This window comes from Asterias rubens, chromosome 14, assembly GCF_902459465.1.
Source record: "Asterias rubens chromosome 14, eAstRub1.3, whole genome shotgun sequence".
NCBI classification, from domain to species: Eukaryota; Metazoa; Echinodermata; class Asteroidea; order Forcipulatida; family Asteriidae; genus Asterias; species Asterias rubens.
In genome coordinates, this window is record NC_047075.1 from 8,456,900 (window position 1) to 8,517,847 (window position 60,948).

Below are 60,948 nucleotides of genomic sequence, written 5' to 3' on the forward strand. Positions count from 1 at the left end.
TAATACAATTATTGAAATACAATTCCATGGTATTCAAAGTTTGGGAAAGAAAGATTTTCAAGATCCTGGGGCTTGATCTTTGAGAATGGGTGAGTACTTTGTACAATCCTGGGGTCTCTTGGATTGAGATGGGTGACTGGAATCATCTAATCCCTGACTGATGGATAGACATCAAGGTTTAAGAAATATTTGTATTGAAATACAACTCCATGGGTATTTTTAACTGACAAAAGAGAGACTTTGATTATCCTTTGGCTCGTCACTGGGAATTTGGTGAGTACATTTTATAATTATTGGGTTTCTTGCACATAGTGATTTGTGACTAGGATCAATGAATCTCTGAATGGTGGATAAAGACCAAATTAATACAATTATTGAAATACAATTCCATGGTTATTTAAAGTTTTGAAAGAAAGATTTTCAATATCCTGGGCCTTGATCTTTGAGAAAGGGTGAGTACATTGTACAATTCTGGGGTCTCTTGGATTAAGGTTGCTTTGAATCAAACATTAAATCAGTTTTGCTGAAAGTGAAAAAACACACATTACTGAAAATGTTCATGGTATGACCAAAGAAATTGTTGTTTTTGTCTCCTGTACTATTGGTTGTCTTTTTCATGGAATGTATCTGCATTACATTATTATAGAAATATTGACTGCTGCGATTGATATGGTGTACACTTAATATTTCACTTCAGACATTTACTATTTAGTTTTGTATTGCAAATCTGAGAACTATACAGGGCCCAAACTGACCGAGCCATGGCCACAACCAGGAGCCTGCAAGGGTTTAAACGGTCATTTTTTTAGGATTGAGTTGCCACTCTTTCATTCCCATGTCATTTATGATGAATGTTTGTAGACAAAACATTTTTCAAGTCCTCGGGCAGCTCTTTTAAATTAGTGACCCTCAACAGTTGTGCAAATGCACACAAACTAACAGATGGTTACACCAACAGGCATGTATACTACTTACTGTACTGTCTTTGGTATTTATGAGTAGTTATTATGCCTCCATTACCAAGAATAAACAAAAAGAAGCTAAACAGAGATCCTCATTTGAAGCTTACTTTATTTTCCAGTGTTTGGGTTGTTTAGTTCTGAAAATCGTGGCCCTGTCTCCTGATTGCTTGTCTTTTTCATACTGTTATAAATTGTCTCCTAAATGGAGTTACTCTGATGTAATTTGTTATTATTGTCTCCTAATGGAATGTATCTGCATTTCATTATTATACAAATGTTGACTGCTGCGAGTGATATGGTGTACACTTAATATTTCACTTCAGACATTTACTATTAATTTTAGTTTTGTATTGCAAATCTGAGAACTATACAGGGCCCAGTTTGGCTTGAATTGTTTCTAAAGCTTATAAATTCATTGAAATTCTATGCAAATTAGGGTAGATTTTTACAATGTTTTCTTTTACATGTAATTTCATTTAATTATTTGTTCAGTCAACAAAAATCCAAATACAGGTTTGTTATTTTAAGCATATTTTGGGACTAAAGTGGGAATACTTGTCTTTGACAATTAACAATGGTGTACCTTGCTTTTAAAACACAGTTAAAGTAGACTAATTGTTAACTTAACTTTCAAAATATACTATTGTTCAGTGTTCAACAGTTATGGGTGATTAGCTTTTAAAGTTTACCACTGCTTAGGAAAGTTTCTTCATGTGAGTTGTATTCCAGAAAACACTGTCCTTTCTCTAATATGTTAGTGGTTGCTTTTCTTATAAACAATTGATGATCAGCTATACACTGCATATTTTGTTCATTGGTGTTAACACACAAGATGCCCCGCGGCTAGTGTTGTTTGTGCACTGTATTTTGTTCTATGTTCAGTCTTTCTGATAGCAAACCGATTCAATTTGATGAGTCGATGTTGTTGATAAAACCATGAATCATTTTGATTGGTCAGTGTTGATAAAACCATGAATCATTTTGATGGGTCAGTGTTGTTGAAAACACTCTTGAATCATTGTGATGGGTCAGTGTTGTCACCCTGGATCATTTGGATTGGTCTGTGTTGTTAGCACCATGTGACATAATTAAGGGACGAGACAGGAGGGGGGGGGGGGGGGGGGGGGGGGTACATGCCCTAACTGCCATGCCCCCGGTTGCCCCCATTTGAAATTTGAAGCCAGTGCTGTCCTAGCAGTGCACTCCTAGGACATATGGTGCACTAGCCTAGTAATAATTAAAATTTACTGTAGTTATGCTGCATCATTAAATGCAGGGTGTCTTCTTATAACAGCTGACAAGAAGACATGGTGAAACACTTGCGTATCTTTTATGATATTCAGATCCAACATTGGAATCGACTTAAACGTAATTTTGGTGACTTCTAATAAAGTTGGTGTTACATAAAATTGTTGTCTTTTCTTTGTACATGTATTTGTCTCTTCGTGGCCAGATTCTTTTTGGATTATAGTCTCAATTTAAAATTTGATTTACCCCCAAATTCTATTAAAACAGATTTTCATTCTATTTTGTCTTCAAAAACAGGATACAGACATGTTTTATCCCGTTTTCATGGAAATGCGAGGTTTTGTATTTACACCCAAACCTGTTTTATCCCCGTTATTACCTTCTATTGTTTGGGGACAGGGGGCAACTGTGTTTGTCAGTTCAGAAGTGTTTTACCTCAGATGACACTTTTATAGTGATTTGGGTACACATGGCTAAAAATCTTTTATTGACCTACATAAGAATTTACATTGTTTATGTGTCACACGTGGGCGACTTATTGTTTTCTTCGGGCTTGCAAAGATATTTGTAAGAGAATTGTTCCATGCCTTTTCAAGCCACGGTTTCGGTCCCATTTTATTTGGTGGCGGTAGTAGTACCGAGAGTGTTCGTGAGATCAGCAGCCGGTGCCGCACAGGTTTACACGAATTTATTAATTATGAGGCTGTGTCTCCGAATGCGCTGCGCGCGTGAAGGCGGCTTCGAGTTCATAGTTTTCCGCCAACTTCGTCCCTAGGGCCAGGGTGGGTCGAGCAGCAGTGAGGGGTTGACTGCTCTTTTCACTTTGTAAACCATGGGTACGAGGTTTAACAAGCTTATCACACACTGGAGATAAATAAAACAAACAAACAAACAAGCCTACTGTTTGAGCATATTTAAAGAGTGCATTTCAATCACTTCAGTGTTTAGCTCATTTTTTACTTATTCTGCACGAAACGTGAAAGGAAGTCTAACATTTAATTTACCCGTGTTCTTGTCAATCGGTTTGCATTCTATGCTTGGTTTTCCGATTGATAAAATGAACCATTACTTCGTTTAAACTCTCGTTGATTGCAGTTTGCAAATTGATTTACGTGCGGTGAAATCCTCATGACTGTTGAACACAGGTAAGATAAGCAAATTCTAATTTAGTGACTAGTACTAGTACTAAATAGTTGTAATAATTATGTGTTCTGGGTACCCATGTTCTGTATTTGCCCTGACATGTCAACTTACCTTGATAATGTCCACATGCGGGCCCGAAAGAGTAAAAGCCACTGACTAATTTACAACAATCAGGCTAAGCTAGCTGTCATTCACAATCACATGGTCATGAGTGTTAACTAGTGTAGTGTATTGTTAACAAAATGTGCCGGCTGAATTTGGTGAAATTCCAGTTGAAAGTGAAGAAGAATTCATGTCTGTACTGGGTACCCCTGTACTGTCTGGCAGATTTCGCTGCAGAATTTCATGAAAATAAGCTAGCATATTTTTGCTTTTTAATGGGTTTGCCTTAGAGTAGACTAGTTAGACCCAGTGACTGGGGCGCTGTACTCCTTTTTGTGATTTTGACATTATCGGTCGTACTACTACAACTAGCGCCCCAGCAAGTCGTTTATATGGAAACCGCAGGGAGCGAACAAATCAGGGCATCCAGTCTGGTATCTGACTCTGAGGCCTTGACTTTCAATTCATATTGTTTTCTGCACAGTCAACCAACGCAGGATACCAGACTGGATGCCCTGACTTCTAACGGAAAATTTGCGTGACTGATAGTGGGCTAAAAAAACATCGATTTGGAGGACAGAAAATGATCATGAGTGCAATTAAATGCATTTTATTTCACCTTAAATACTTGGAGAAGCCAGTAGGCGATTTTCAAGCAATTCTGTCGAGTTTTTGTCTTATTTTGACAACTTTTAACTGATTCGGAAAAAACCTGAATTGGTAAATGTTAGGTGCGGTTTCCATATATACGGCTTTCTGGGGCGCTAGTACGACCGATAATGTCAAAATCACAAAAAGGAGTACAGCGCCCCAGTCACTGGGTCTAGGGTTTGCCTGCATTGTGCTCTGCTGCAGTGCTGGCTTTATATTAAAAATGTATATATATAATTTGCTGATTTTTTTATTGGGGGGGGGGGGGGAGGAAATCATTTGGTTCAATTTTCAGAAAATGTCACGTGTTTTGGTGCAAGTGGTAGGGCCAAGGAGCAAAGGTATTCTAATGTATTAGAAGTATTTATGGGTATAGGGTAGTCAGGTAATAATTTATGAGGCCTAGGCCCAATGCTTTAACGATAACTATGTGATGTTTTTCAGCTGTGAAGTGAGAAAATTTGCTGGTCAAAATTGTGTGTTTGACAATCACTTTATCTGCCTTAATTTCCGTTAACTCCAACCTGTTTTGAAAGGTAAAGAGATTGTACCCAGCAAGGCAAAAGTAGCAGTCAGATACAGGAATTTCCCCAATATGCTTCATGTATGAAGAGTGAACATGATGGAACACGCTAGTTTGCCAACAAAGACATTATATGTAATATTGGCTACTGCCCAAAATTTGCTTGGATCATTTCCATTTAAAAGCAGCCTTACCTTAGTGTTGCCTGGAGACAAAGTGTTAAAAAGACTGAGCATTATTTTGTTCCTTGACTAATAATCGTCTGAAATGTCTTTTCATTAATATTGTCAAGAGAAATGTTACAACAAATATCCTTTTTATGTGTGTGAATATTTTGCAGGATGGGCCATCATAAGAAACTTTGTTTAAGTTCTTACATTAAGAAAAGAAAGAGGAAGCAGTCTGCGAAGAAGCATCTACCTCCTAAGCAACAGCAGCCTCTGGAATCCACTGAAAATGAAACAGTATCTGGTTTAAGCAATTCATCATTGCCTCCATTTGCAGACACTCCAAAGCATCTATCAACTACTAGTTCTTATCCTAGAAGCGCTTGTAGTAATTCATCAATTGTCTGGCAGTACAAAAATGATCCCCTCTATATAAAGTTCTGTGAGTTTCGCCTTCTGCAATATAGACTTAAAAAGGTGAATATAATGTTTGTTGCTGTTTGTTGCTATGTTTAATACCAAACTAATCATGCAGTTGATAAGTGACTTCTTATTCATTACATGGAAATTTGACTATTTTATCAATTTTGACCTCATTAATCTCGTCCCCATGGAGATGTACAGTGTACTTAATACACTGGGGGGGAGAGGAGAGGTTTAGATTTTATAGTCCAAGTCTGGTCTACTTAATATGAGGTCATAAAAGTGTTAGCAGGGAACCAGACCACTATTCCTTCCTCCATTGGATAGTGTAGACTTCACAATTAAAGAATATCACGGCCTCCCATGCCAGAAACACTGGGGCGAACCCCTTCTCATGGTGACAAGTGTTACCAAGTGTGCATTACACGAGACAAGGGACCTACAGCTTTACCATCCATTGACCCATCTGGAGGATAAAGCAATAATGATTAAATGTCTTGCTTAAGGGCACAAGTGTCACTACTGGGACTCAAAGCCTAATGTGCTAATCATTCGGCCACGCCACACTATTTGTAATGTAAAAATGTTGAAATTCCAACACTGCAACTGGCGACAGGTGCTAGCCCACCACCGACCTAATTTAAACATTTTAAAAGATACATGTTTGCTGCAGCACCGTGCAGTTTAGATTTCTAGTTCTCAAAAATAAAATCCTTAAGCCTATAACTTTTGTATTGTCTTCTTTACAGATTGTAGAGGAACCATTCAGATCTGCACCTAAGTAACCAGTATCCAATCTGATCATCGATCCAGCAGCCATGTTTGTGCAGCCCATGTAGTCCAGTTTAGCGATCCATACATACACCTCTCTGAGCAGCGTGTGTTTCCTGGTCATCAAGACAATGATGGTTCACCCTCGTAACAAATTTGAAATGCTGGCCAACCACTTAAAAAAAATAATCTGTTCAGCTACTGACTAATTCAGATAGAAAAAGGTTGTTGAATTAAATGTGTTGTTGAATTAGAGTGGGTGAGCACATTGTATAATCCTGGGGTCCCTTGGATTGAGATGGGTGACTGGAATAAAACAGTTTCTTTTAATTTAATATTATTAAATTAAAAAAAACATACATTACTGAAAATGTTAATTGTATGACCAATTTTTTTGGTCTCCTGTAGTAGGCTATGACTTACTATATTGATGTCTCCTGATTGCTTGTCTTTTTCATAATGTTATAAATTGTCTCCTAAATGGAGTTACTCTGATGCAATTTGTTATTATTGTCTCCTAATGGAATGTATCTGCATTTCATTATTATACAAATATTGACTGCTGCGAGTGATATGGTGTACACTTAATGTTTCACTTCAGACATTTACTATTTAGTTTTGTATTGCAAATCTGAGAACTATACAGGGCCCAATTGTTGTTTTTTTGTCTCCTGTACCATTGCTTGTCTTTTTCATATTGTTATAATATGTCTCCTAAATGGAGTTACTCTGATGCAATTTCTTATTATTGTCTCCTAATGGACTGTATCCCAACAAAGTTATTAAACATTTTGCCTCAAAATTAAGAGTAGCAACGAGGTATTAAACTGCAGGTTAAAACTGGTAGGGTCATGGCCATCTCATGACCGAGCCATGGCCACAACCACGAGCCTGCAAGGGTTTAAACGGTCATTTAGGATTGAGTTGCCACTCTTTCATTCCCATTCATAAATGCCATTTATGATAAAAAGTGAAATAAGACTTATGTATGAATGTTTGTGGACATTTTTTTTTCACTTCCTCCGGCAGCTCTTTCAAATTAGTGACCCTCAACAGTTGTGCGAATGCACACAAACTAACAAATGATTACACCAGCAGGCGCTATCTTGGGGAATTTATGCATAGTTTTTTTAGCATGCCTCCATTACCAAGAATAAACAAAAAGAAGCTAAACAGAGATCCTCATTTGAAGCTTACTTTATTTGCTAGTGTTTGGGTTGTTTAGGTCTGAAACAGGGCCAAACATGTGTTATTGTTCGTATGACCATCATTGTTCACTTGCAAGGGCAAGTACCGAATTTGTTAAGTAGCTGTGTGTCTGGGGAATCTTTGGTTGATTAGCTTTGTGAGAGGGGTACACAACGTGCTCCTTCCTCGTTATTTTGTCTTAAGTTTTAATACACTCTATTGCAACCACCATGGAGCGTTCTAAAATAATTTAAAAAAAAATAAAAAAATGCCGTTTGTTTAGGGTATCATTTTGTTCTTGTTTTTTATTAATTTTGTTTTATTTTACTTTTTAATTTCCAAATCCCCCCCCCTCTTCCCTCCCCATTAGTGGTAGTGATGTGTCACTTGAAACATTTACATGAATTGTTAATGTGTAAATAATTTTTGTCTTATTTTGTTTTGTTCATCTGGTCTGTTCGAGCTTTGTTTTCCTTTGCTTTGATTTGATTTTGTTTTGTTGGTGTTGTCAATGTTGTGTGTTTTGTTTTTTTCTGCATGGTTTGTGTTGCTTTGGTGTTGTTTCTTTTCTTTTGTTTATTTACACCTTGGAGAACCAAGTCCCAAGTCTGTTTATTAAAAGTTAGTCCTGTTGCTCCTGTCATGGTCAATAGCGCAATCGGCACTATATTTAAGTCTCGACCATTACGGTTTCTATCGTTTCAAAATAGATTCTTATCTTTCTTTACAATGATATAACTACTGCAGCAATTAAAACGCTTTAGGAGACAGTCTCCTAACGCTGAATTCTCAATGTCACCTAAATGACCATCATAAAGTAAAAAAATAGTTGGGAGACAATAATTACTACATGAACGAATTATATCTTAGGAAGTGTGCTTAATTTGTTTTTTTCTCTCTCTAACTTATTGGTATTGGATGTGTTATGAAATAAAATTTGTAAAATCTGATTTTCTACAAACAACTTACATAAAAATGCTTAACAAGTGAAATGTCTCCCAAACACTTACTTCTTACGATGTCCCCTAAATATACCATTTACCATTATTATTATTATTATTATTATTATTATTATTAAGGTGAGTACAAAACATAATACATTGACAATAAACCCCGAGATGGGCAAGGGACAACCAAAGCAAATACATACTATGATCCGTAGATCTGTTGCCCCACATCTGGGGTACACAATAAAATTAATATAGATTTAACATAATATACATGTAGTACACAAAGCATTAACAACAGAAAATTATACAACCAACAGCAAATAATAAATATATAAAATAAATAATAAGAATATAAAATAAATTTAAAATAAATAACTCAACCTATAATCCGACACCCCTATGTTCCGACACCCATTTATTCCGACAACCAAAACACCCCTATGTTCCGACACCCCTATGTTCCGACAACCTGCACCAACATTTTGTGTTAGCAATTTTTCAAGAAAAACGGTGCGAGTATAATTTATATGAAAAGTGTTATTTAGTAAGAAGGACTGAGTAAATGGGGGGGGGGGGGGGTAGGACTGGATTATTTGTTATTATTAATTGTTAACGTATTATTATTACTTGTATTATTATAAATAAATAAAACTTGGGGGGGGGGGGGGCAAATGAAAGAAATTACACATCGGCGCTAAAAACGCAGGGGAGAGTTGTAATTGTTTTATAAATTATGAAGGCTCATGTCACGGACACACATCTAACAAAGGAAATTGTAAAGTACCGAGCATTTTCTTGTGGGCTTACTTACTCGGGGAGCCATATAACTCATGTTTATAACCACAAAACAAAAGCACCAAATTCATGTGTGATTCAATTATCTTAATTTTGATTCAATCACTTTAAACAAACAATGGACAAAATTCAACTGATGAATGTTCAAACTTATTACCGGCCGAAATTCGCCAGGCAACATGTAATACAACTTGTGTTTTTGTTACTGGTGAACAGAATAACAATGTGCGAATATAACTTGTCTGAACATAGGGGTGTCGGAACATAGGGGTGTCGGAATAGGGGTGTCGGAACATAGGGGTGTCGGAATATAGGGGTGTCGGAATATAGGGGTGTCGGAACATAGGGATGTCGGAATATAGGCTGAGTTGTCGGAACATAGGGGTGTCGGAACATAGGGGTGTCGGAATGTAGGTGTGTAACCACAAAAAGTGACGAATACGCGCGTAAATGAGAACACTACAACTTATTTTCCGGTTTGGGAATTTTTTTTTTAAACAAACCTTTTGAAATAAGTTGTTGTTAAACATCGTTGATTTTTAAAACACCAAATTGGTCATTGGGTCAACAGCCAAAATGATACAAACATGAGCGAAGACAATCTCCTGTACGAAGCTCAATACTAGCCCAGGTCAAAATTCCAGTTGAACCTAGTTAACTGGTGTCAACTGGTTCAACTGGATAGTGACCAAACTCGTCCATTTTCCATATTAACCAACTGGCTTGGACTAGGTTTAACTGAGTTCAACTAGGTTGAAATTATAAACCAGTAGGTCTCTGTCCATTTTCCATATTAAACCAACTGGTATTGACTGTGTTTAACTAGTTTATCAACTGGTTTTCAACTAGTTCCAGTTAAACCCAGTTTAACTAGGTTCAACTGGAATTTTTACCTGGGAGGGATTTACTATGTTTTGAGATATAATGGTACTATTTCAGTATTTATTTGTATAGGGTTCTTACCATATATATTTTACACATTATTGGATTAGTATATGCGAAGCAAAGCTCAAATTCAACAAACATGTTTTTTTCACATAATATAAATACAACTATGACAAGGTTTAGACAGGAAACAGTAAGCTTTTAAACAACATAATGTCTCCTGACGATGACTAGAGCAAGCTAGTCGAAACATCGAGACCAATTTAAGAACTGACTCCGCAGTAGTGCAGTTGATAACGATCCTTTAAAGCCATTATACGCTTTCGGTACAGAACACAAAAAAATAATAAACAATTACAAATAATGTTCAGGGTTTACAGAAGGTAATGGTGAAAGACTTCTCTTGAAATATTATTCCATGAAATGCTTTACTTTTTGAGAAAACATTAAAACAATATCAATTTTCGTTAGCAAGAATTACGGATTTATTTTAAACACATGTCATAGCACGGCGAAACGCGCGGAAACAAGAGTGGGTTTTCCCGTTATTTTCTCCCGACTCCGATGACCGATTGAGCCTAAATTTTCACAGGCTTGTTGTTTTATGTATAGTTGTGATACACGAAGTGTGGGACTTGGACAATACTGTTTACCGAAAGTGTATAATGGCTTTAAGCTCAGTATAGTAGTCCCAGCCAATTGTACACAGCCCAGGTTGTAGTTAACAAGCAGGGCCAAATTTCATAGAGCTGCTAAGCATAAAAAATTGCTTAGCATGAAATTTCTTCTTTGATAAAAACAGGATTACCAACCAAATTTCGATTTGTTGCATGTTGCTTCTTATTGGTGTTCAGCTGTTGTTTGCTTGTCCTGAAAATCACATGGAAATTGGGTTGGCATTCCTGTTTTTATCAAGAGAGAAATGTCATGCTGATCAAATGTTTGTGCTTAGCAGCGCTATGAAATTGGCCCCAGGACAGTTCTTCTCAGAACTAAAGGTCTCCCGAACAATCCGATAAATCTACTCCACGGTAGTAGAAGATGGAAAACATTTATTTAAAGGACAAACTCTACCCGGCAAGTAGTAGATACACACATGGTGCTACCGCAAACCAAATAAGGGAGTAAAAGGGTAGCGACGAGTTCACGGCCGTTTAAAGCCGGCAGGGTCGAATTACCGTGTGATAGCGCACGGCAACGACCCTGCAAGGTTTTAATGGACGTTTAAGAACGAGTCACGACCAGCCGGTTATAAACACTGGTCATTATCAACCGTTTAAACACCCCACGTATCGCGTTCTCCACCAACAAGAGTAGAGAAACTGTCTGGGGTATTTATGAGTATATTATATTGATACCTCACCATGCAATGCCTCTAAGCATATAAACTTAATTATTATTGCATACAAATGTCTATAACTATGTATTTTGTTATGTTAAAGGGTTTATGTAACTTTTGTAGGACAAAAAACACAATGTCCGCAGATTTACACTAAAAATACATAGTTTAAAGATATTGATTATTAGAAAGCGTACCTTAAAATCATACGTGCTGAGGTGCTGTAGTTTTTGGGAAATGAGTAAAACAATGTCACGAAAATCATTTTCGTCTCATGAGACGAAAATTATTTTACTCATTTCTCAAAAACTACAGCACCTCAGTAAGTGGCATTTGAAGGGAAGCCTTCCACTTTCATTATCTTCAAACCCTGTAAGTTTAATGTAAATCTGTGGACATTTTGAAAAAGTACCCAAATCCTTTAATGTCTTTATTATGTACGCCCACCAGGATTGATTTACGACTTAACTGGACACTACACCGTGACTTTCAGTCTAATGGCTGGTGTACAACTGTTGACTGTTGCTGCTTTACTGTGGCTACACTGGAGGCAGAAACGCAATCGCAGTACATCCGAGTCGTTCCAATGACAATCTTCTGATAAAAAAAGGTATTCTTCCAAAAATGTTTTCTGAGTTGAATTTGGCCTTAGACTGTGATAAACCAGATTACAAGGCAATGTGTATGGTTCCCTGTACGTGCAACCTGGTTTGAAGCGATGGACACTGTTAGTAATTGTTAATGAAAGACCAGTATTCTCACTTGGTGTATCTCAACATATTCATAAAATAACAAACCTGTGAAAATTTGAGCTCAATTGATCGTCGAAGTCGCGAGATAATAAGTCGTGAAATAAAAAACACCCTTGTCTCACGAAGTTGTGCTTGATTTCGAGACCTCAACATCTAATTCTGAGGTTTCGAAATCAAATTCATAGAAAATTTACTCTTTCTCGAAAACTGCGTCACATCAGAGGGAGCCGCTTTCACAATGTTTTAATACTATCAACCTCTCCTCATTACTCGTTACCAAGTAAGGTTTTATGCGAATAATTATTTTAGGTAATTACCAATAGTGTCCACTGCCTTTAAAGGCACTGGACACTATTGGTAATTACTCAACAAAATTGTAAGCATAAAACTTACTTGGTAACGAGCAATGGAGAGCTGTTGATAGTATAAAACATGTGTGAAACGGCTCCATCTGAGGTAACGTAGTTTTTGAGAAAGAAGACATTTTTAACTCAAACAATTAATTTAATTGATTTAGAGACATCAGCTGGTGACTCGAAGCATCTGGTAGCAGACAGCTAGTGCGACAAGGGTGTTTTTTCTTACATTATTCTCTTGCAACTTCGACGACCGATTGAGTTCAAATTTCCACAAGTTTGTTATTTAATACATATGTTGAGATACACCAAGTGAGAATACTAGTCCTTGGCAATTACCATTGCCTTTAAACGGTGTGCATTTGTTAGGAGAATACAGTGCTCTGTACCTTTGGGGTATTATGCAAAAACTGCTGTCCCATGACCAATGAACTTTCATCAAAGCTTATGTAGAAACATACAAACAAAATTGGGCTCACGTTCGACCCTAACATAATCTTTATAAAAAGCTAATAAACAACACAGCAATCACAAAACGTGTAAATCAACAAAATGTTTAGTAATTAATGATTGAGTTGAAAAACGAAGAGAAAGAAGGGGTGAACAAAAAGATTGTTAACAAAAAGGGGGTCGAGTTGAGGGGAGGATCTTGTTTGCGCACAAGACTAACTCATTGATGGGCGGAACAAGCCGAAAGGTTAACAAGGATTTTGTATTTTCCTTCTTGAATATTCATACCATGGGGTTTATAGTTACATGGAAACGCATTGTTTGCAGTTTATCCCTAGATTAACTCTGTGTTTTGACCTAGACTTAGTTCCTGTGAATCAAAGTCAGAATACTAAAAAACAGATAGTAGCCCAAGGCATTTTATTTGATATGACCTCGGACAAATTGCAGCAATAAGTATGTAAACTGTTTCATACCAATATGTCCTCTTTAACATATTACAACTCTTAAGCAATCAGGTAGGGGGAAGTACGACGGCGGCCTTTTATTCAAAATGGCCGACATAAACCCGATATTTCCCAATATCTCCGTTTGTAAACGACTTAGGGCTTTAATTTGTAGTGCTGCACATACATTTTCACTGACAAGGAATCAAATGAAACGCATTTCTTTGTAAACGCTGTGATATGGTTTTACCATGAATAGCGTACCTAAATGCTTAATAATAATAATAATAATAATAATAATTTCGTAACGCTAAAACTGGCCAACAAGAAAACAAAAATGGCCGCCAACTTCTTAAACGAGATATTTCCCAATAATTATCTCCGCTTCTAAGGTCTTAGGGCTTCAATTTTAAGTGCTGAACATACATTTTCTGGGGCCAGGAATCCAGTGATACACGTTTCAATAAACAAAACCTGACCAAAAAAAAACATGATTCTGAGGTTCTGTTAAATAAAACAAACTGCATGAAAGTTGTACGACGTAAATGTACTTGTATAGGTCATAATATTATAGTACTGCATGTATAGAGTGTTCAGCTTCATGTGGCAACTGTGGAGGTTCGCCTGTATGAACACAACCCAAGATGCATTTGACAGTGATGACGGTGACTGCACTTTTTGATGAAGATGATTCTGGTCATCTATATGGTTGTCTGAGGCTATGGTAACTACATGCAGTACTATAGTATAAAATAAAATAAAATTGCATGTAAATGAAAAAGAAAAGAAAACATGTAGAGATTTGTTTTTGCACAGAGTAATAGTCAACCTTGCTAAAGATCTTTCACCTGCAAGTGTCGTGGCCTGGCGGTAAAGAGCACCAATTTAAAACTCTGGTGTTATGATCAACGGTGGTCGCAACACTTGTGTCCTTAAGCAAAACACTTAACCTCTGCTTCGTCCTGCGGATGGGACGTAGAGCTGTTTGTATCGTGTTTTGTAGCGCACGTAAAATAACCCAGTGCACTTATTGAAAAGAGAAGGGGCTCTCCCCGGTGTTTTTGTTTAATGTCATGAAAACAAGTGCACTTTTATGCAGTTTGTTTTATTTAAGCAGGAAGCTCAGAATAATGCTGGCGCCAAGTCTCTCCTTTACATGCGTTGCTAGGATACATATTTTTTTTTTTTTTTTTTTTTTCTTTATAGTCAAATTAAACCTCCGGTATGTTTTCATGGCATTAAACAATAAGCATGGCAAAAATTTAAAGAAATGATTTAGCAGCAAAATATTGCTTGAGGCATATCTGCTAGACAGGATACCAGTCACACATTGTAGTTTGGCTGGTAACCTTATTTTGGTAAGCATAAAGTTGTAAGCAGCAAAGATTGCTTGAGGCATACCTACTGAACACAAAATGGGCAGGATAGCAATCACACATTGTACGTGACGTGGTTGTTTAGCTGGTAACCTTATTCGCTGGATAGCATACAGTTGTTGAGCCTGGCTACTCTTTTGCTTAAAAACCCTGGACACTATTGGTAATTTCAAAGACCAGTCTTCTCACTTGGTGTATCCCAAAATATGCATAAAATAACAAACCTGTGAACATTTGAACTCAATTGGTCGTCTAAGTTGCGAGACAATATCTGAAGGAAAAAACACCCTTGTTCTAACTCTTCTCGAAATCAAACTCAAATATTTTATTGGAAAATAATATTACCTCTTTCTCGAAAACTAAATTACCTCAGAAGAGAGCCGTTTCTCACAATGTGTTATACAATCAACAGCTATCCGTTGCTGTTTACCAAGTTGTTACGCTATTACAATTATTTTGAGTAATTACCAATTACATTAAATTCAATTCAATTCAATTCAGTTCAATTTAAAAAAAATAAAAAATTAACCATCCTTTACAGGCAATTACAACAGTAGACCAGCTCCATATAAAAATGTTTAGAGAAAAATACAATATACAATAATTTAAAAATATGAAGATTATTTGACAAAAATGACAAAGCAAATAAACCACAGCAATTATATACCAGTGAATACATGTAAAACAAAACTTAATTGAACGTACAATATTGTCAAGTGCCTTTAAGCTGCTCTGTGAAATTTGGCCCTTTGAAGTAGGCCCTCTATTGTGTTATTTATGAGCCGTAACCAACATTATAGGCCATCCATAAACCCGCAAAGAAATCGTTGTATTTAGAGACTCTTTTCAGAACAACTGTATCGACTTGTGTCACAACGACTATCTTAAATTTACCAGCACTGAAATACCAACGCCCAGCGGAAGTTTTACATGTTTTTTGTATTCTCCTTCTTGAAACTAACGAAGGCCTTATTTAAATCTGAGGAAAGCGACAAAACCAATTCCAAAACAGAAACAATCAAAACACAAAAAAACTACGTGTTTTTAATTTCAATTTACCTAGTATGTTGTCATTGTTGCATTTTGTTTTATTTACATGTAGAATATTTTGTCCGAATTTATGCATACAAAAATTACTATTTATTTTGAAATCATCTGAAAACTATTGTAATTTATTTTATAGATCCAATAATTAATATCCCCTACACTTACAACGTCGTAATTTCTTGTTAGCATTAACATTAGTTCCATCAGTAAATACATATGATTTTGAGAACTGCTTCTATATTTTTGAGCGTTCAAATCTTTCAATTTCGATCGCTATTAATATGTATACACACAACCAAATAATTTCGTGCATCACAACTTGAAAATTTAGGCCCAATCGGTCATCGGATTTGGGAGAAAATAACGGGGAAACCCACCCTTGTTTCCGCACGTTTCGCTGTGTCATGACATGTGTTTATACAATAAATCCGTTATTCTCGATATCGAGAGTTGATATTTGTTTTAATGTTTTTTCAAAAAGAAAGGCATTTTATGGAAAACTACATTACTTCATAGGGAGTCGTTTCCCACAATGTTTTATACTATCAACAGCTCTCCAATGCTAGTTACCAAGTCAGTTTTTAAGTTATTGTTGTGAGTAATTACCAAACGTGTGCCTTCCCTTTTACAAATCATAGTGAGATGTAATGTTTTTTTTCTTTTCCAAAGTCTGCTTTACCTATGACAAACTCTCTTTTAAAAAAAGTTCCTCTTTCTAAGGCCATCATAGCAACGCCACTAATTGAGAGATTTGTCGCTAGGACTGTGTTGACAGTGAGTGGATTAGTTGCTGGTATCTCCATGATAACTGTGTCATTCCTATCCAGTTTGTACGCAATCACCTTCATCCTTACACCCTGTGTTATTTAACAAGTTAGCTCTTTCTGAACAGGCATCCTAGCAACGCCACTAAAGGAGAATTTGGCGCCAGGTCTGTGGTGACAATTAGTGGATTAGTTGTTGGTATCTCCATGATAACTGCGTCATTCCAGTCAAATTTATACGCCATCACCTTCATCCTTACTGTATTTGCAGGTAAGTAAAAGAATAGGTGATTACGAAAACTATTACATGTAGTTCTGTTAGTGAAGTTTGGAGAAACTTCTCGCATACGAATACAAACAAACCAATACAAATGTACCTTTAAATTCAGTGCTCTTATTAACCGCTCGGTCACGACACTTCCACGATGTATGAGACATAAATCGTCAGCATCTCTATTTAGAAAAAGAGATGCTCTATTCAATTTAGTTATTGGTTGTGTGTTCTACTTTCGCAGGACCAGCTAGTGGCATCTCATATGTGATAACAAAGCATCTACTGTAATCGGATGCTATTTCTCTAAATCCATCACAACAGCCTACGCTATGTATTCCATGGGCAACTCCTTCATCTTTGTGGCTGTTGTTCCCTTGATACAGCTCTTCCTGGATACCTACGGCTGGAGGGGAACAATGCTACTTCTTGGAGCATTGTTATTACACCTCGCTGTTTGTGGAGCTCTGATGAAACCACCTGCAGCTAGTGGGAGTCAAGATGGTTATGAGGGAGCTCTCACAGACGAGGAGCCAGAGACAAGGGACGATGATGTAGTACCAAGAAACCGCTGTGGCTGTTCCTGTTTTTTCACAGTCTTCTCATTTACTAGAGATACATTCCAGCTGGGATTGCTCTCATCCGTATCATTCTGGCTGGTTGTTTTTATGTACTCCTTTTGGCAAATACTTAACGTTGCATGGCAAATAATGTGCAGTACACTACCGTGTATAAAACAATAACACTGGAAGACGCATCGCATTTCATTGTTGCTTATGGAGTAGGGCGAACATTTACTTGCTTTGTGATTGGTCCATTGGTTCAATCTGTGCAGGTTGTCAGCACACACGTGTGGCTTGCTGGTGCTCTACTTTTACATGCAATTTATTATGCTGTCGATCCATGGTTGACGTCTTATTGGCCTATTGTGGCGAACCTTTCGTGTATGGAATCGCTGTTTCAATGGTAACAGTACTCGTAGATGTTGTCAATACAAAGATTTTCGGCAAAGAAAGGTTGGGGCATGCCATGGGACTGGTGAGTTCCAGGTGAGTTTTTTTTTCTTCTCTTCTACAGCGAGAAGACTAGGCCTAAGCTAAACGTCGCACTTTTGCCGTGTCGTACTCAAGTAATTGGAAAACGATGAATTAAATTCGACAAAAGAGCGACGTTTAGCGCAAACGTTTTATTTGAGTCGACAGCTCGAACTGTCATCGTGTCACATTACTCTTTAGCAACGGTTTTTCCCGCGTCGACATTTTGAATTAATTTAGGTGCGGCAAATTAATTCAACTAAAATTCGACGTTTTGTCACCGATTCGTTTTTCCAAATGAAGCACATCTGTTGAAACACAACAATTGAATATCGAACTATAATGAATACAATTCTTCGGTTCCTGAAACCAAAGTCAAACGGTGCATTAACAAATTTTGTTACAGACATGTATCTGTTTCTGATGAATGCAATATACTTATTAGTGCCAGTCGTTAAACACATTCGCCTTTTAAAGGCAGTGGACACTATTCGTAATTTCTCAAAATAATTATTGGCATAAAACCTTACATGGTGACGAGTAATGGGGAGAGGTTTGTGGTATAAAACATTGTGAGAAACGGCTCCCTCTGAAGTGACGTAGTTTTTGAGAAAGAAGTAATTTTTAACGAATTTGATTTCGAGACCTCAAGTTTAGAGTTTGAGGTCTCGAAATCAAGCATCTGAAAGCACGCAACTTCGTGTGACAAGGGTGTTTTTACTTTCATCATTATTTCGCAACTTCAACGACCAATTGAGCTCAAATGTTCACAGGTGTGTTATTTTATGCACGTTGAGATACACTATTGTGAGAAGACTGGTCTTTGACAATTACCAATAGTGTCCACTGCCTTTAAGTCAAGTCGTGACTCCCTTTGCTGCTATTCTCACATTGTGATCTTTTGTTTTGTGCATACCCTCCAGGATTGATTTACGACTTAACCGGAGACTACACCGTGGCTTTCAGTCTAATGGCTGGTGTACAGTCACTGACTGTTGTTGCTGCACTTGGTTTGCGCTGGAGGCAGAAACACCATCCCAGTTCATCTGAGGCATCCAACTAAGGAACTCTCGTTTCTAACAACGATATTATAACCAGAGGGTTACAAATGAATTAAAATAAAATACTAATAATAATAACACGCATTCATAAATGCCCCAGCCAGTTTCGCTACTCCTATTGGTGGAGAGCGCGTCACGTGGGGTGTTTAAACGGTTGATAATCACAGCTGGAGCTGTTCAAAACCGGTTGGCTTCCGCGTGTCGGGCGCGCACGTACGCCAATATTATCACGCGGAGCACGCAATTCATAGCTATTAGTAACAGCGCGTAATCCATTTTGAAGCGCGCGCGCGTACACACAGCCCACACGCATCAAACAAATTATTCACAAAGTTTTTGAAAAAGTACTTCAAACCTCGAATTTTCAATTGACAAAGTGTATACAATTGTATTTGTTAACGTTTGTTAACAAAAGGGTATTCATAATACCGCCGACAGTTTCTCTACTCCTATTGGTGGAGAGCGCGTCACTGGGTGTGCATAAACCTTTTGTTAATGCACACTGGAGCTCTGTTTATGCACACTGAGCTGCCTTCCGCGTGTTGGGCGCGCAAGATTATCACGTGGAACGCGTAAGTCAACGTGTGAACGGGAAGATTGTTCCAAAGAGTGTGGGAGTGGTGATTGAGAAGGAGCGGTTTCCATAGCGAGAGTGCGGGGTACAGAACCAGAGTTGAATTCCTAGTGGGCGGTAGATGATGATCGGAGAACACGAGTTGTAGGTTGTTTTGGGGGAATTAGTAATTCTGAGATATATTTAGGGACTACGGCTGTAATTGCTGGTCGAGGTATTACTCGATCACGTTCGTGGCTGTTGTGCCCTTTATACAGCTATTTCTAGACATCTACGGCTGGAGGGGAACAATGCTACTACTTGGGGGATTATCATTACATCTCGCTGTCGTTGGAGCTCTGATGAAACCACCTGCAGATAGTGGGAGTCAAGATGGTTATGAGGCACGTCACACAGACGAGGAGCAAGAGACCAGGGACGATGCTGTAGTACCAAGCAACTGCTTTGGCTGTTCTTGTTTTGCGAAAGTCTACTCATAGAGATACATTCCAGCTTGGATTGTTTTAATCCATATCATTCTTGCTTGTCTTGTTTGTGTTCATTGCGATGGAAATTACATAATTCTGCTTGGTTGATATACTGTCTCGAAATGATTCACACTGGAAGACGCATCACATTTTGTTGTTGCCTTTGGAATAGGGGGAACAGTAGCTTCCATTGTAATCGGTCCATTGTTTCAAGCTGTGCAGGTTGTCATCAGCGCAGTATACGCTGTCGATCCATTGACGTCATATTGACCAATTGTTGCGAATACTTTCTTGTACGGAAACGCTTCATCATCGGATTCTATACTCATAGATGTTGTCAATCAGAAGCTATTCGGTAAAGAACGGTTTGGCCATGCGGTAGGATTGTTTGGACTGTCGTCAAGTGTGACGTCACTCCTTCTGTTATATTTTCCAGGTGAGTTTTTGTTCTCGTCTTCCAGTGAAAACACTGACAGACTCCAACAACTTTTTCCAAATAAAGCACAGTTATAAATTGAGACGCAACTTTTGAATGTCATAGTGTTAAAACATTCTCTTCGGTTCTTGGTAAAAAAGTCAAGCAGATCATAACATAAACTTGTTGCAGACTGATATATATTTCTGATTAATGATTCAAAAATACCTCAGACAGTGTCGCTATTCCTAATGGTGGAGAGCGCGTCGTAACCGGTTGTTTTCGGATACGTTCAGCTAATTTTAGATGCATACTTTATACGCGCACGAATGCATAATTATCTGAACACTGTCTCAGTCATAAAAATGCAACACACGTACGAAGATCAAGTTTTTCAAAGCGTTTGAAACCGTTTGTTATGAAATGCATATTATGGTTAGAAAGATGTTTTAAAAGTAGAATATAATGATCCACACAAGTATCTCAAAATTGCACGGTTTTCATTTTACGTCGCGAACTAACACGGTCGGCCATTTATGGGAGTCAAAGTTTTGACTCCATGTAAATGGCTGACCGTGTTTGTCGACGAGGTAAAACGAAAACCACGCAATTTCGAGGCATATTTGTGTAGATAATTGTGATCTTATTTTAAAACATCTTTCTAACCATATCGATTTTATAACAAGCGGTTGCTGGGCGCTTTTCAAAGACCAACTAAAGGAACACGTTGCCTTGGATCGGTCGAGTTGGTCTTTGAAAAGCCTGTGTAACCGTTTGTTCTAAAATGCATATGATTTGAAAGATAATCTAAAAGTAGAATATAATGGTCCACACAAGTATCGCTCAAAATTGCGTGGTTTTCATTTTACCTCGTCGACTAACACGGTCGGCCATTTATGGGAGTCAAATTTTTGACTCCCAAAAATGGCCGACGGTGTTAGTTCGCAAAGTAAAATGAAAACCACGCAATTTCGGGGCAAATTTGTGTGGATCATTAAGTATTCTACTTTTAAAACATCTTTCTAACGATGTGAATTTTAATACAAACGGTTACAAGCGCTTTTTATAGACCAACTCGTCCGAACCCAGGCAACGTGTTCCGTTAAGAATGTTCATGCCTCCATGGATTGTTGTAGCATTGTGTCCGCCATATATCTAAAAGAGGCTTACAAGATACTCTTTTCCACCAACACCCATATTATTAGAACCGGAAAATACAGTTTTCGTTTTATTTTATTTTGAAGGCTCTATAATTAAATAAACAGTAATTTATTATTATAATTATTTTAAAGTGCTATTCACTCGACAGAAAGTTATCAGGGGTGGTCCCATGCTGAGTTATATGCATGGTTGCAAAATGTAACAATATTTGACAAGATTTTCAAGAGAACTTGACATTAAAAAATGTTATCCTTTCACACGATGTACATTTCGTAAAATTATACAACAATGCTACATTACAGCAAGGTACCCTTTCTAAATTGCCCTAGTGTGAAAGAACTCAAGACTTCACAAGTTGGTTCCCATGCTGGGCAATGTTCTTCGATTAAGGAAAAGTTAAATCAAAGCATATGGTTTAGTTTGCGTGAATATAAAATATTTACGGAACTTTGCATGGTGGGAACATTCGGGTCGGGTTTGTTGAAAACATTTGCATCGATACATTTTGAAAAGATACTTTTTGAGAACTGGCGTTTTTGAGTTGAACAGTATGATACACATAGGCTGTCAGAATTTGATTTTGACCAGCAAATTTTATGTTAAAATTACTCTCGTAATTTGTTGCCACATAAACTTAAAGGCTTCTTTGTTTTGCTAGTGCTTCAGTTCTCACTACGTCCGTCGATATATCAAATACTCAAAAACTCGAAATCCCACCTCGCGGGTGCAAAACTAACCTTTGTAGGAACAAAACTACATTTTTGAGGGAGCACAACTTGTTTTTGATGGAACGAAATACTATTTCGACAGGGAAGAAAAAATAATTTGATGAAAATAATAATTATGTCCTGGCTATACAAGGAATTGTTGAAATGTATTGCTCGCTAACCACAACGCATGTGCACAGTTAAACAGACTTCGTAAACATGGACTCTTTGAATTATAAACTTATGTTCAATTTCCGTTTAATGTTTTAATAGCCAATCACATTCATAATCCTAATCTGAATACAATATTATATCCTTTGTCAAATAATATTCTTGACTAAACATGGCGGACCATGTTAGATCATAAACATTTGAGGTACGTTTAAGTGGATCATTATTCTAAATTTTTAAAGAGCTTTCCACACATGCATTTCAAGAGAAATGCCTTCATAGCCCCAAACGCGCCCACATCTAAAAGCAGTGGACACTATTGGTAATTACTCAAATTAATATGTTAGCATAAAACCTTACTTGGTAACGAGTAATGGGGAGAGGTTGGTAGTATAACCCATTGTGAGAAACGCCTCCATCTGAACAAGAGTAATTTTCGAGAAATTTTCCACGAATTTGATTTCAAGACCTCATGTTTAAAACTTGAGGTTTCGAAATCAAGCATCTAAAAGCACACAACTTCGTGTGACAAGGGTGGTTTTTTTTTTTCATTATTATCTCGCAACTTCGATGACGAATTGAGCTAAAATTTTGACAGGTTTGTTTCATATTTTATGCATGTTGAGATACAGCAAGTAAGAAAACTGGTCTTTGACAATTACCAATAGTGTCCACTGTCTTTAAAATGCATGGTTTCCCTTTAATAGTTCTATTTCAGAACTTAGTAAACCGAAGTGGTAAGAACTGGTCTTTATACATGCAGTACAATTAACTATTTAATAATCATACTGCAATATTATTGTTTATAAAGTGTATGATTTTATTTACAGAATTAAAATAAAATTCGGCCTGTAATTGTGATTGTTTCATGGTCTACTTCATGTTTCACCCACTCTTTCAAAAAAGAGAAAATGACAACCAATTCTATGACGAAAACGGTGGCAAGATTTATACTGAACATTTGTTTATAAAGCGTATGATTTTATTTACACAATAAAAAAAAAAAAACTCTGCTTGCACTTGTGTTTAAAGAAATGCTATGTACAAGGTCACTCAATCTGTAATCAAAGATTACATGGTCTGTTAATGCTTTTTGCCTATTTCAGATAATAATAATGCTAACAAGTTTTTATACAGTGCTTTTCACAATCAAAGCGCTTCCAACATTATTACTCCAGGTCACTGGCCCTTGACAGGAGACTTTGGAACGCTAGGTGGCAGCAGACTTACCAGGTTAATTTGCATAGACCTTTTCGCAAAAACCGGGGCGCGCGCGTAAAGCTTGGAATTAGGTGCATTGTGGTCTAGCTGGTATCCAAATTTGATCCATATCTATCCCACAATGCACCTCATTCAACAGTCTGCGCTTGCGCATTGGTATTTGCGATAAGGTCTATTGTTTATGCAGTTCTGATTAGGAGCCCATCACCGAGAGCAATGGATTTAACCTGGTAATTGTCCGCTGCCACCAAGCGTCCCAAAAGTCTCTGATTCATTTCTTAAACCATCACAGCTACTTGGCGAGTATAAAGACTTGGTTGATTCTTTCTAAAAAGAGAAAATGACGACAAATTCTATGGCGAGAACGATGGCAAGGAGAACATAAACCCCTAGGCCAAGGAAAAGGCTGATAAGATACATCTTACGAGCAGCTTGCGATGACAACTGAGCATTGTTAGCGTCTCCAGTCTGGATTGCACGGCGAGCCTGCATAGTGAATAAATAAAACAATAATAATAATATTCAGTTTTTAAATAGCGTTTTTTTTTTCACGTCCGAAGGGCCTCACCAAAGCGCTTCAAATTATTACCCCTGGTCACTGGGCCTCAAATCATTCCTTACACCATCTCAGCTCCCTCGGGAGTACCGATATACAGCATTGTGCAACAAATGCGCTACTCGGCTAAATCAATCACAAGAACCATCTCTGCCCTCACAGGTACCCATTTACCACTGGGCGGAGAGAAGCAATTATAGATAGGTATCTTGCTCAGGGACCCATACTCTGCTAAACAGAATTATTAGAGCTTGAATTCGGGTTGATGTGGCTGGCAGCCAAAGGCCCCCTTCCTTGCTTGCTTCTCGAACAGGTTGTAGCAAAGTCCTTCACAACTCAGCTCTTAGCTGAGTAAGGATGATTAGCCCCCCAAAATATTATTATTATTATTATTATAGGTTTTCTCGGTCAATTTCGGAAAATGAGCAGCCAATTTAACCACCAGCTTATTCTATTTGGCACGAAATTGAATGCTATCTGATAAGGGTCAATCGATTTCGTTTTAAGACTAGTCAAATGTACTTTTACGTTATTCGATTTAACAAAATAATCATTCAATTTAACAATTCATCAAAACAGCATTCAAATTCACAGACGCTTCTTGAGGCGTGTGTGTCACGAAAAAGAATAATAACTTTTGGGGTTGAACAAAGAATTGACTAGAGTGGGATTCGTTCCAACGACCTCCGGATTAACGTGCCGGCGCTCTACCAACTGAGCTATCTAGCTCTATTGGCGGTGTCCCTATTTTTGTCAATATCTTTGTTCGGGGGTGCCAGTCAGAAGCCATACAACCGTTAACTGCCGTGTAGCCAGGGATCACACCCAAATTACGATACAACCTGGGAAGCGGCAGCCAGGGGATCACCTTAAGGGGATGTGACTTTTTGTTTCAGATATCAATATAATCCACATGGGGAAACTGACTGGGTAAATTTTGAAATGATTTTTGGGGTTGAACAAAGAATTGACTAGAGTGGGATTCGAACCAACAACCTCCGGATTAACGTGCCGGCGCTCTACCAACTGAGCTATCTAGCCCTATATTGGCAGTGTCCCTATTTTTGTCATATCTTTGTTCGGGGGCTTCTGACTGGCAACCCCGAACAAAGAATCCCACTCTAGTCAATTCTTTGTTCAACCCCAAAAATCATTTCAAAATTTACCCAGTCAGTTTCCCTTGTGAAAAAGAATGACGATACGCTAAATTGAACATAGTGGTAAGGGAATATGACTCGACTCAAAAAGAAATTGAATGGCCGAATTCTGAATTTGAAACGCAGTAACAACTGGAGAGGCAAAACAGCTTTAATCCGAACGCATGAAAATGAAATTGATTGCTCATTTGCCGAATTTGACCGAGAAAACCTATATTATATTGTAAGTCTACTCACGTCCAGTGCCTTGATGATTGCGATGATACCAGTCGGCCAGAAACAAAAGACAGTGACCAGGACAGCGTGGATGAAGTAATCGGCTGGAGGATTGGCCAGAGGCTGAGGGTTTTGAATGATGAACTGTACCTGTGGCGCCACCTTCAATTAAATATGACACAAACGCAGGGATGAGATTTGTCAAATTATTTCCAAATTTCAATTTTTGTTGGTATAATAACTTAAAGGCAGTGGACACTATTGGTAATTGTCAAAGACTAGCCTTCACAATTGGTGTATCTCAACATATGCATAAAATAACTAACCTGTGAAAATATGAGCTCAATCGGTCATCGAAGTTGCGAGATAATAACGAAAGAAAAAAAACACCCTTGTAACACAAAGTTGTATGCGTTTAGATGGTTGATTTCGAGACCTCAAGTTCTAAATCTGAGGTATCGAAATCAAATTCGTGGAAAATTACTTCTTTCTCGAAAACTATGGCACCTCAGAGAAGCCGTTTCTCACAATGTTTTACACCACCACGCTCTCCCCATTACTCGTCACCAAGAAAGGTTTTATGCTAATAATTATTTTGAGTAATTACCAATAGTGTCCACTGCCTTTAAAGGGTCTATGTACTTTTTGTGGGACAAAAAACACAATGCCACAGATTTACACAAACTTACACAGTTTGTAATGAAAATAATTTTCGTCTAAGTGATCATGAGACGAAAACTATTTTAGCATGTAAAAACGTATTTTAATGACATCGTTTTACTCAATTCTAAAAAACTACAGCACCTCAGCAAGTAATATTCTCAGGAAAGCTTTCTATTATCATTATCTTCAAACTGTGTAAGTTTCATGTAAATCTGTGAACATTGAGTTTTGTGTAACAAAAAGTACCCACTCGGGTGAGCCCCAGCTGACAAGAGCTAACTGAACTAAAACTCACCCTCTGGTGGTGATGTCATTTATCTGGGGAGAGCCCTAAGTGACCCACTCCACAAGCAGGCCACTTGGGGCTAACACGGGGGAGCCCCTGGAATGACGTCAAAGCTATTCAAACATACCGGGGAAGACAAAGGTCGACCCAGGGAAGCTAATCGCACGCGGCCTATTGTTACCATGTAAAATTTGTGGCCTATGTTTCAGTTTTTAAAACGTTATATTAACTGTACTGCAGTACAAAGACTGTTACAGACTCGCAGCGCTGGGCAAAAATCTGGACGAAGTTTTCGTTATGCTGCAATGCATCTTGGGAATTAACAAATAAGTTGCAACTATAGTGTCAAAGTCATAACTAAATGAGGCGACTAGTTGAGTATTATAGTAAAGTTGCCCAACCATCGATTTCATCTAGCTAAGGACTAGTCTTAGGATTTAGGCTGAATTAAGTTCAATATCCTTAATTAAGTTAAGATGTTCGGACGCATTTAACCCATCCCGAGTTTTTTAAGGGCCCCCTCCAACTCCACCACCTTGTGCTCTGTATGTTTTTTGCTTTTTTTCCCGTAATTTATATTTTGCCTTTGCTTGAAATGTTGTATAAGAGTATTTTTTCAGGTATTATCATTAAATTCCATTTGCTTGTAAAACATAGTTCTTTATTCACTTCTAATTGTTTTGTTTATTTGTTTGTTTGGATTTGGAAATAAAGTGAACTGAATTGAATTGAAATTGAATTGATGAGTTACTCGTCCTAAATCAAGATAGGATTAATCCTAGCGTTTCGTGAAATCGACTGCAGGCCTTAGTGTTTTTTTGTGTCTTCTTACCATGTGGCCCTGTGGTGGTATGCCCTGTTGTGGTTGCCCTTGCGGTTGCCCTTGTGGGTACATCATTGGGGCAGGTTGGTACTTCTGAGGATAAGTGTATGCAGGTGGAGGGCCCGGGTATTGACTACATGGCTCTTGGCTGCCTGGGGCAGGGCCACTTTTGTCTGGCATCACAGCAGCTTGATTCTCTCCTGGAAAAAAAATGACAAATGAACATTAAGTATAGCGACTGTTTTTGAAGATAAAATTATTTAATATGAATTTCAGACTTTACCAAGTTTACTTCCAATAAAAAAAAAATCTTCAAGAGGCAAAGTAGCCTGTCTACTGCTCTTAGAACTTTGAGGTTCTCTATATACACCTAATGTAATATCGCGATTCACCCTTGGCGTTTTTTTTTCTCCATTGTCAAAAGGCATCGTGAGAATTAGTTGCGATAACTTAATCCTCCTGCCGACTGCGTAATAACGTAACCCTCCTGCGGAGGGTTACGTTATCGCAACTTCGACCTGCGTGAGATATGAAAAAGGGGCATTGTAATCCCTGACAAAAATCAGCCAGGTGGAAATCGCGATAAGGTCTATGCTCGCACAATGAAGCCAAACCAAAGTTAAATACAACAAATTATCAATGGATACATCACATGGGCACGGCGAGCATGCAGCGAGCTAGCCCACCTTGTTGAGCTGTTAATAATGGCTCCGCTTTTAACATCGGTCTCATCACTGTCAGACAGTGATGAGACCGATGTTAAAAGCGGAGCCATTATTAACAGCTCAACAAGGTGGGCTGGGGCATGGCGAGCATGCAGCGAGCAGAGTGCTGCATTTCAAACTCTTGAACTCATAACAATATCAGGCCTATCCATCCAAAAACTAGCCCCACTTGTGTGTCCAAGGATTCAGCTATCCTTGGCCACACAAGTGGGGCTACCCAGAAACACAGTGCACATCTTCAATAGACCTAGATGCACATGACGTCATTTCAGTACGGCGCCCTCGCCTTGAGGTCAAAAGGAGGTTGTTCATTGGCCAATGTATGTGCGTTTCGATTGTTTCGTCACCGTTTGACCTCAAAGATGGCGGCTGGATGACGTCAATGCATAAGGTCTATCAACATTTCTGAAGCAGCACTATTTTCAATAAAGGAAGAAGAACTTGCTTATTATGACTCCTGACACTTGTTTGTGGTGCCTGTCATGTATCATTCTGTCAACCCCCTACTTCTAAGCAGATTGGGCTTTATTCAAGTACTAATGACCAACACCATCCTCACGAATAGCATTAAAGGAACATTACAGAATTGGTTTTTGCTAACAAAACATTTGCTGGCAGACTGTAAGCACTTTATGTAATCCACCATAATATACATAAACTGACAAACCTCTAGAAATTTGAGATCGATCGGCCATCTGGGTCACGAGAGAATAGTGAAAAACCGATTACAAATTTTGCATTGCTCCGATGCCAAAATAAAAATGAATAAAACGCTCACTCAGTCACTGAGCGATAAATTCCAAACGCGAAATTAGATTATTTATTTCTCATCAAATAGGGGCCTATGACATTTCAGACATCTTCCAAAAATTATTTTAACAAAATGGAGGAGAATAAAAAAAATTAAACAACATGAATGTATTAAGACCACTTTGATGTAGTACTTGATTGAATTTGACACTTACATCTCTCAATCAAAAAATGCTCGTTACATAGTATTAGTAAGTAGGCCCCAAGTTTAATTTCTATTTTACGCTAACAATTTTTCTGAACAATTACCAATAGTTTCCCGTGACTTTAATAACAGAAGTCAATACTTAACACTTCCAAATAATGTTAATTAATGGCTACAAATTTAACCATACCTACCGTGACTATCCATTGCGTCACCTTCGTATGTTTTGATGCTGTGCTGATGACGACAGGATCAAAACAAAACACGAAACACAGTCCGTACTATTGCGCGCCAAAGTATCTAGGCATTCTTTCTAAAAAGCGCAGAAATGAGGTAAGGTGCCTGCGAGTTGTAGATTTGCGCGGTCAATATGCTCGACTCATAGATCTCAATTAGGCTTGCGCATTTTATGGCTGGCGGCCGGCTGTCACACCATTCGCTCTTCGCTTCCAGGAATTCCCCCAAAAGGGGTGTGTCTCAAGGGGGTGGGGGTTTCAGTCCAGCAGTACATTCAGTTGGGAGGGGGGGGGGGGAGATTGGATTTGTGTGTATTGTTATTGGGGCTCGACGGTGGTGGTGGTGGTGGGGGAGGGGGGGGGGGTGTGGGGGCTGGTACAGACACCAGTAGCACAACCAGACTTTCAGATGCCGGTGGGGGGATTTGTTTGTGTGTATTGTTATTGGGGGGGGGGGGGGGGGGGGGGGATAGTGACTAGTGTAATTTATATGGGGAAGAAGGGGGGGATATACTTGGTTCCAAGTCTGTGATAGTGGTAGACCCAGTAATTAACTGATGCGCTGTACTTCTGATCCTTTTTTCGAAATGTTGACATTCTCGGTATACCATGGAGCAATATATTGCTCCATGGGTATACCCAGTAACTGATGCGCTGAGCTAGGAGTACTGACGCCCCATAATTACTGGGTCTGTGATAGTGGCTTTTTATCACATTATTGCCTGAAATAGCGCCCTCTTTCATTGGCCTCCTGAGATTGCGAGTAAGCGTGTGAAAGCAAATCTGCGGGGGAATCTGCGTTGCTGATGCAAAGAAATCACCGCATGTTTCAGCCTTGAATCCAAATCTAGGAGGGGGCGGGGGGATGGGCGGGGGGGGGGGGGGATGGGCGGGGGGGGGGGGAGGGATGGGCGGGGGGGGGGGGGGGGGAGGGACGGGCGGGGGGGGGGGGAGGGATGGGCGGGTGCATTTCATGTATCAAACGAAACCATTATGTGTACTCTTTTTCAAGCTCTTAGGGGGGGGGGGGGGGGCTGAACATGCAATTTAACTTCTGCGACTTCTGGAGTTAAGTGAAATAATTTTATGTGAAATGAATAATGTTGACATTTACAAACTGTAACTATTTGCGTATCCAGGCACGCCTTGGAAACTTCAGCTTTAACTGGAAAGAAGTGAATCCCCCCCCCCACAAAATGGTGGAACCTTTACATTGTTACCAACGCAACCAAACAAATGGTCTGAAGTGTTAAAGGAACACGTCTTCGCCTTGGATCGGACGAGTTGGTCTATGAAAAGCGTTTGAAACTGTTTGCTATGAAATGCATATGGTGAGAAAGATGTTTTAAAAGTAGAATATAATGATCCAATCAAAATTGCACGGTTTTCCTTTTACGTCGGAAACAACACGGTCGGCCATTTATGGGAGTCAAAGTTTTGACTATTTTAGTCAAATTTTAAATCACCATTAAAGTGAAATAGTCATCATTTTGCAAAAAAAAAATAAACCTTGCGTACAAAACCAATCCTATCTGGAAGTTCCAACCAACTTGAAATGCTGGGTTAATTTAAAGATATGGACACTATTGTTTTGACTCCCATAAATGGCCGACCCTGTTTGTCGACGAGTTAAGACGAAACCACGCAATTTCGAGGCATATTTGTGTAGATCATTGTATTCTACTTTTACAACATTTTTCTAACCATATCAATTTTATAACAAACGGTTACAGGACGCTTTTCAAAGACCAACTCGACCGATCCAAGGCAACGTGTTCCTTTAATACTCCAACAGAGAGGTCCACAAAATATGTCTTTGAAAGGGCGGAATAAAATGAAACAAAAAACAAGAAGCCAAATGAAAGACACTATAACCAATCGGGTATTCACAAAAGCCTGTAACGGTAAATTTGTCTTTCATTTTAAATCACCATTAAAGTGAAATAGTTATCATTTTGCAAAAAAAATAAACCTTGCGTACAAAACCAATCCTATCTGGAAGTGCCAACCAACTTGGAATGATGGGTTAATTTAAAGATACTGGACACTATTGGTAATTGTGAGAGACCAGGTTCTCACTTGGTGTATCTCAACATACACGTATTTGCAAGGCAAACCTGTACACAATTTGGGCTCAATTGGTTGTTTTAGTTGCGAGATCATAATGAAATAATAAAAAACCCTTGTCACAAGAAGTTGTGTGGTTTCAGATGCTTGATTTTGAGACCTCAAAATCTGATTCTGAGGTCTCAAAATCAAATTAGTAGAAAATTATTTCCTTCTCGAAAACTACTTTACTTCCGAGGGAGCCGTTTCTCACAATGTTTTACACTATCAACCTCATTACCAAGTAAAGTTTTATACCAATAATTGTTTTGAGTAATTATTACCAATAGTGTCCACTGCCTTTAAGGATGTCATCTTCTTGCAGTAAATAATCTCAGCATCTCTTCAAGAACCCAGTAAATTTAAAAACAACGTTCAGACAAAATATTTGTTTGGTCTTTTCAAAGACAATACATCTTCGGTAGTTTCAAAAGGAAATTCTATACAATAAGACAAGTGTTATCATAGACAACAAAATCGCACACAACACTCAAATCGAAGGAAAACTTTCAAATCAAAACAATTATTTCCATTGCATAGTTATTTTGTAATACTGTTTGTAAGAAAAATAAAGTTAGCTGTTTCACGCTGCTTACTAATTAAAAAAAGGATGTACACAATTAGATGCAAAACATAACTATTGGTCTGACGTTTTGACGCTAGCTGAGTCTTTCTCAATACTTTTTACATGAATTTGCCCAGCCAAAACAATGTTAACAATATTTCAGAAACACAGTTTCAGAAACTGCAAATTTAATTTTGAAAACTGTTGGACTATGCGTGTTTGCATTGCCCCCTTTAATGGCAGTGGACTCTATTGGTAATTACTCAAAATAATTATTGGCATAAAACCTTTCTTGTTGACGAGTAATGGGGAGAGGTTGATGGTATAAAACATTGTGAGAAACTGCTCCCTCTGAAGTGACATAGTTCTCGAGAAAGAAGTAATTTTCCACGAATTTGATTTCGAGACCTCAGATTTTGAACTTGAGGTCTCAAAATCAACCATCTAAACTCACACAACTTCGATGACTGATTGAGCTCAAATTTCCACAGGTTGGTTATTTTATATATGCTTATGATGAGATACACCAACTGTGAAGGCTAGTCTTTGACAATTACCAATAGTGTCCACTGCCTTTCATTCATTAAAGTCAATTGCGGAACAAAGGCAAAGAAGTATAGAAGTTCTAATACCAGCTGATCAATAATGACAAGCCAAATTGAATTGAAGAAGATATGTACTTGTTCGCTTGACCTCTGAACTGTAACCTTTGACATAACAAAGATTAAGCTTAGAGTGTTGTTTTGCATTTGGGAAGCTATTTGTAAGACCACAATTTATGTTTTTTTTTTTCTTGTAGTTAAAAAAGAAAAAAAGAAAAAAAATAATAGTAAGAAAATTTGTATGGTGAGCAAGTTAGAACTTTTCTTTTCTGACACTTACTGACAAATTGGAATGCTGCAATAATTTACAGAGCAATGAATCTGATTGGTCATTACGGCATGCTTACTGACCAATGGGCTTACTGACCAATGGGCTTGCTGCAATACAAACTAAACTGCGCCAATAAAGTATCTAAACACTTACAAATGGTCAGATATATCGGAACCTAAAACAGTATGCCAAAAAATAATTATTCATTTCGAGTCACCGTTAATTTCTGCACATTTTGACACATCTTGTGTTGCGCTACGATGTTGTTTGGTGGATTTACGGGCACTTGAGTGGCTTTAGGTCGAATTTCAAAAGTTGCAAAAGCCCCTATTCAAGCTAAATCGTTGTATTGTGACGAGTAAGATCGGCGTTTCTTTTGCTCGCCTTTTATAAATGATGTTTTTTTGGTCGCGTTTTGGATAAATCGGTTGCGATGAACATACTCACCAATAATTGTCAGTAACCAAGCAAAGGGGTCAAAGATGGGAGGCATACAACAATGGTAAGACAGGGAAAGGTGTTTCAAGATAACAGGAAAGATGGCTCAAACGACCAAACAGGAAAGAGGACGGATCGTTGGTTTGATGGAAGCCGGTACGTCGATGCGAGGTAAAAACGTCACCAGCGACGGTCAGTAAATGGTGGAATTGCTACCAAGCTCAGGGAAATGTGGACAACCTGCCAAGGAGTGGCCGTCCGAGGGTGACTTCTGCAGCAGAAGAAAGTGAACAAGTCCATAAAGCCTGACACCACTCTCGAGGGGTTTGCGACCGTCATCCTGATCAGGAAATGGCAGGGGATTGACCAGGGACAGATCAGAGGTCTCATTGAGAGTATGAGAAGACAACTCCTTGCCATTCAGGACAATGATGGAGGACACACCAAGAATGGAGGACAGGATAACAGCAGTTTTAGAGTTAAAGATACGGCAATTAATTTCATGGTCATGTAAACGAAACGAGTTTGTGTCTTTTGTCTTGATTTTGTCTGAGTGTGATGCTTATGTGAGTTCCCTTTTGGAATTGGGTGAATAGGGGCTTTTGCAACTTTTGAAATTCGACCTTAAGCCACTCAAGTGTCCATAAATCCACCAAACAACATCGTAGCGCAACACAAGATGTGTCAAAACGTGCAGAAATTAACGGTGAATAGAAACGAACAATTAAATTTTTGTATACTATTTCAGGTTCCGATAAATCTGACCATTTGTAAGTGTTTAGATACTTTATTGGCGCAGTTTATTTACAGAACATTTAATCTGATTGGTCAATACAGCGTGCCGACTGACACAATAATGGCCATGCTGAAATACAAACTATATACATGTACAGACCAAAATCATTCTAAATGACAACATCTTAGTAAGCATGCTGTAAATCGGCAAAGGTTAAAGATGCTATGTCAGATTTTTTGCCGATTTGACCCAAACATTTTGATTTAAAATTCAATAGGTATTTTGATGGGGGTCGAGAAAGCTACAAGCTTTCATTTGAGCCATTGCTCGAAAAGGTCCGTCAATTATTAGTAGCACTGAAATAAAGTGCTCAAAATTAGTTTTTGTCGGGATCCCGACAATAATAATATCACGTGACCAATTCTAAATGTGTTTTAAAAGAAACGTTTTAAATTTTTGTCATGGTTCCTGACCATTAAAAGTAAAAGTTAAACTTTTTTCCGTTAGAGCGGGTGATACTCTTTGAAAAACCATTCATAAAAAAAAAAAAAAAAATTTGTTTTAATGTTTGGGGCAAAAAATCTGACATAGCAACTTTAACTACAGCATGATGTGTACTGTGCACAATCAAGTATTTACAAGCAACATATGCAAACAGTTTAATCTATTCTACAGTGTTGAAAAAAAAGCTTGACAAAAAGAACAGTCCATTTGACTTACAAAACGATTCTATGAATCCTGTCGGTTTTAGAAAACAAAAACAAAAAACAACCATAACCCTAACCCTAACATTAGCCTTCACCCTAAACCTCAAACTATCCACCTTACCCCAATAACATTTAAAGGCAGTGGACACTATTGATAATTCTCGAAATAATTATTAGCATAAAACCTTACATGGTAATGAGTAATGGGGAGAGGTTGATAGTATAAAACATTGTGAGAAACGGCTCCCACTAATGTGACATATAGTTTTCGAGAAAGTAATTTTCCACTAATTTGATTTCGAGACCTCAAGCTTAGAATTTGAGGTCTCGAAATCAAGCATCTGAACGCACACAACTTCATGTGACAAGGGTGTTTTTTTCTTTCATAGTTATCTCGCAACTCCGGCGACCGATCAAACTAAAATTTCCACAGGTTTGGTTTTTTTATGTATATGTTTACATACAACAAGTGAGAAGACTGGTCTTTGACAATCACCAATAGTGTCCAGTGTCTTAAATAAAAAAAATAAAAAAAACCTTTTGCTACTCAATTACTTAGGCACACAGTAATTTCAGTCTAAATTTCTTTTAATGCAAAATTGATGGACGAAATCGTTCCCTTATTGAGATTACAAAAATTGACCGAGGTAGTCAATACTCAAATCAATCTATGTAACGGACAGATAATAAACAGACTTACAATTTTTTTTTAAACCTACAATACAAATTTTTTTTCCCTGAATCTTGATTGCATAGTTCAACAATTATACAAACAGGTAAATTAACCAGGTTTCTCAAAGGGTCCAACTTCATAGAACTGCTTCAAGTTATCTGCTAAGCAGAAATAAAAAGGATACCAGTCACAAATTGTACATGCGACATGGTGGTTTGGCTTGTAACCTTATTCTGCTAAGCATAACTTTGTTGTGCTTAGCTACTTTTTGTGCTTAAGCACTACAGTTCTCTGAAATGGGGCATTGGAATAAAAATGAAAAGGAAACTCAGATTGGGGATTTGGCACTTTCACCATCTTTCATTCAAGGTATTGAAGGCAATTCTGACACAAGAATACTGGTCATCAATATGAACCATAACAGTCTGCAATTAACCACATGTAAGAATATACTCCTCATAGCTGAGTAGTTGACTGAGGGCCGCGCCTGGTTGGGGACTGTATGCCAACTAGGCAAACTAGATGGCGCAAAACAGTCTTGCAACGTAGGCTAAATCACAGTGAGCGCATTTTCTATGGTGTTGCAGTGCCAAAAAAAAAAATGCTTAATGGGACAGGCAAACTAATCAGAGTTGAGTAGTTGACTATAACGGAGGGCTGGAGCCTGGGTGTGGATAGTAGGCCAACTAGGAAACTAGACAGCGCAAAAAAGTCTTGCAATATTAATTTAGGTAGGCTAAACTCACGATGAGTGCATTTTCTATAGACGATGTGACCTATGTTTACATTCAAACCGCCCTCTGTTGACAAAACACTGTATACGTCATGTTTCGCCGGACAAAAAGACACGTAGTCATGGTAAGATTGCATACACTTTCTAGCTGGCTGCCAAAACACAAAGGTTTTGCCCGGTGGTATGCGCCGCATCATGTTATGGTTTTTGAGTGGCGTCAGAGGTCACATCGTCTATAGTGATGCAGTGCCAAACAAAAAATTGAAAGATGCAAACTAATCAGAGTTGAGTAGATGACTAATACTGAGGGCTAGAGCCTGGTTGTGGACTGTAGGCGGTACTCCATAGCTTGGTTGGTGATCGCTGCGGCTGCTGTTGTTGTGGACGATGGCGTAAGGATGTATCAAATGACGACTGGTATGGACTCTGCTGATATGCTGTTGAAAAAAATAATAAACATTGTTATTCTTTATCCTTGATGCAAACTTAGCATTTATAAAATCATTGCAGTATCCGCTGCTAGACATAGGATTCACTGGACAATCTTGGTGGTCTAGTTGGTATGAAACGGTGGTCTACTGTAACACTGGTGTATGCCAAATTTCATAAAGCTGAAAAGCAGAAAATACTGCTCACCAAATTTCTTTGCCAATCAAAAATGAGTGGGATACCAGTTATAAAACCTCATGGAATTTTTGCTGACAACCAGTTTCTGTTAAGCAACATTTCTATGACCTTATCAAGTTGTTATGTTTACGGGTTTAACACAATAGGGCTCTGCAGTTGATTTCACAAAACGCAGTTAGGACAATAACTCATCCTAACTTAGGATTGGTTCAATTTACCTAACATCTATGGAAATGGAACTTGACTCGTACTAAGTCCTAAGATTAATCCCAAGTAAGGACATGTAGGAAGAGTTTGTTGAAATCGACAAGTAATTAAAGGCAGTGGACACTATTGGTAAGTACTCAAAATAATTATTAGCATAAAACCTTACTTGGTAACGAGTAATGGGGAGAGGTTGATAGTATAAACATTGTGAGAAACGGCTCCCTCTGAAGTGCCATAGTTTTCGAGAAAGAAGTAATTTTCCACGAATTTCGAGACCTCAGATTTAGAACTTGAGGTCTCGAAATCAGCCATCTAAACGCACACAACTTCGTGTGACAAAGGTGTTTTTTCTTTGATTATTATCTTGCAAGTTCGATGATCGATTGAGCTCAAATTTTCACAGGTTTGTTATTTTATGCATATGTTGAGATACACCAACTGTGAAGGCTAGTCTTTGACAATTACCAATAGTGTCCACTGCCTTTAAAGACAGTGGCCACTATTGGTAATTGTCAAAGATCAGTCTTCTCACTTGGTGTATCTCAACATATGCATATAAAACAACAAACCTGTGAAAATTTGAGCTCAATTGGTCGTCGAAGTCCGAGATAATAATGAAAGAAAAAAAGTTGTGTGCTTTCAGATGCCCGATTTCGTGACCTCAAACGAAGTAATTTTCCACGAATTTGATTTCGAGACCTCAGATTTAGAACTTGAGGTCTCAAAATCAACCATCTAAACGCACACAACTTCGTGTGACAAGGTTTTTTGTTTCTTTCATTATTATCGTGCAAGTTCGATGACTGTTTGAGCTCAAATTTTCACAGGTTTGTTATTTTATGCATATGTTGAGATATGCCAACTGAGAAGACTGGTCTTTGACAATTACCAATAGTGTCCATTGTCTTTAAATACGCAAAAGATTGCTCCGAGTCATTTGACATATCAACTGTCTTGTACCAGAGAGCATTCAAATCTAACTCGCAAACGGATGAGTGTGTCTTTGAAATGTGGTTCTTTATCATGAGGGTCAACGGTTCTGTTTAACCTATTTTGGTTGACCATTCAAGACTGTTGGCACATTCAAAACCAATAATATACCATTCATCACCGGTTGCTCTAACCGATTACCATTGGTTTAGTCAATGGTATAACGTTCAACAGCATTGGTTTAGTCAATGTATATAGTGTCCACTGCCTTTAACTCGGCTATGGAAGAGTTTGGTGAAATCGACAGCAAGTACATTAAAGCAGTGTGTACTTACCTGGAGACTGGGATAAGTATGGGGGCGGCGCACCGGAGGGTGGGGTACGTAGAAAGACACCGGAGTTAGTGGATACTTGGTAATACCGGGGAGCTAAGAACATGTGGTAACCTGGTGAAAGACAAGAAGAGAAAAACGTCTGTTAAAATACATTACAGAATTGGTTTTGCTAGCAAAAAAGTTGCTGGCAGTGTAAGCACTCTATGTAATCCACAATATACATAAACTGACAAACGAACTGTAGAAGTTTGAGATGGATCGGCCACGAGAGAATAGTAAAAACTGATTACAACATTTGCATTGCATCGATTCCAAAACAAAAACGAATAAAACGCTCACTGAGCGATAAACTCAAAATGCGAAATTAGATTATTTATTTCTCATCAAATATGAAATTTCAGATAGGAATATTTCAAGGCATGTTTTCTATTATCATCATCATTAGACTGTGTAAGTTTTATGTAAATCTGTGATCTTCACGATTTTTGTTTCTTACTAATTCTGTAACGTTTCTTTAATCGGAATGACTTTACTGATTATTTGAACCATAAAAAATGGAAAAAAGAACTGCATGGGCTACATGAAAGAACAGAGAATACAAACAAAGCCCAGGGGCCAATAATAGAGCTGCTTAAGCAAAAAATTTGCTTAAGCACGAAAATAGCTCGCTTATTTTACACATGTTACTGGCCAAAATGTCATGCCATATACATTGCTTATGACTAGTATTTAGCTGTTGTTTACTTAGCATAACAATTGAGTGGAGTCTTGGCCGGTAATCTGATTTTACTAAGCAATGAATTTTTTGCTTAAAGCCATTATACACTTTCGGTAAACAGTATTGTCCAAGTCGCACACTTCGTGTATCACAACTTATATATAAAATAACAATCCTGTGAAAATTTAGGCTCAATCGGACATCGGAGTCGGGAGAAAATAACGGGAAAACCCACTCCTGTTTTCGCGCGTTTCGTCGTGTCATGACATGTGTTTATAACAAATCCGTAATTCTCGCTTATGTGAATTTATATTGTTTTACCGTTTTCTCAAAAAGTTAAGCATTTCATGGACTAATATTTCAAGAGAAGTCTTTCACCATTACCTTCTGTAAACCCTGTAAGTTATTTGTAAATCTGTGACCTTTTTTTTTTTTCTGTACCGAAAGGGTCCAATGGCTTTCAGCAAAATTTTTTGCTTAAGCAGCTCTATGAAATTGGGCCCAGGATAGAGGACCATCTATGCCCTCACAGGGTGACCATTTACCCCATGGGTGGAGAGAAGCAATTATAGTAAAGTGTCTTGCTCAGGGACACAAAGGTCATGACTGGCATTGGAATCCAAACTGTGCTGAACAGACGACACCAGAGCTTGAGTTTGGTGCTCTTACCTGCTCGGCCACGACTACCATTTGATAACTACCCCATTTGGGGGTCTACATAAATACTGTGACCCTGTTTGGGGTAGTCTTCTCCCAATGTGCTTAATGAGTGATTAGTTACATAAGAACGCTACCAGCGACGGCTAGAATAACTACATGTGTAAGGAGCAGTATCCAGTAAGGATAACTACAGTGACAGAAGAGAACCTGAACAACCCTATCCCATTTGGGGTATACATGTGTGTGGATACTGTGACCCTGGTCGGGATAATCTTTTTCAAATGTGCTTAGTGAATGATAACTATCCCATTTGGGGTATACATACTGTAACTCAGTGCCCAATTTCAACCTGCTGCTTATTAAGCACAAAAAGTACCTACATGTCGAAGCACAATTATGCCGAGCAAAATAAGGTAACCAGACAAACGTATAATGGTAAGCACTTTTTTCTGCTTAAAGGCATTGAAAGACGCAGAGTGTCATGGCCGAGTGGTTAAAAACATCAAATTCAAGTTCTGGTGCTGATTCACCAAAGTGTGGGTTCGAATCCCGGTCGTGACACTTGTGTCCTTGAGCAAGATACTTTACTATAATTGCTTCTCTTCACCCTGGGGTATAAATGGGTACCTGCGAGGGTAGAGGTTGTTATTGTGTATGAAAAAGCCACAAGCGCCTTTACAGGCAGCTCAGGGCTGTATACTCCCCAGGGAGCTGAGAAACATTACAGGGATGTTATTACAGGGTTGTTATTGGCAATATAAGAATTTGTTATTATTATTATTTGTATTATTATTTTTGAACACCTTTTCATGCTGACACTTATTTTGATTGATTACCAATAGTGTCCAGTGCCTTTAATGAGTGCTGCTTGGTGAATGATTACTTACATATAAGAACGATACCAGCGATGGCTAGAATGACTATAAGGAGTAGTATCCAGTAAGGATAACTGCTGAAGAGAACCTGAAGAACACGAGCCCATCCTGTCAGCTGCGGCTCTGTAAAACCAACAAAATTAACATTTTAGATATCACACAAGCAAAGTAGAAAATTTTTCTACAAGCAGGCTTTAATCCTTGACTCTAATAAGCATTTGAAACCGTTTGTTATGAAATGCATAAATTTTATATATCGTCACAAAAGCACAGGTAATAATAACGATAATAATATCAAAGTGATAGCGCACGTATCAACCAACAAGGTACTCAAGGCGCTTAGTTTATACAACTGATACATAAAGAGAGTTGAAAGGTATGAATTCTGAGACCCAACTATGTAGCACCTTATAATGGTTTAAAACGTGCTACAACGCATTTAGCAGCCACAAGCCAGGAACACCGGGCGAACCCCTTCTTATTTGATAAGTGCACTGGACACCACACTCTGCATGCTGATCAGAAAACACCAAGGTTTGAACTCAGTGCTCTTAACCGCTCGGCCAAGACACTTCCACAAGATTATAGACAATTTATCTTCAAGCAAGCTTTAATCCTCGACTCTAATAAGTCATTTGCGAGTTAGATTTGAATAATGTCTGTTACAATGACTTGCTTAGTCACAATGTACTGCTTACATTTGAATTTCTCAGACTATAGAGACAGTTGCCATGTCAAATGGTTCGGGGCAAGCTTTTGCTTAGCACCCTCCAGATGAGCAAACCCTAGTACCATTGTGTCATACACGTCCATTCCGAATAGTGTATGGGTATTCACCATCTCTTAACTAAGCAAAAGCTTGCCCCCTTCTCTCTACGATAAGTGCACTGCGTTCTTTTACGTGCATAACACAACACATGGGACCAACGACTTTACATCCAATCAGAAAGATGCAGCAATAATGTCTTGCTAAATGACACAAATGTCACAACTGTGACTCGAATCAACACTCTGCTGGGCAGAAAACCCCTGAGCTTGATAACAATTTTTTTATTTGTATCGAAGGAGCTCGCCGTGTTGTTCCTGGCTCTGGCTGCTGAATGCGCCGTAGCGTTTTTTTTTTTACCGTATAACGTGCTCAAAATTGGGTCCTCAGAATTGATAACTTTCAATAACCTATCTTTCTGTGTCAATGTACACTGTATTATACTAAGCGCCTTGAGCCCATTATTGGTAGGTACGTGCACTATATAAGCCTTGGATGTGATTATTATTATTATTATCATTATTATTATTATTAATATTATTAGTTTCAGAGCATTTTTGTTGTTTATTTACCTTGTGATTTTGCTTGCTCCATCAGCGGAACCATGTTGACCCCTACAGGAATCACTTGTTTCTGACCGGTCAAGCTGTCGTAGAACTCAATCTCGGTCGTCAGTACGACCGAGCCGTACTGTCGGGCTGCCGAGTCTGTGAGTCTAATGGGATAGTGAAGGGTGTTGGCGTTGATGCTGTAGTGTTTGGCCACTTCTACCAGAGAGCCGTCAGCCACTGACACCTGACATGTTTTCGAAAAAGGAAGGAGGGATTGTTCATTCATTCATTCATTCATTCATTAAGTTTTGGTTTATACTTAACAAAATAAAATAATTAATATTAGCACTTTGCACAGTAGGCCTATGCTATGAACGGGTGCATGCAACCATACGGCAAGTGTACAAATTTCGTTTGATAGCGCCCTCTTGTGAATGTGCTTGTGAAGTTTTATCTTGATTGCACTTCTCAATGTTTTCAAGCAGGAAGCACACACACATGGAAAATGTAAAACAAAAACAAAAATATACTTAGCGGTCCTGCCTTTTCGAAAAAGGAAGGAGGGATTGTTCATTCATTCATCCATCCATTCATTAATTTTTGGTTTATACTTAACAAAATAAACTAATTCCCATGGTGACCGGAGGTCAAAGTACAGGAAAATATACAGAGATTAAAAAATTGAAAAATTACTTGTTTAAAAGTGTTTTTTTTAAGACATTCTGGGTTTGTTTTCTTCAAGATTACTTTTTGTTCATCTGAGATCGTTTCAATGTATCCTTTTTTTCAGTTACAAAAGAAAAGACGAAACAAAAAGGAGGTGCCCCCTATAAAGGAAGAGGGCAGGGACGCTGTACTTTGTTTATTTTTTTTTTTGCCTTATTATATAAACAAAAAGGAGGACATACATGTACATTCTCGTTTTGGCAACAAAACCACCAAGAGTATACATGTAATCATGTTCCGTTGAGTCGGTGTGTTTAAATTTAATCACTTGGGTCAGTAAACTAATGGAGCAGTTAATCTTCTTGAGGCAGTCACAGCCTTTCTGGGTCGTTCATGATCCAATTAAGTCTACTGTTTTTAAAAAGGAATTACATTGAGATAACAGGTGTGACTTGCTAAAAGAAATGGATGTTTTATTATAGCCTCTTTCTTTAAAGGAACACGTTGCCTTGGATCGGTCGAGTTGGTCTTTGAAAAGCGACCTGTAACCGTTTGTTATAAAAATCGGTATGGTTAGAAAGATGTTGTAAAAGTATGTAGAATACAATGATCTACACAAATATGCCTCGAAATTGCGTGGTTTTCGTTCTACCTCGTCGACAAACACGGTCGGCCTATTATGGGAGTCAAAAAATGGCCGACCGTGTTAGTTAGCGACGGAAAATGAAAACCGTGCAATTTTGAGTGATACTTGTGTGGATCATTGTATTCTACTTTTAAAACATCTTTCTAACCATATACCAGAGATGCCAACCTCTGTCTCCAAAAAATAGTACTCCAAAGAACAAAAAATAGTATTTTCAAGACAAAAATAGTATTTTTTGAAAACGGCAATTACATAAAAAAAAGAAAAAGACTTACGCCAATATCAACGCCAAAAATCCATCCCGCACAAAACAAACTCATTAAGATCCTGCCCACGCTAAACTCTCACTCGTGCAAACATCGAGCTAGACATGCCGTAACAAACACACACTACACAGGGAATGGTCTTTGTCTGGCGATTCACTTTTTCATTGTACTTAACCGTGACAAGACTGGGTACGCGACAGTCAAATGTATAACTGGTATCATGTTATCTCAACCGTAATGATGCAATCAGCGTGTCTGGAAACCACCCTTGGCAAGTAGACTTGACTCAAGTCCTAATCAAGTCCTGTGCAAAGCCCTTTTTCCATTGCCTAACGCTGCATCCACCAACCAACATTGGACAGTGACCTCGCAGGACTTGAATCAAGTCTACTTGGCAAATACTGCACACAGCATGAAGCACGGACGCATGTGTGTATTATTCGTTGTTATAGTTTCACGGCTGGACTTTTGGCTCCAGTTAGTCAAAATAAACGACAAGCACTCAAATTTGAAGGTTGAATAATTTGTTTTTATTTCCTGAATAACGGTAAATACAATATTTTACATTTTGTGGATGAAAAGGCAAGTTTTATTCAGATAGTTTGGTTGTCAAAAAAAGAGGAAAAAACGTTAGTATTAATTTTCAAAATATCGTATTTCACCATGGGTGGTCGTATTATCGTATTTTACTATTTTTATCGTACAAAATACGACAAAATCGTACTACTTGGCATCTCTGATATACATTTCATAACAAACGGTTTCAAACGCTTTTCATAGACCAACTCGTCATATCCAAGGCAACATGTTCCTTTAATACAGCGTTCCCATAACAAATTTCAACGAGATTTCTGCAGAATTTGGGACAGTTGGCAGCACAAGATACATGTATGATGCGAAAGGAGGGTGTGCATGTTCAGTCACAGGTCTGCTTTGATCATGACGACACAGTCCCTTAAAACATTTTGTTGATACAACTTACCCTCATTGCTTTCAGCGTTGCATCCACCCCTTCCACAATAATGGTCGCATCCTTCTGGGCCAGGCTTAGGGATAGGTGCAAGGGGTGTATATGAGCAGGTGGGTGGAAGGCAAAGGTCACGACCTCTGATCTGACCTCTGGTTGACCCTGGATGTTGCGAGTGACCACTGAGAGGGTAAGGTCGGCCTTTAGGGTCGCTAGATAGCTGGGGGTATGCCGAGACTCGAGCTGGGAAATGCCGCAGAAATAACCACCTTGAAAACAAAATTTTAAGAAGATGGGCGTCAGAGAGAAACACCAAACAGTTAAAATACCTTAATAATAATTTTGTTTTTCTTTACTTGAGTTGAGGATACATTTAAATCCTGTCAGCAATCTTGTCCTGTGGGAGCCTATAGGAGGTCACGCTCAAAGAGGTCAAGGTCACTTGACCCATGTTCATCTGCTAAGAAGGGACACTGGGTTTGTGACAGCTGGAGACAAATCTAGAGGGACAGGGAGGTCTGGGGACAACTCAGCAGCAACATCATTGACCATGGACACCACTCGGAATAGAAGAAATGTAAATTCCCTTTGCAAGATGAAACTTGCCTTGCCCTCTAAAAGAAAACAATCCATGCCCACTAGTTGTAACTTACTGGTTTCTGCATTGAATCCTGAGAAGACATGGAAAAGCTCGCTAGCCTGTACCTTCACCCCCCGATCCTTGAAGCCGAGCTGGCACACCATGGGAGGTGATGGGAGTTCCATCTGCAGGCTGGACAGAAGACTACTACAGTTGTGCCCTGATAAGGGGAGAGAAGCTCTGTATTAAAAGCAGTTGAAACTATTGGGTAATCACTCTTAATAATTATTAGCATAAATTCTTCTTTGGTAACAAGTAATGGGGAGAGGTTGATTGTAAAAAACATTGTGAGAAACGGCTCCCTCGGAGGTACATGTAACACAGTTTAACAGAAAGAAGTAATTTTTCACAAATTCGATTTCAAAACCTCAGAATTAGATTTTGAGGTCCTGAAATCAAGCATCTGAAAGCACGCAACTTCTTGTGACAAGGTTTTTTTTTTTTCATTATTATGTTGCATCTACGATGACCAATTGAGCTCAAAAATTTCACCAATAGTGTCCAATGTCTTTATACAGCTCCATGACATTGAGCCCAGAGTAAATTGGGTCAGTACGTACCTTTCACACTAGACTCTGAGTTGAGCAAAATGGGTATCTGATAACCTCCTTCCCGGGGGACTGTAGTGAAGAAGGAAACAGCCTCTTTCTCAAGTTTGAGCTTATTGATTGGCAGCACGTACACCTGAGATAAGAGGATAACGAGAGCAACATGATAAAATAACTTTTGCTCAAAGTTGTGAAAGGAGAAACACAAAGATACGTAAGAGAATAAAACTGAGAAAAAAAGGGGTTTAAAGTCACGTTGTTTATTGAAATAACATTGGCACTTTTTTTTGCAATGGAAATTTCAACCCTTTTTAAATTTCACTTATATGAAAAAACGTTGCCAATATAATAAAATGAGATATATTTTGCCGATTAAATCTCCAATTTTGTTGTTATTGAAAACTTCACCCATGTTGCCCTGTTCATCACTTATTAAGGAAAACACAGCAATCTTTATAGTTCAATGGTCAAATAAACCACAATGATCTGAGGACCACAGATTGCTTCTTTGAATGCTCACCTCAGAATGAGTGGCAAGATTATTAGCAATGTCATGATTCAGCGTAGTAAGCCCTGGCTTAGCTGCTATGGCAACACCGCTGGCACTATCCAATTGCAGCACAGAGTCCGCACCTGTCCTCCAAGAGCCCCTCTGACCTGTATGAAAGAGCAATTGTGATTGGTTAAATGAAACATCACATCAGGGATAACCAACTGCTTACATGCAACTTCATATTTTGCCCATTCTGGTAAAAACTTCCAAAATCTCTGATATGTCACCACTTGTAACAGCTTCAAAACTTGAACAACTTTTGTTTGTGCTTAAATCTTAAAGACCCAAGTGTCAAGACCTGGGCCCAATTTCTCATAGAGCAGATTAGCGGCCGATTTTGTGCTTACTGTGCGACTTCCATTTCATAGCACAGCTTTCTGTTCACACACGAAAAGGCATGCTAACCTTCCGGTGCTTACTGCACTACAGTGTATAACCTGTGAAATACGCTTGGACTTTACCTTTCTGCTTCAGTAAGAAAAACAAATTTGGTTACCGTTAAGCAGCGCTAGGGCCCTGGACGTGAACTTATATTCTGCTGATCAGAAACACCAGAATTTTAGTCTCTTGCCCTTATAACCACTTGGTCATATTTGTGGACATACTGTACATAACAATAATAATAGTAAAACTCATCTGATGGGAGTTGCTTTTAATTAATTAATTTCCTTCGGTTTTGTTTTTTCATTCTAATGACTTTCTTGTTGGCGCCTTGAGCATTTTCAATGGATATGTGCGCCCTATAAATGTACATTATTATTATTATTATTATTATTAAGGTATTCGTAAAGCGCTCTAACTAACAGGGGAAAGTACCACAGCGCTGTACACACAAAATAAACAAAGAGCAAAGAATAAATAAAAGCAAGCAAATCAGTTGAACAGGTGGGTTTTGAGAGATTTCTTAAAGGCTGCTAGTGAGCTAGAGTGGCGGATGCTGTGAGGTAAATCATTCCAGAGTTTGTATAACTGATACATGTACTTCTCTGCTGACTTTCTACAGAAATGACCTACCCTCTCCTGTTAATAGTGGCGACCTGAAGCATATCACATCACCAACCGTAAAGCCTTTACTGGGCTCTACCACGCTGCCAACGGGGATGTTCACGTAGTCCTCAATCCAGGGGCTGTTCTTATCCCAAACCTAAACCAATAACACATAATCAAACCCTCATAATAGGTTACAATAATAGTTTCAAAAACATGGTAAAACACGTTAAAGGAACACGTTGCCTTGGAACGGTCGAGTTGGTCTTTGAAAAGCGTTTGTAACCACTTGTTATAACATGCATATGGTTAGAAAGATGTTGTAAAAGTAGAATACGATGATCCACACAAATATGCCTCGAAATTGCACGGTTTTCCTTTTACTTTGCGAACTAACATGGTCGGCCATTTATGAGAGTCAACCCATAAATGGCCGATGGTGTTAGTCGACGAGGTAAAAGGAAAACCATGCAATTTCAGGTGATTTGTGTGGATCATTATATTCTACTTTTACAATATCTTTCTAATCATATGCATGTTATAACAAGTGGTTACAAACGTTTTTCAAAGACCAACTCGACCGATCCAAGGCAACGTGTTCCTTTAAGGAGACCGCCAATATGTTTATTGAGGGTCGCTGGTTCAAACCCAGTAAAGGAGTAAAGAAGTTTGAGGTTGTTGTTTGAGGTAAAACAAATTATTATTATTATTATTATTATTATTATTATTGTAGCACAAATTGACTGGGTAAATCTGAAATAAATAGGGGGCCAACAAAGACAAATTTGATAGTTTTGTAATCTTAAGAGCTCGCAAACGAGCAAGTGTTTACGCACTAAGCACAACACTCAACATACATGTATGACAGGTCTTTATGCAAGGGGGTACATATTTCAGATTATTATTATTATTATTATTATTATTATTTTTTTTTTACCATTCACACCGATGTGTGTTAGCGCTGTTTCAAACAAGTCACAGGCATATTACTCAGGTGGGATTCGAACCCACGACCCTTGCAATTCTAGAGCAGTGTCTTACCAACTAGACTACCGAGTTTATCCGGTAGCTAGAGGCATTTTGAATCCTATGTTTTGGCAGCGGATATTGCAAAGATATAATAGATGTTAAATTTGTATCGGGGATAAAGAATATCAATTTTGGTTTTTACCCAAACATTTTCAGAGTTTTGTTTACAAGTTACTTATACATGTCACAGTCATGAATAAAGCTTACCTTGAAGATTGTGCTCCCTGAGTGGGTTGCCCTGGCAACAAAAGTTCCATTGTCTGGTCCTGCCTGAAGTCGCAACATGTCAAATCTATTAAATAAACGGGGAACAAGTGAGGGGAGGGTGGAAGGGGATTAACAAGAATATCAGGTTCTTATAAACAAGGAAGGAAATTAAAATTTTAGATGTTGAAGAAAAAAAACCAGAGAAATATTAGAGGGACACAGTCAACAGGCATACAACTGCCCGTTGAAAAAAAACGAGGAAACTTTTCAAAGGCACAACGCAAGTGCGGAGCGAGGCAGCCGAAACGCCACAGGACATGATACCCACAATGGTACCCTAGAAAATGTTGAGGTTTATTATGCTCTAAGGTGCATTGTTAGCATGTACTAGGCTTATTTTACATGATTGTAGGTGTACACTGTTAATGCCAGGCATATATTAGGCTAATAAAAAAAAAAAAAAAAAAACCACACAAAAAAAACGTGGAATTCTACGGAAACGCGGAAGAGTTGCATGCCCGAGTCAAGCAGGGACTGAAAATCCAAACCATGTAGCGCCCTGGTGTGGGGGGTCCTAGAAGTGGAAGGCGAACCAACCACTCCGCCAACACTACCATCTGAAATGACACTGCGAAGGGTCACATAATTATCCATATAGGACTACTATATAAAAAGGATTTGGGTACTTTTTCAAAATGTCCATAGATTTACATTAAACTTACAGGGTTTGAAGATAATGATAGTGGAAAGCTTCCCTTCAAGTATTACGTACTGAGGTGCTGTAGTTTTTGAGAAATGAGTAAAACAATGTCATGAAAATCTGTTTGTAAATGATTAAAATAATTTTCGTCTCATGAGACGAAAATTATTTTCATGAAATTGTTTTTACTCATTTCCCAAAAACTATAGCACCTCAGCACGTTATATTTTCAGGGAAGCTTTCTACTATCATTATCTTCAAACTGTGTAAGTTTAATGCAAATCTGCAGACATTGTGTTTTTTGTCCTACAAAAGTTACATAGACCCTTTAAATGTTGGAGCACATGGCAAAATAAAGGATGACACATGATGCGTGTTCAACCAAGCAAAAGACCGGAATCTGTGAGTCAGACATACATGTACACGTATCAATTAAATTTGGGAGCATCGCGACAGTAGGTGTAGATACATGAGATATTACACAAGAAAGAATGATAGGTAGTGTGTTCAAATCAAATGACTAGCACACGTATCTGTGAGTACATGTAGGTATGCACATTCAAACCGGGGACGAACAAGTTTAACAGTTTGGGAAAGGTCTACAGTTGGAAAACATGTACAAAACCAATGGGAGCAGTTGCAAAAATGTTAGAGTACACTGTACATGTATAAACAAAAGAGGGACAATAGGACGTCCACGGTTACAGGGGTATACATGTACAAGCTTGTAAGAGTGAGTAGGTAATGTGCACAGACCTTTTCGCAAATACCGGGGCGCGCGCGTAAAGCTTGGAATTAGGTGCATTGTGGTCTAGCTGGTATCCAAATTTGATCCATATATATCCCACAATGCACCTCATTCAACAGTCTGCGCTTGCACATTGGTATTTGCGATAAGGTCTATGTATACACCTCCAAACCAGGGACCCACACAATATATAACAAATAGGACATTAGTGTCAATGGATTGGGAAACGTCCACTATTGGAAAACGTGCACAAAATAATTGGGAGCTGTTGCAAAAAAAAAAGAGTATAAACAAAAGAGGGACAATAGGGAGGTCCACAGTTACATGGGTATACACTTGTACGTGACAAGCTTGTAAGAGTGAGTAGGTGAACGTAAACACATTCAAACCAGGGACCTACACAATGTACGTGTACAGGGCTGTATGCTTCGTTTTTGAAAGGGCAAGGGCACCAAGGCATTTTCTCTTTGGCAAAGGGCACCCTATGAGGAAATTGTACATTTCTACTGGAGCATTTCAAGGGCACCAAGGCAATGGCAAGGGGCAACGGAGGCAATCGCCTCCGTTGCCTCTGGAAGTACCAGGCCTGCGTGTAACAAAAGAGGACATTAGAGTCAATGGATTGGGAAAGGTCCACTATTGGAAAACGTGCACAGAAGAATTGGGAGCTGTTGAAAAAAAAATATATATCTAAACAAAAGAGGGACAATAAGCCTTTTTGAGGTGTGGCGGACACAATGCTACAACACTATAGGGTTTGGGTAAATTTGTGCGCATTGACCGTGTGTTATTCTGTGAAGTGCGTAGTTTAGGCAACGCAGCGTTTACACGTAAACCTTATGACCACAAACATGGTGAGCGTGGCATCAGTCGCTGCGTGTGACGCGCGCGTATCATGTCCGCCATACCTCAAAAAGGCTTATAGGAGGTCCACGGTTGACAATCTTGCATGAGTGTGGTGTATACATACCTGCTGATTCTGTGTTGCAGTACTGTGTTCGTTGCTTCAAATCTATCCCCGAAGTTGTCATAGAAAGCGACTGCAAAGGACAGCGTCATGCCAACTGGGAATACTCTCAGCTTCTCGGCTCTAGTTGTGAGTAGATTGGTGGCAGAATAGATAGCCATGTACGCCACAGGCTTCACCTACAGGTATAAGGGAAATACTAATAATAATATAATAGTGGCTTCTTATATAGCGCGCATATTCATCACTCAACGACCTAATACTCCTTCTAAATACACGTAAATGTAGCACCACGTAATGGTGTCGCGGTGCAATATGCTGCCAATCAAATTCGGAACACCGGGGTGAGCCCCTTTATCTTTTTGATAAAGTGAACTGGGTTCTTTAACGAAAATTACCGGTGAACAACAAACGGGACCAACGACTTTACGTCCCATCCGAAGGACAAGGCATTTTGTAAGTGTCTTGCTTAAGGACGCAGGTGTCTCGACTCTCGAACCTACACTCTGCTGATCAGAAACACCAGTGTTTGAATTCGGAGCTCTGAACCGCTCGGCCACGGCATTTTATTCTTTTAAGGGTTTGGGTACTTTTGGCACAACACAAAACAAAAACGTACAAAGATTTACATGTACATTCAGCTTAACCGGTTTACAGATAATGAAAGCAGGAAGTTTCCCTTGAAATATTACTCGCTGTAGTTTTTGAGAATGAGTAAAACAATTTCTTGAAAATTAATTGAATATGTCGGTGGATTTGGCCCCATGACCTTACACAACAACCCACCTTGACCAACAAGACTAGCGTCTGGTTGACTCCGAAGCTTTCATACGCAGTGACCTGCACCGATGCCTGGCCAGTCCTGGCACCGGCAGACACTAATCCCTGGCGATTTACTTTCACCAGGGGCTCGTAGTCTGAGGTCAAGATGACGAAGGACATCCGTGCCGAGCCATCGCGGTTGGTCTTGATGTAGGCGACGGTGTCAGGGGTCATCAGAAGCTCCTGGTGGCAGGAGCTGGATAGCTGGAGCTTCTCAAACACCTGTTCAGAAACATGATTAATAATAAATATTCGTAATACCCAAACCAGTTTCGCTATTCGTATTGGTGGTGAGCATGCTACGTGGTGGTGTTTAATTGGCTGATAAAGACACAGCTTGCGCGCAAGCTAATGTATGGCAATTTACGCGGAACGTATTTAGTAACCATGGTAACAGCGCGTAATATAGTTATACACGCGCGCTCACACAGCCCAACACGCACCAAAAATAACGTGAACAAGGATTTAAAAAAAAAGGTTAAAACTTCAAAATTTCACTATGAAGCAGATTGTCTATAATTGTAACTTCGCTCGCTTTTTAATAAAAGGGCATTTATAAATGTAAATAAAAGAGTAGTGACTCTTAACAATACTACAGAGGGAACTGAATTAGAGTACCTGAAGTTGGATCTCGTCTATCAGCAAGTTAGTGGTTATGGCCTGTGTTGGGGTAGCGGGGTGAAACGTGGCTCTCAGCTTCAAGGAAGCCTCTCCAGGGTTCAGCGTGTGAATCCTCATGGCTACATTATGCTCCGGATGGCTGGACACACCTTGCTATAAAACACATAAATGATTACAAAGTTAGGGTGTGTTCGTTTAGCTTCCCCGTGTTGACCTGGCAGTGCTCACTCGGATGAGCCCCTGACAAGAGCTAATCAAACGATCACTCACCCTCTCGTGATGACGTCATGCACCTGGGGCCAGCCCCAAGTGACCTACTCCACAAGGGGCACTGGCATGACTGGGGGCTGGCCCGGATGAGCCCCTGGTATGATGTCGCAGCTATTCAAACAATTCGGGGGCAGACCAGGGTCGACCCAGGGAAGCTAATTGAACGCACGCTACAATGTATGTACCAGGTACATGTATTATACAGGATTGGTAGAGCTGACAAAAAGTCTCAAACAGTGCTCATGTTCACCATCCTTTGTTGTGACAAGAACATGCCATATCTGATAGAGCCTTCTCCGTATATGGACTTAAAAATCTCTGGAATAAACTTCCCAATCACATCAGGGACACAACATCATTCAAGGCACTTCTGAGAGCCCACTTGTTTCATGAGGCCTAGCATCAATGACTTTTTTTTTCTTCTGTGCCTCAGCACCTTTAGAGCACAGAGTGCAGGTTTGAGTCCCTGGCATTACACAAGAAGCCGAAGCTTATAAACGGAATGCCTTAAGCACTGTTAAGACAAAAACATATATATTAAAGATACTATGTGACTTCACTCACCCGTTGGAACACCGGTTCAACACTGACCACATCCGGGTTGGTAACCGTCCAGTGAAACTCCAGTCCTGGTACTACATTACCGATAGTGAACGGTGTGACGTGTTCATTGATACCCATGGCGTATACCGGCATCTCGGTGTTGGACTGTAAGCGAAGGAGAGGGGCGTGGATCTTGATTCCGTGAAGACGGATGACGTATACATCAATGATATCCTGTGGAGAAAGTCACAAAACTTGTTTATTTATTTATTAGAAAAAGGGAAGGTACACGTTTGGTAATTGTCAAAGACCAGTCTCAATCACATGGTGTATCTCAACATACATGTACATACAATAACAAACCTGTGAAAATTTTAGCTCAATCGGTCATCAAACTTGCGAGATAATAATGAAAGAAAAAACACCCCTGTCACACGAAGTTGTGTGCTTTCAGATGTTTGATTTTGAGACCTCAAAGTCTAAATCTGAGGTCTCGAAATCAAATTCGTGGAAAATCACTTCTTTCTACGTCACTTCAGATGGAGCCGTTTCTCACAATGTTTTATACTATCAACCTGTCCCCAGTACTCGTTACCAAGTTAGTTTTTATGCTAAAAACTATTTTGAGTAATACCACTAGTGTCCACTGTCTTTAAAGCCATTGGACCTTTTCGGTACAGAAAAAACCCTAAAAGTTCACAGATTTACAAATAACTTACAGGGTTTACAGAAGGTAGTGGTGAAAGACTTCTCTTGAAATATTATTTCATGAAATGCTTTACTTTTCGAGAAAACAGTAAAACAATACCAATTCTCGACAGCGAGAATTACGGATTTATTTTAAACACATGTCACGACACGGCGAAACGCGCGGATACAAGGATGGGTTTTCCCGTTATTTTCTCCCGACTCCGATGACCGATTGAGCCTAAATTTTCACAGGTTTGTTATTTGATATAGAAGTTGTGATACACGAAGTGTGGGCCTTGGACAATACTGTTTACCGAAAGGGTCTAATGGCTTTAAGTTAAATATACAGTTTACTGAGGGCCACTTAAAAAAATGCTTTTAGCTAAATAATGCCAGTCATTCTATCCCAATGTAAATAATTCATAAAAATTTAATCCGCACATTGCTTTGTGTGAAGTTATCTGTGCATACCTGCATACAACAAAGCACAACTATTCCCCCAAGGACTGTGAGTTACGAGAACAGGGAAATAGGCCCATCTTCCGATCACTTAGAGACATGAGGAGGGATAGGCGTGCTCTAGACCATTTCATGCCAGTCCATATGTTTTATAAATGTAATACACATTTTTGCAACCACTATTTAAGTAAGTTTCCCACCTCAGGAGCTATTTTCCGAAAAATGTGTGCCCGCGATGTATTGGCGTGTCTCTAGTTCATGGTGGAGCAAATCTCATGCACTAGACTACATGTACATGTATATAGGTAACCCTATGTGACCGTGCTCAGCCAACCAGAATACAGAACTAGCAAGGGGTGTGTTATTATTACATTCAACTGTGACAGCACAACCGCATGTCTTAAATATTTTGTGGCGTGTCATGGCCAAGAGGTTAAGAGCACCGGATTCAAGCTCTGGTGTCTGACCAGCAGAGTGTGGGTTCAAATCCCGGTCGTGACACTTGCTAAATGTGCGTAAAATTGGGGACGTACATGTAGTGATTTCTGCTCTACCGGCCAGGCTTCGGACAGATGATACCCAAGCCTACATCAGTATGTACTGTAAAAAGGGGTACCCCTGTTTCAGCCCTAGGAGTAGGTAGCAACGGCCTCTGGATAAAAAGAATTGTAGCCCACACCTTTAAGTGGCCTTCAGGCCTTGTGTGTCTGGCAACATGATTAAAAAAAAACAAATAATAATAAATGATCGTGAAGTTGATGCCTTACCTGTGAGTAGACAACGGGTGACCCAGTCTCTTGATCATACCCGATGGCTTTACCCGTCACCCTGCTATGACCAAGTGCCAAAGCCTTGAGTACTCCACTGGTCGCAACGCTGGCAATCTCATAATCACCGATACTGAACTCAATCTGGGACTGTGGCTGGGGACCACCGGTACTCCGCACCTTGGCAGATAAAAAGAAGACGACAAGTCAAATAATGTGATCAAATAATTTACAATAACAAGTTTGCGAATGCTCAGGTGTGGCGACATTTATCATTAAAGACTTTGGACACTATTGGTAATGGTCAAAGACCAGTCTTCTCACTTGGTGTATTTCAACATATGCATAGTTAAACTAACAAACCTGTGAAAATTTGAGCTCGATTGGTCGTTGGAGTTGCGAGATACATTGTAACTATGAAAGAAGAAAACACCCTTGTCACACGAAGTTGTGTGCTATCAGATGCTTGATTTCGAGACCTCAAATTCTAAACTTGAGGTCTCGAAATCAAATTCGTGGAAAATTACTTCTTTCTCTTTCACTTCAGACGGAGCCGTTTCTCACAAGCCGTTTCTGATTGAGTAATTACCAATAGTGTCCACTGCCTTTAAGTTTGGGGTCACAACCTGTAATAATCATTCTCTTTTCTATTTTAGCTTCAAAGGGTCTAGGTACTTTTTGTAGGACACACAAGTGGTTAGACTGTAGGACTTGCAATCACAAGGTTGTGGGTTCAAATCCCCAGCTTACCACTGATTTCACAATGACTAGAATAAATACTGTTGTCTAGTTACTGAATCACAATTTCTTGATTTGTGAAATTCATAATCCTTTAGAGGTTAAACCAATGTTTGCATTGAGAGTTGTTGCCAGCTTGGTGTTGACATGTTATATATCCCCTTGTGGGAGTTTGCCGAATTCCCTCGATGGGAAGATCATCTAAACAAACAAACACATCCCAGGTCAAAATTCCAGTTGAACCTAGTTATAACTGGGGTCAACTGGTTCAACTGGATAGTGATCAAACTCGTCCATTTTCCATATTAACCAACTGGTTTGACTAGGTTTAACTGTGTTCAACTAGGTTGAAATTATAAACCAGTTGGTCTCTGTCCATTTTCCATATTAAACCAACTGGTTTTAACTGTGTTTAACTATTTTATCAACTGGTTTCAACTAGTTCCAGTTAAACCCAGTTTAACTAGGTTCAACTGGAATTACGACCTGGGATTGTCTAGAGATTTACATGTATCTTACATGGTTTCATGAAGATAATGGGTGCGTTCGTTTAGCTTCCCCGAGTCGACCCAGGTGTGTGGCAAGTTTTTTTCCAGGACGAACGTGGGTAATTATCTGCACACGTTCGTCCTGAAAAAGAAAAAAAAAAACGCCACACACCGGGGTCGACCCAGGGAAGCTACAACGAATGCACCCAATGATGGTAGAAAGCTTCCTTAAATATATTTCTTACCCTTGAAAAAAGTCATGACTTGTGTCACAGTCACGACTTAATATTGTCAATGCTTGCTCTGATTAAGCTTGGACGATATCGAATTATTTTATTCACCATATATCGCCGATAATATATCGCGATATTCGATATAAACGCAATTTAACTAAATTTGACATAATCAGTCTTCAAACTCCCAGTGAAAGAGACAGTCATAGCATAAGAGAGGTGTTATAATGACCTATTCTTCTGGTTTTACTCCAAACCTATGGGGTTCAAGATGTCTCAGCTAGGAAATACATGTACATCGCGATATTGCGATACTTAAATCGCGATATTTCGATTGAAACCAAATCGAACTGATATCGAAATCGCATCCAAATTAATATCGCAATATTCGATAATATTGTGATATCGCCCAAGGTTAGCTCTGATACATACATGTACATTATTGCCTCAAAAGAGTTTCTTATTACCATGGTGCATATTCCAACGTGTACTTCACATTTCAACCTGAATTCTACCATCTTGCAAATGTAGCGATCACTAATCTTTGATTCTGTGTTGAAGTCACTCATGACTCTGTGTTTTAACACTCATGAATCTAGATTAACTTACGGCAAACACGCCTTCTCACACTCTGCTGCTGAACTTTGGAACACTCTCCCAATTAATGTACGAAATCTTCTTGTGTTGTTACTTTTAAGAAAAAACTTAAAACGTATCTCTTTCCTCAACAGTAGATTTATGATTTGTTTCCTGCAAGTGTTAGTTTACCTTTTTCTTTAATATGCACTTTGATCAAGTTTTGGAAAATGCATTATAAATACCTTTTCTATTATTATTATTAAGTCGCACGTGAATTTCACTTGTCATTGTTGCATCAAAAGAGTTGCTTACTGCAATGTTGTCCGTACTTCATATTTCAGCATGAATTTTACCATCTTTCGCCCTCAACGGGTACAAAAATCTATGGTTTTGACTAGTGCGACTAGCTGATTAGCGTCAAAAGCGCAACTAATTAAAGCGCAACCAGTCAGGTACAGTGAACCTGGAACTCACCTGGAACTCAGCACCAATCAAGAGGGTGATGTTTCTTGGTGATAGTTGCAGAGGCGGGAAAACCTACAAACACACAATCGGAAATGAAACATTTGTAAAAAATCATAGAGCGGCTACAAACTGCAGGGGGATTTCACAAAGATTATTATTTTTTTTTATTTTTTTTTTTTTTATTCCTCTTATATTGTGACAGTTTCTCAAATTTACTCTAGTAATTTATGTAACTCTTCATTTTTGGTTTATGTTGCTTTTAATTTTCCGTTTACATTCTTACATATTGACGCTTAGTTTATCTTATATATCGTAACTTTGTATGGTGAACAATGTACGTGTAATGTGATTTTACATGTATGCTCACTTTGTTAATTTGTTTGTTCTTATCGCAGGGCCATAGTGGACACCAGTTATTTTTGTTTACTGATTTGGCATCTCGGTGCAGCATCATCGTCCTAAGCTCTCAGTTGTTTCTTGTTGTGTTGAGTCCTTCTTCAGCTGAACTACAAACATTAAGTCTCCTCCTGCCCATGCTCTTGTTTCCATCAATGGGTTCTCAAAGAACTGGGGAGCACTGTACGGTCAGCAGGAGATGTTACACAGGTCACCGGGCTAGCCGGGCTGTTTGAAGTTCTCATCCTTCCTTTCCTGGAAACCAAAACTTAGAATCTGCCGAGATCCGAGTATTGTCTGTCCTTTCGTGTGGAATTCCAATGCTTTGCGGTTGGGTACAATGTGTCATCAAGATGAGAGTTGCGTACGTGCAATTTTTGTTTTTTTATCTATGCTATTTTTATCAATATTGTTATCTTGTAATGCCACATTATTCAGCTTCGTGCTGCCAGTTGGTTTTTTAATAAAAATGAATGAAATGAATGAATGAATGTAAGGTTGCATTTATAAACAACTATTGTATAAACCCGACCTCAGAAGACTTGAGTCATTCCACCAGAGGTCTCAACGCTCAATCCTCGGCATCCAGTGGTTCAACTTCATCAGTAACATCGAGGTCACCCACAGGACAGGACTGCCCACCATCAACTACCAAATCCAACGTCGCCGCACCGCCTTCTTCGGTCACGTCGCTCGCCTGGCTGACAACATCCCAGCCAAAAGTGCTCTGGGCATCGCCGTCGATTCCAGGCGAGGTAATCCACCAGGTCCCGACTGGAAGAGACCCTGCGGTCGTCCCAGGTCATCCTGGCAAGAACAACTGGGTCGGCCCAGCGTGATTGACGGCTTGTGGGACGAAGCTGTAGGACGTGGACACAGGAGATTGGCGCGACGGACCTTTGCTGTCTATGCGGACGATTGATTGATTGATTGTATAAACCCAAATTGTTAAAGGGTGTATACTTTTTGAAGGACAAAAAACGCAATGTCCACATATTTACATTAAGCTTACACAGTTTGAAGATAATGATAGTAGAAAGCTTCCCTGACAATATTACGTGCTGAGGTGTTATACATGTAGGTTTGGGGAAATGGGTAAAACAATGTCATGAAAATTATTTTAAGCATTTACAAACGTATTTCCATGACATTGTTTTACTCATTTCTCAAAAACTACAGCACCTCAGTTAGTAATATTTGAAGGGAAGCTTTCCACTATCATTATCTTCAAACCCTGTAAGTTTAATGTAAATCTATGAAAAATTTTTGAATAAAAAAAAAACTTGAATTCTTAACATTATTATTTTACCTGAATGTCTCTGACTTTGCTGGATACAGGAAGGCCAGTCTTAGATGCAGCCGTAAAAGCCAGACTACTGAAACCCAAAGCACCTCCATTGACTGTGTAGTAAGCTGTGAATTGGTCCAGCACCTTGCTTGTATCAGGTCTGGGGAGAAACAAAACCAGTGATAAGGTTATGGAAATGTAAAATTGAAAGAAAAAAAAAACGGAAAAAACAAAAATGTTGAATTCACGCAATGAACAATGTTGGAGAAATAAATCAGTGTTAAACTTTATAAAAAAAAAAAAAAAAAAAAAAAAAAAGGACTGAAAAAAAAAAAAAATCAATGATAACTTATAACTAAAAGTAAAACTGAAAAAAAATAAAATAAAAATAAAAACCCAGCTGAGGTCTTTAAATTAAATTCAAATAAGTTAGTGAAAAATTACTTCTTAAAAAAAAAGACGTTTTCACACTGTTTTATACTCAGCAGCTCTCCATTACTCGATACAAAGTTTTCATGCAAACAATTATCTGGAGTAATTTATGAAGGGTGTCCAGTGCCTTTAAAGACACTGGACACTGTTGGTAATTGTCAACAGACCAGTCTTCTCACTTGGTGTCTCTCAACATAATAAATATTATGCGTAAAATAACAAACCTGTGAAAATTTGAGCTCATTCGGTCATCAAAGTTTCCAGTTAAAGGCAGTGGACACTATTGGTAATTACTCAAAATAATTATCAGCATAAAACCTTTCTTGGTGACGAGTAATGGGGAGAGGTTGATAGTATAAAACATTGTGAGAAACGGCTCTCTCTGAAGTGCCATAGTTTTTGAGAAAGAAGTTATTTTTCACGAAGTTGATTTCAAGACCTCAGATTTAGAACTTGAGGTCTCGAAATCAACCATCTAAACGTACACAACTTCGTGTGACAAGGGTGTTTTTTCTTTCATTATTATCTCGCAAGTTCGATGACCGATTGAGCTCAAATTTCCACAGGTTGGTTATTTTATGCTTATGTTAAGATACACCAACTGTGACGGCTAGTCTTTGACAATTACCAATAGTGTACACTGCCTTTAATAATGAAAGAAAAAACACCCTTGTCCTGTTGTCACACAAAGTTGTGTGCTTTCATCGGGTGCTTGATTTTGAGACCTCAAAATCTAAATCTGAGGTCTTGAAATCGAACTCATGGGAAATTACTTCTTTCTCGAAAACTACGTTACTTCAGAGGAAGCCGTTTCTCACAATGTTTTATACAGCTCTCTATTGCTATTTACCAAGTTAGTTTACAATATGCTAACAATTATTTTGAGTAATTACCAATAGTGTCCACTGCCTTTTAGTAGAACAAATATCATGCCCCAAAACAAGAACATTTATAAAGGTTATGTGAAGGAATCTTTAAGACCTCTTAAGACAAAAAAGGGAACAGAACAAAATAGAAAAAAAAAAAAAAAACACAAACACCACGTAGGCAGCAGGCTAGCCTTGCCTACTTTCTCCATGGAGTAACCCAAGCCGGATTGCCTGGTTGATGACAGATACGAGAGACTCGGAAATGAAGCCTCTTCCATGTTTCTAGATCACCGATAATCCCCAGAGATCGAATAACAGAAACTAATACACTGGACAACCACTATCAATGAGAAACTTCATACTCCTTAAAGATGGACTCAAAACAATGCCACAAACACTGCTTATAAGCAGACAAATATTGCTCAAACAATCTGCTAAGCAGACAAATATCGCTTAAACAATCTGCTTAGCAAAACTAAGCAGAAAGTAATATGCAAGAGAATCAAATAAATAACCTCATAGTCCTTACAGGTGGACTCAAAACAAGGTCACTGTATATGTACATACAAGGTTATAAGCAGATAACAATATTGCCCACATAATCTGCTAAGCAAAACCAAGCAGAAACCAATAAACCAGAGAACCACTATCAATAACAATTTCATAGTCCTTAAAAATGGACTCAAAACAAGGCCACACTACTTATAATACACATGTAAGCAGAAACAAATATTGCTTAAACAATCTGCTAAGCAAACTAAGCAGAAATAAATATGCCAGAGAACCACTATCAATGAGTAATATTCCTTAAAGATGGACTCAAAACA

The 60,948-nt window shown here is 38.8% G+C and overlaps 2 protein-coding genes across 2 annotated transcripts; both read right to left on the minus strand.

The window, feature by feature from the left end:
• Positions 1-23,524: 23,524 nt before the first annotated feature.
• On the minus strand, positions 23,525-29,098 carry LOC117299415 (proline-rich transmembrane protein 1-like). Its single transcript, XM_033782953.1, has 4 exons — positions 28,996-29,098; positions 27,131-27,321; positions 25,371-25,511; positions 23,525-23,906 (listed from the first exon to the last, which is right to left on the minus strand). Exons 1-4 carry the CDS (start codon positions 29,006-29,008, stop codon positions 23,748-23,750), a joined length of 504 nt encoding a protein of 167 aa, XP_033638844.1. The 5' UTR covers positions 29,009-29,098; the 3' UTR covers positions 23,525-23,747.
• A 6,961-nt stretch (positions 29,099-36,059) lies between these two features.
• LOC117299630 (nuclear pore membrane glycoprotein 210-like) lies at positions 36,060-60,399 on the minus strand. Its single transcript, XM_033783179.1, has 18 exons — positions 60,322-60,399; positions 58,842-59,105; positions 57,146-57,208; positions 54,634-54,813; positions 52,739-52,951; positions 51,902-52,057; positions 51,248-51,505; positions 50,465-50,640; positions 48,047-48,131; positions 46,838-46,967; positions 45,791-45,927; positions 45,283-45,406; positions 44,736-44,882; positions 44,098-44,351; positions 41,559-41,781; positions 40,233-40,343; positions 37,968-38,078; positions 36,060-36,305 (listed from the first exon to the last, which is right to left on the minus strand). The coding sequence occupies exons 1-18, from the start codon at positions 60,397-60,399 to the stop codon at positions 36,166-36,168; spliced, it is 2,850 nt and encodes a 949-aa protein (XP_033639070.1). The 3' UTR covers positions 36,060-36,165.
• Positions 60,400-60,948: the final 549 nt, after the last annotated feature.

Coding starts and splice junctions, on each gene's coding strand:
- LOC117299415 (XM_033782953.1), bottom strand. Junction 25,512..27,130: donor TACCACCACAGGGCCACATG/GTAAGAAGACAC, acceptor ATTTAATTGAAG/GTGGCGCCACAGGTACAGTT. Junction 23,907..25,370: donor CAATCATCAAGGCACTGGAC/GTGAGTAGACTT, acceptor TTCACTATGCAG/GCTCGCCGTGCAATCCAGAC.
- LOC117299630 (XM_033783179.1), bottom strand. CDS start 60,399: ATGGAAGAGGCTTCATTTCCGAGTCTCTCGTATCTGTCATCAACCAGG. Junction 46,968..48,046: donor CAGGGAGCACAATCTTCAAG/GTAAGCTTTATT, acceptor TTATTGGTTTAG/GTTTGGGATAAGAACAGCCC. Junction 40,344..41,558: donor GGAGCAAGCAAAATCACAAG/GTAAATAAACAA, acceptor TTGGTTTTACAG/AGCCGCAGCTGACAGGATGG.